The 71,560-nt window shown below is 46.4% G+C and overlaps 3 protein-coding genes, 1 long non-coding RNA gene and 1 pseudogene across 8 annotated transcripts; 1 reads left to right on the forward strand and 4 right to left on the reverse strand.

Moving 5' to 3' along the window:
* Positions 1–23,015: 23,015 nt before the first annotated feature.
* Positions 23,016–51,178, forward strand: LOC147424147 (uncharacterized). Of its 5 annotated transcripts, none has more exons than XR_015186686.1 (3): positions 23,016–23,152; positions 23,230–23,345; positions 49,982–51,178. It is a non-coding gene; the product is annotated as an uncharacterized LOC147424147 (long non-coding RNA). The 5 variants fall into 5 exon arrangements; XR_015186683.1 differs by lacking the exon at positions 49,982–51,178 and adding an exon at positions 35,720–36,452; XR_015186684.1 differs by lacking the exon at positions 49,982–51,178 and adding an exon at positions 33,760–36,443.
* Positions 36,629–37,815, reverse strand: LOC147424148 (uncharacterized; annotated as a pseudogene).
* Positions 41,678–42,555, reverse strand: LOC147424149 (uncharacterized). The gene has a single exon (XM_086502234.1). It carries the CDS (start codon positions 42,539–42,541, stop codon positions 41,678–41,680), a length of 864 nt encoding a protein of 287 aa, XP_086358360.1. The 5' UTR covers positions 42,542–42,555.
* Positions 49,073–49,954, reverse strand: LOC147424150 (uncharacterized). The gene has a single exon (XM_086502235.1). It carries the CDS (start codon positions 49,403–49,405, stop codon positions 49,073–49,075), a length of 333 nt encoding a protein of 110 aa, XP_086358361.1. The 5' UTR covers positions 49,406–49,954.
* Positions 51,179–60,446: 9,268 nt separating the features above from the next.
* Positions 60,447–61,909, reverse strand: LOC147424151 (uncharacterized). The gene has a single exon (XM_086501647.1). The coding sequence runs from the start codon at positions 61,286–61,288 to the stop codon at positions 60,488–60,490; it is 801 nt and encodes a 266-aa protein (XP_086357773.1). The 5' UTR covers positions 61,289–61,909; the 3' UTR covers positions 60,447–60,487.
* Positions 61,910–71,560: the final 9,651 nt, after the last annotated feature.

Genomic DNA, 71,560 nt, shown 5'->3' on the forward strand with positions numbered 1-71,560 from the left:
CCACAACCCACCCAGCTAGAGAGAGCTGAGCGATGCTCCAATACAGTAGTTTCTTCTGAATGCTCAGAAGAAGAGGGGCAATCTGCTGCTCTGGTGACAAATCAAGGCCGACCTGGCAACCCAAATATCGCACCGCAGTGCCAGGGGGAATCCATCTGAAACCAAGGTCAGGACTCCACGCTGGAATGGGGGAGCTACTGATCCAAAAGGCCACTGTCTTACGCCAATTGATCAGCGCCCCTGAAGCCACACAAAAGACCTGCAGAGCACACTCTGCTCTCATGAGATTGGCCTCCTGGCCATGCAGATATAACCCAGTGTCATCAGCAAACTCAGAATCCAGCAAATCCTCACCTCCAACAGGGAGCTAGATACCCCGTAACCCAACCTCCTCAGTAGTCAGATACATGCTCAAAGCCTCTGCGAAGAAAAGGAAGAGGAAAGGTGCAAAGGGGCATCAAGTTGATGCGGTGGCATTCTACGAATAGATCAACTGATGCAATATTTAGGGTGCCCGTTGATTCAAAGGCTTGGAGGCACATTGAAGATACCTGGCCTCATTTTAAGAGTGAACCACGCAATTTGCGTTTGGGCATGGCAATGGATGAAGTCAATCCATTTGGGTTGAGAAGCTCGTCATGGAGCACTTGGCCTGTGTGCCTTGTCAATTACAACCTCCCACCGTGGCTTACCATCAAGAAGGGCCATCTAATATTAGGCTTGATTGTGCCTGGTAAGTTCAAGGCAAATAACATGGATGTTTACCTCGCCCCACTAGTGGACAAGCTGCTGGAGTTATGGCATGGGATCAACGTTACAAATGCGGTTGAACCAATGGGGCAACAGCATGCGAGGATCCATGGACTTCTAATGTGGACTATGCATGATTGGCCAGGATACGGTGAAGCTTCTCGTAATGGTATTTTGATTTACAAAATTCTCGCTTCTCGCAAGAACTACGTTTATCTCTTAATATATGCAGGACTTACAACTTCGGGATACAATGCATGTCCAATTTGCGGGCCCTCGTTGGATGTGCGCTATTCTGCCTTGCTTTGAAAGACTATTTATCAAGGCCACCATCGAAGGTCAGCTTGGTCGCGTCGAATGTCGTCCTATGCATATACAAGAGTTGCGTTGTCGTTGGGAGAAACATGAGGGGCAAACCGTTCCAGGAATGAAGCGTTTGTCCATTCTACATACGTTGTCGTACTGGGGTGATCTACTAATTAACCATTTGCTGTATCCAATGTATATATTCAAAAATGCGGGAGAGCTTACCTAGAAGACAATCACAGGAATGAAAGACAATCGAGCACAACGAGATGATTTGCAATCAGTTGGAAAGATGCCAGAGCTGTGGCCTTTCACCAATGCAGCAGGCCAAACAAAGCTTCCAAGAGCGCCATGGGTACTGCTGAAAAGCGAGGAGCGGCAAGTCAAAAGGGTGACAGAGTTCAGGATGCCAATAGGATGCATGCGGTGTCTCAAGATAGCATTCACCCCTGATGATCAACTGTCAGGACTGAAATCGCACGACTTGCATAAGTTCATGTAATTTATTCTTCCAATTCCGATCAAGGTGTGTTTAACGGAAGAGGTTCGATCCTGCATATACAAGATTTCAGAGCTAGTGCGGTGGATCTCTTCCAAGGAGATACGAGTGGAATACATTGCAGTACCAAGGGCTCACTCCATTGAGGCAGTTTGCATGATGGAGATGTATCTACCCATGAGTTGCCTAACTATCCAAATGCACTTGCTCGTTCATGTAGTAGATGAGGTTGCAATGGAAGGTACAGTCCACAGCCGTTGGATATTCTTCTTAGAACGGTTCATGAAAACACTTAAGGGTTTTGTTCGCCAAAAAGCGCGTCCAAAGGGGAGCATGGTAGAAGGATGGCTGGTGCACGACTCTCTTGTTTTAACGACTGAATTCCTATCCGTTTTTGACCCAGAAATGCCTCGTCTATGGAGCGATGAGGAGGATGCAAGATTGTCGGAGAGGAGGCACAGGGGCAAGGGGTGCCGAAGAAAATGGATGACGTTATGCGAGAAAAGATCATGAAGTTCTCTATACTAAACTAAGAGCCAATGCAAAAATGGCTTGAAAGGTACGAAGAAGAGAAGAGTAGACGCAATAAGGAGCGACACGATTTCATGCGAAGTGGAAGAGTTGGCTATTGGATGTGACTAGAGGTATCATAGATACATGGCATGGTGGTCGCATGGAAAGCATTTCAGGACACAACAAATTAACAGTAGAAGAAACACGTTTGATAGTGGGGTAATGGTTAGTTTCATGCAAAAGAGCAGGGCAGTTCCAGAGACACGAACCTTTGCCAGAGCAACCTGGATTACCATGGTTTGGTGTCAGATATCTTGAGAGTCAGCTTCAGACGATTTGAGATGTTTTTGTTGAATGTGAAGTGGTTCAAGGTGATTACTTCTGGTCACAATGCAACGGTATGCAGAGATGGAAACAAACTTGTGCAAATAGACTCTACAAAGGTTTGGACAGATGCGAGCGACACGCTTGCACTCTCCGAACATTGCGAGCAAGTGGTCTTTGTACTGGACCCTCGAGAGCCACAATGGTGGTTTGTGATTTAGGTTGCTCCAAGAAATAAACAAGTACTTGAAGGGCAAGATCTCCTCGAGGATAGCCGGCCAGACAACGCAGATACAACTGTGGCATTAAATGGGATGGACGAAGGTATGGCAGAGGAAGCTCGCAGATATGCGGAGGATGATGTAGACGAGGAAGGTATGGCACTTGTAGAAGAAGATGAAATAGATGAAGACAACTCGCCACAACAAGTTGGGGCAGAGTTATGTCTGCGGTTGGAGATAGACAATGATACAGTGCAAGATCTTATCGATGATGCCTCAGTAGTCGAGGCTTGTAAGTGTTTGTGTCAAAACGTTGATTTGCAATTAAGCTCTTTCTTAATGTAAATAAAGGTGTTCTGACTCTTTCTTTTACTTTCTTTGTGCAACACTTTAGTATGGCTGACGAGTCACCAGATCCGGCTTCTATGAGTCCGGACGCATTTATGAGCTTTATCACATAGATGACACCCACTCAGATGGCAGCAGCGTCTCAGTATTGGAAAGTCATAGGTATGGGTACGACGCCTCCGACCTGGACACCCGAGGGTACGATGCCTGTGGGTACGATGCCTGTGGGGCTGAGGTCTCCCGTCACGGCCGCTTCGACAACCAGGGGTACGTCAGAGGCAGGTACATTAGCATCCCCGCTTCATAGGTGCACTCGTCGATCTCGACGATCGTTAGGTGGAGGTGGTGGTTGCTGTGGAGGAGGCTCTATGGATGCTTCGACCCCTCCTCGCTCACAGCCCCCGTCTGATGCAGGCACACCGCGGACACCTTGGGGGGCACACGACCCTAGTGCCTCCAAGGTCTATCACGTACGGGAGGATGGACAGCCCGACATGGATGCAGTCAGGACTGAGATGAGACAACGGATTCGCTCGCTCGCAGAGGTGCAGTTTTCTAGTACCATCATGGAACCTTGGACACATCAGGACCACGGCAATATCAATTACATAGTGGAGGTCATTCTACGGGAGTATCAGCCTGCTCCGGGTTCACAGGAGGTTCTGAGGAGGTGGATCACGGGTGTTGCACGGGACACCGTGAAACATCGTCAAGATCACACTCGTCGATGTTTCAGGCTATTCTAGCCGAAGCCTACTCGCATCTCACATGAGACGTGGTAGCAGATTAGGGAGGAGGAGGGGACAACGGACACGAGGTTCAAACAGCAGCGAGAGGCCGCACAAAATCACCAACAGCTCAGGGATCCATCTCATCTTGGCAACGGAGGATTCGACACCTTTCGCTATGAGTTCGTGGGTTTCCAATCCAATCCTAGCTATGACGTTTTTTTAAATTGTGAAGGCCATCTGTGAGCATCAAAGACAAGGCTCCAATTTAGCGGTGACATGCAAAAGAGCAGCACAACAGAGAGCTGGTCAGTAGTAATGTGGGTTGATGTGGGTCCCATCACCTTGATTCTAGTAACTTTGTCCTCAATTGCCATTTTTGAAACCTTACTAGAACTATGTCACTTTTTAAAGAAATTTCCCTTATATAAGTGAAAGGTCATCTTTTAAGTCAATTTTAAGTTTGTCTCTCTCTCTCTCTCTCTCTCTCTCTCTCTCTCTCCCTCTCTCTCTCTCTATATATATATATATATATATATATATATATATATATATATATATATATATATATATATATATATATATATATATATACACACACACACACACACACAAAAACATTCCAACTTCACACTCTATACACTGATGATGTCACTTGCACACACCCTTGTGTAGGGAGCCACCAAATGGTGATGACCATCAACTTCAAGGAGATATTCTAGGGATTTGAACCACTTTCCATGGTAGAGAGATCAACAATGCAACACCAAAAATCTAGTTCATAGGAGGAGTCTCTTCATACGGGGCATGAGAGAAAGCGTCACTTGGAGAAAGAGAAACAAAGAAGCTTAGAAGAGACAAGGTAAAATAGAAGGAGGAATGTCGCCCAGAAGAGGAGAGGAAGAGGTAGGAGGAGAGACTAAGGCATGCAAGGAGGCTTACTTTCCAAGAGAGATTGATTGTATCAACACTGGGATCCTTGCCTTATGCTATAGCCAAGAGAGAATATATTTCCTACTTGCCACCGCATGTGAGGCAAGCTATGAAATATAAAGAAAGATACACGCAAACATAACAATCTCACACTCACCAAGGAGCAGATCGATAGTTGTATTGATGCCGCTTGCAAGGTTGCATAAAACAGAGACAATCCAAGCAATAAGAAGAAAACAATCAAAGACAAGGCAAAGAGCACCAAAAGTGTATGGAGAAGGAGAAAATGAAGAATAAGGAGGAGGATTTTGGCAAGAGGAGTGCATAGGGAAGGCAAGCACTAGCAAGACACCTCCCCAACTTACAGTGTGAGGGGAGAGACCCACAAATGAGAATCCAATAGAGGAAAAGAGGTAGACTCAAAAGGAGAATAGGAAAATCTTTAAGCATGAACCTCCTATCTGGCAAGGAAGAATTCCACCATCATTGCCAACAACCACACAGAAGAAGAGAAGATGAAGGCCTGAAATAGTCGCTCTTCGTGAGATCGAGAAGTATCAGAAGACTGCCAAGCCCATAATTCCAAAGACGCCTTCTGAAAGGCTTATGAAGAAGATCATAAATTACTATGGCGACAACATCACCCAAATGCAAAGCGTGACATTGGGAGTTGTTAAAGGAGACTCGGAGGACATTTTGTTGTCTCTCTTCCAAGACTCTAGGGTTATTGTCTATATCATGTTGTCCATTGTTATTCAAATGCCACTATGCTACCATTAACCAAACAGTATCACATGTAGCAGGCTGACATTGGAAAATTTTGACTTTTGGTCATATAATAAACTATCATTGATATACTTTCCATGTCACATAAGACGTTGTTTATAGATTTCTTGTCCTAGCCCTTACTTAGGGATTCTAGAATTCATTAGTGTTCGTTGCCTCCAAAGTTATGCTAAATGTTGGGGTTTAGGCCAGGTGGCCATGGAAACACCCCCTTATAGCCCTTGTAATTATCCCCTTATGAATATATAGGGAGAGAAAGTGAGAGTTGATTGGCTCTCTCACTTTTTGCTCCACTAACACTACTTCTTTGTGCATCTCCTTCTTGCCCAATTCCCCCTCACACATTCACCTCTCCTTGTGCTTGCACACACATACGCACTCACGCATGCATGCACCCACACGACCACACCAGGCAGCCACACGCTACCCTTCAACTGGTGTCAGAGCACGTAGGGATCTCAAGAAGAGCCAGATCGCAAGCATCGAAAGCTTCCAAGCTTTGCAAGGATGAGATCAGGCTCGCGGACCATCGACGCACACAGCGGTCCTTGCACACACCCATGGTTGGGCAATGATTGGGTAAAAATCAAGTTCTATGGAAGTCCTGTTGAGAGTCTATAGTGGAGGGGAAGTTGGAACTTTGCAAGTGAGCAAGAAGCAACAGGGGAACTTGTAGTATGGGAGAGAGCTTGAGCAACAACACACACACACATACACAGAGAGATGGAGGCTGAAGCTTTCTTCTTCTTCTTCACCAAGAACCAAGATAAGAGGTCTACAAACATAATAGAGAACCAACCTAATAAAGGAAAGCTAATACATAAAGAGCGGTCTAGTGTGAGCCGCTAGTGAGTGAGCTGGCATGATAAGTGTGCCATCACTCTAGTAGGTAGACCAAGTAGGTGTAGTCCAGCTGTAGTATCACTGGCAAAGATATGTATGTCCACCAAGGTGTGCCAGTGATGATGATTGTCGATGATAGTCATCCACAAGTAGCACATGTTGAGCTTGATATCTCAACACTCCCCCTCAAGCTCAACGCCAACTCCCGTACTCCAAGCATCGCTCAAAATCGTTGCACCTTCTCTGCTCCAAGGGCCTTTGTGAAGATATCTGCAATTTGCTCATCTGTCCTCATGTACATAAGGTCGATGTCGGCTGCTAAGACCCTCTTTCTGATGAAGTGGTAATGCACCTCAATGTGCTTTGCCCGTGCATGAAACACTGGGTTTCGAGCCAACTGTATGCTGCTAATGTTGTCACAATAAATGACAACCGGTCTTTGCACTTGTATCCCAAAATCTTGAAGTAACATCTGTAGCCATGCTACCTCACATGCCGCCACTGCAGCACCCCTGTACTCGAAAGAACAACCGTAGGTTGCTTCTTATTGCTCCATGTAATAGCAGCACTTCCAAGGAAAAACATAAACCCGCTAATAGATCTGCGATCATACATGCTACCAACCCAATCTGCATCTGTGTATCCATAGAGCTGCAACTCTGAATCAGCCCTATAAAAGAGTGCATATAAGGGGAGTAGTGCCCACTCCTCTTACCCAAGTTCCGTCGTCCACTTGATAAGCCAATACAAGGCTATTGTTGCACCCCACGTTCTGTCTCGTGTACGTTTTGGAACTTCCCTTTCCCCTTTCTCTCTCTTAATCTTGTGTACGTTTCCCCTTCCCCTTGTATTCAACATCTCGTCCCTTGACACACTACGCGTCCCTCCGCTACTCAACGTCCCTCGGCACACAAAACGTCCCTCGGCGCCCTCTCCCCGACTTGGGGGGCATCACACTTGGTATCAGAGCACGATTCAACCATACCATACTTTTTCAACATGTCCAAAGCATATTGTCTTTGTGACAGCCATACACCCTCTTTTGTGTGAACAATCTCAATGTCCAAGAAATACCGCAAATCTCCCAAGTCCTTCATTTCAAACTCTTGCATAAGTAGAGCTTGTACATTCTCTACTTCAATCACATTATTACCCCCAACAATCAAATCATCTACATAGATGCATATCACTTAAATTCCCGCTTCATTATTCCGTACATACAACGAATGATCTGCATCGGACATTTGGAAACCCAAAGATAGGAGAAATGTCACTATTCTTTCATACCAAGATCTAGGAGCTTGCTTCAGCCCATACAATGCTTTCTTTAACCTACATGCAAGCTTTCGTAAGCTCATATTAGCATAACCTTGTGGCTGCTCCATATACACGACTTCTTCCAAGTCTCCATTCAAGAAGGCATTCTTGACATCCATTTGCTTCAAGACCCAACCTAAAGCTACAGCCACCACTACAATAAACACACGAACGGTAGCCATCTTAGCTACAGAGCTGAATGTCTCCTCATAATCAATGCCATATGCCTGTGCATATCCTTTGGCCACAAGTCGTGCCTTATACCTGCTCACACTGCCATCAGCTTTATGCTTAATCTTGTACACCCATTTGCAACCAATGGCCTTCTTTCCCTCTCGCAGTGGTATCAACTCCCATGTTCCATTTGCATCAAGGGCAGCCATCTCTCATCTTTGACAGCATCTTCAAAACATGTGGGCTCTACATCCTGTGTAATCTTTGCCATATATGCATAATGGTGAGCCACATAACTGTCATACGTCAATCTCTGCACAGGATTCCTTACTCTCTCAAATCTGCGTGGTCCAGGATCACTACCAAATGCTTTATGTGTTTCTTGCACTCCTCTTGCACCTGGAGTCTTTATAGAGGGTATGCCAAACTCTTCATCCAAACTCCGTTCGAAACCACTACTATCGCCATCATCATCACCTGCACTCAAGTTTGGTAGCTTAGGGGCATCATCAACTTTCTCCTTACCTTTCCTCGATACATTTGATGAGCTGGCAGGGCTCACTTTTTCTCTTAACCTGCCACTCCATGGTTTTGCACCATTGCTTCCACTAGGTGACCCTTGAAGTCCACTTAAAACGTGTGACTGCACACCTATGTTTTCGGCAACCACATTCTCTCTCACATCAGTCCCTATGTCATCCTTTACATCAGCATACCAACTTGTCATCTCATCAAAAACCACATTTTTGCTCACCCTCACTTCACTTGTGATAGGAGAGTCCTATCGCGTTATTCCATGCTAATGTATTCAGAGCATTAGAGCATAGGCTTGCTTTGAGCACTCTAATTTTTTCAAAGTAACATCGCCGAATCCGCGTCCCAGCCAATTAAGGCCAGGAACACGTCCCCGACAGAAAGGGGGAGCGACCAGTCCGTGTGCGAGGCTGGCCCCGCGTGAAATGGATAGCTTGGCTAGCTGGCTCCATCTCGTAGCTCATGGCGGGCCCTGAGGTGGTGGACCAAGCTGCCGCTCCCCATGTGTACACCCCCTCCGGTGAGAGAGAGGTCATGATGCGAAGAATCCGTAGCCAAATCTGCTGTGCCTGAGGACAGTCCCACAAGCAGTGTCGCTGTGTCTCTAGCTGATGGCCGCAGCCGCTGCATGTCGGCGGCAAGCCACTGTAGATCAGCCAGCTACCCACTGTAGATCCCCTGTGAGCAACTAACCACTGGAATGTAGATATCCTGCGAGCCTGACGACTAGCCCAGAGGCGTGCCCAAAAACCTGCTAGGAACTCCTGAGTCAACCCCTGTAAACGCCAATGCTCAGCAGCTGCTGGAATAGCTGAGCGCCTCGCTGTCAGAATGTGCCGACCTAATCTGACAGTATACTCAAAAAAGGAAGAGCCAGGGGTATCGGTCTCATAAGGATAATGCCATATCCACTCCCCCGGGTCCCACTGGAGACGCGCCAAGGACCGAGCTCCATAAACCCAGATGCGCCAATCTGTGTCAATCTCTATAGGGTCCGGATCAATGTGCCACTTCCGCGAAGTGGCAGCCACGATCCGAACGCGCTGGAAAATACAATCATCAACAAGAGGGGACTCCTCCTCCACCCTGTACAATCTGCCCTCAGTCTGGACCTCAAAGTATAGGCATCTACCATCCTCTGTGCGTGCTCTAACTGCAATCAAGATCTCATGGTACGTAAATGCTCCCATCCATCGCGGTGCCAGTGGCTCAAAAGGTGCATACCACTCCTCTGTGAGCGTAGCTTGTATATCACCTCGCATAGTCTGCCCTCCTCTAAATAGGCTCATCTGCTCAAGCTGCATCTCCTCTGGCGAACTGCTGAAGGCCTGCCACTCTCCAAAACTGCGTGTTGGACCAGTTGCTAAGGGGCCCCAAGCCAAGCGAGGGCGTGTGTCCAACATATGTCCCTGCTCTGTGCGGATTGCGGGACTCCAGATCAAAGGTTATCTCGCCCGCTCCTCGTCGCATGAGGGTGGGCGCTGAGATAGGCCAGGGCGGAGGAACTTCCAAGCTCGTAGGATACTCAATGCAAAACGGTCCTCCCAGCCTCTACTCGAGCCTGTCCTCCTCATCTCTGTGAAAATCCACCTGATCTCTGGGGCCCATGTGCCGCCTGCTGGGGGAGCTCGAGCCTGAATCCTCTGAAAAAGAAGCCCCTTCCACGGCTCGGAGCCCGGAAGAAGTCCTCGTACAATAAGCTTCCCCAGCAGCGCTCTGCTTTGATCCACTGGATCCATGATGCCTAACCCTCCCTTGGCCAAGGAAAGGGTGATAACTACCCAAGCTACCTTCGCTCGGGTGAGCTGTCCATTGCGCCCAGAGCAAAGGAAGTTCCTGATCAGCCGCTAGGCGGAGGAGCTCCCAAGCTCGCAGGATACTCAATGCAAAACGGTCCTCCCAGCCTCTACTCAAGCCTGTCCTCCTCATCTCTGTGAAAATCCACCTGATCTCTGGGACCCATGTGCCGCCTGCTGAGGGAGTTTGAGTCTGAATCCTCTGAAAAAGAAGCCCTTCCATAGCTCGGATCCCGAAAGGAGTCCTCGTACAATAAGCTTCCCTACCAGCAGCGCTCTGCTATGATCCACTGGATCTATGATGCCTAACCCTCCCTTGGCCAAGGGAAGGGTGATAATTGTCGAGGCTACCTTCGCCCGGGCGGGCTGCCCATCGCGCCCAGACCAAAGGAAGTTCCTGATCAGCCGCTGAACCTGGCCGATACAAGAACTAGAAAAAATCCAGCAAGATGTGATATACCACATAGTCGCCAATAGAACCTGATTTGCCACCACAACCCGCCCAGCTAGAGAGCCGAGCCGTGCTCCAATAGAGTAGCTTCTTCCGCATGCTCAGAAGAAGAGGGGCAATCTGCTGCTCGGGTGACAAATCCAAGCCGACCTGACATCCCAGATACAACACCGCAGTATCAGGGGGAATCCATCTGAAGCCAGGGTCAGGACTCCACGCTGGAGTGGGGGAGCTACTGAGCCAAAAGGCCACTGTCTTGCGCCAATTGATCAGCGCCCCTGAAGCCACTGCCCGCTGTAGATTGGCCTCCTGGCCATGCAAATATAACCCACTGTCATCAGCAAACTCAGAATCCAGCAAGTCCTCACTTCCAACTGGGAGCTGTATACCCCGCAACCCAACCTCCTCAGCAATCAAATACATGCTCAAGGCCTCTGCAAAGAATAGGAAGAGGAAAGGTGCAAAAGGGCAGCCCTGTCGTACTGATTGAGTCACTCAAAGATAGAACCACGTCCTCCTGCCATCAAAACCTGACTCCGTGTTGTATAGTAGAGGGTTGAAACCCCCCGAATCCAACTAGCCTCAAAACCCATGCGAAGCATAGTCCCCTCCAAGAAAACCCAATCAACCCGATCATATGCCTTCTCAAAATCAAGAAGGAGAACAACCAAGTCTTCTCAGCAATCGAGCCAGTGCTGTGGCCTCCCAAAAAGTGAAGATGTTGTCAAGGATACTGCGCTCCTTGACATATCCAGTCTGTGTAGCAAGAATCAAATCCCCAAGGAAGGGCTGGATCCTCAAACTCAAGTCCTTAGCTAAGACCTTGTAAACAGGGTTGAGAATCGTGATAGGCCTCCACTTCCCCCTTGGGGATAAGAAAGATCAAGCCCTCTGAAAATCTCTGAGGCATGGTCCCGGTATTCAAAATGTGCTGGTAGCCCCTCCGAAGACCCGGCCCCAAAACATCCAAGTATCGCAAAAAGAAAGCAAGAGATAGTCCGTCCTCCCCACGACAACTATGCCAAGGAAGGACCCTCAAGGCGTCTGCATGCCTCTCGTGCCTCCGTGGGCGGCTCTGCTGAGAGCAACTCCCTGTAGAAGTCTGTAGCAATAGCTCGAATCTGATCAGGCTCAGTCGCAACCGAGCCATCTTGGCGTTTAAGTTGGTGCACTCCTGCTCTGGAGTGTCAAGGGTCTGTGATAGCAAAGAACTCTTCTGTCACTCTATCACCTAGCTGAGTCCACTGAGAGGCCTGTCTGTGAAAGTAGAACTCATGCTGCACCTCCTCGATCTCAATGACCTCCCGTCTAGCCTGACTCAGCTGTGTCTCCACCCACTCACAGGAAGGCTGCTGCTCCAGAAGCAGTTGCAATGAGCGACAGCTGAGAGCCCGAGGCTAATGAAAAACTCATCAATCCTCTGATACCTGGCCCTGAAAGCCTGCTTCAGGCCGTATAACGCCTTGTACAGTCGACAAACATAGTCCTCGAAGCCGGCTTTAGCAAAGCCCGGCGGTTGCTCAACATAAATCTCCCCTGTAAGAGTACCGTTGAGGAAGGCACTCTTGACGTCCATCTGATAGATAGGCCAGCCAAAGTGGGCTGCTAATGAGAGTAACATCCTGATTGTAGTCATCCGAGCGGTCGGAGCGAAAGTCTCGTCGAAGTCAACGCCAAGGCATTGTGCATAGCCCTTAGCCACAAGTCTCGCCTTGTGCTTCTCAATGGAACCGTCGGCTTTGAACTTCGTCTTGAAGATCCATCGGGTCCCAATAATCTTCCGCTTCTTAGGCCGAGGAACAAGTTTCCAAGTGCCATTCCGCTCGATTGCGTCTAGCTCCATGAGCATAGCACGCTTCCAAGAGTCAGACTCAAGGGCCTCTTTTACTGAAGAGGGCTCTGAGGCCGCAGAACTGATCCGCGTCATGAGAGCAAAGTTCACGAACTCGTTGCCCTCGTATACCTGCCTTCGCTGCTGAAGGCGTGCTGAGCGTCAAGGCTGCCCAGGCTCTGGCAGCGGTGGTAGCTGTGTAACTCCTGAAGAGGATACTGTAGAGTAAAGCCAACCGGGTACAAGTCGCTCCGGAGGAGGAGTTGCCGAAGTGTGATCCTCAGGAGGGTCCTCGGCATCATCTACAGACTGGAAAGAGTCGTTATCAGAATCAGCATGATCCAAGGTAGGTGCAACCTGCTGCTCTGCTGGAGAGGTCTAGGTGGAGGCCTGACAGGTGCGGGAAGGGGGAGAGGAAGGGAAGTAGGCTCAGGTGTAGATGCCCCCTCTGGAGAGCCAATGAAACGCTCGTCGAAGACAACATCACGACTCACCGTAGTGGCCCTGGTATCTGGATCATAAAGACGAAATCCACTGGACTCCGGACTGTATCCGACGAAGATCATCTTCTTCGACTTAGGATCCAGCTTCGTTCGCTTCTCCTTCGGCACATGTACGAAGGCCGGACACCCAAACACTCGGAGGTGTGCCACAGAGGGCTTGCGCCCATGGTAAGCCTGATAAGGAGTCATAGAGGCTACTGCTGAAGTAGGCGACCTGTTCTGAAGGTTGACCGTCGTGGAACAAGCTTCGGCCCAGAAAATCCTAGCCAAAGAAGCATGCTCAAGCATCGTCCGAGCCATCTCGATGTGCCCTTTCTTCTTGCAATAATGGCACTCAATGTCTTTATTCTTCTTCTTCTTCTTCTTCTTCTTGTCTGTAGAAGGCTCGCCCGACTGAGAAGTCTGGGCCGACTTTCCCTTATCCTTGCCCTTTGCCAACAGTGCACCATTAGCGCCTACAGCTCCTCCGGCCCGAAACTCGGAGTGGCTCTCAATCTGCATGAGCTCGGGAAGAACCTCTTCCCAGGTAGGCGGGGATGCGGGGCGTGAGCGAATGATCCCCTGATAGTAGGAAGCAAACCTAGGAGGGAGTTTGAAGAGCAAGTGTTTGGCCATCTGCTGTGTGGTCATGTCGCCTCCAGAGGCTACGAGGTCGTCCCAGATCTCCCGCATCTTGCGAGTCAATCCCAAGAGTGAGTTGAACTAGCTGAACTGTAGGAGGTAAAGCTCCCGCTCTAGCCGAAGACACCTGGCGACAGATTTATCCTCAAACAAATCCGTAATGCATTGCCAAAGCTTATGTGCATGCTCCTCCGCTCTAACTTCCTGTAGAACCGTGTCAGAGAGGTTCATAAGGAGAAATGTATACACTTGTCGGTCTGTGTCAACCCATGATTCAATGTCAGCCTGTGAAACAGATCCTGCTGTAAGAACCGGCTTTGTAGCCAAAGTGCTATCCTGGAGCCAGTCCCAGAATCCGTTGTAGGTGATCAGGGTCTTCACCTTAGTCTTCCAAACACTGTAGTTGGAATTGTCCAGCTTGGAGGTCTCTGCAAAGACCATAAATCCATATGCTGCAGGAGCAGCCATGTCTCGTCAATCTATGTGCGGAAGCGTATGCCCAAAAAACAGATAGATCGAGTCGATGTGAGGGTACCGTAATCAACCACGCTATAGGATAAGCGTCAGGCAAGCTGTCTACCCAAGATGCAACTGCTAAGGTGCTGAAAATCGCTTCCGAACAGCAAAAAACAGCAAGCTTGTACGTCCCCGAACAAGGTGGAAACGCTGCAGAAACAGATGTTGAGTAATCTCTGTGTATCTCAGCTCATGAGAGGCTGAAATGAGAGAAAAAACAGCAAGCAATGCTCGTCCAAAATCACGCCGGAAGAGAGGGTTAACTGCCCAGATGAAGCAAGGATGCTTCGTGGCAGTAGAAGAGGGTACCGGGAACCAACAGGATCAAATCCTCGCTTCGTGTGTGCGCTGAAAACGCAGCAATCTCTGAAAACGCAGCAAACTGAATTTGTCGAATCAGAGGAGGTTAATGCCCGGCAATGATGAGGGCAATGAGGGTGGGTAGTAGGGGTGGAAAGGGAACTCTGCTGCAATGTCAACAGACGATGGGGCCTCTCCACTGTGTAACGAGTAAACACAAGCACCATGTAAGCAAAGTAGGAATGTATCCTGTCTGGAGTGGACCAAGGAGGAAAAACGCTGAATGTTGGTCCTCCTCAAATCGTAAGTGGGCTGAGGCCTCAACAAAAGAAGAGCCTCTAAAAACGCTGGTAGTTAAGCCCAAAAACGCAAGGTGTCCAGAAGCTGAAAACGCTGCTCTTTCAACATAAAAACGCAGCAACTTCAAAAAACGCAGCTCCTTGAATGAAGATCCCTCGCGATGAAATGTTGGAGGAAGATGGGCGCTGCTGAAAATCCCTGAAATCGCTTGTGTTGAGGTGCCCCCTAGATAGGCGATGATACCATGTGAGAATGGCGTGGAGAGATGGAGAGAGAGAGAGAGAGAGGAAGTCCCAACGCTGAACCTGAGAGAGAGTGGGGTGAATGAGGCTAGGCCTCTATACAATCAACAATGTATACCAATGTACAAGTGTAAATACATGTGGTGTGGGCCAGCCTCGTTTATAAGTGACACGGGGTGTCACTCACGGGATCGACGACGTAGACGTATTTGCGGCAGGGCGGGGTGCTTTGGGCCGTAGGATCAACGCAACAGGGGGGGGCAAGAATATTATCCGCCATACTCGCATTGCTTGCAGTGTGTCGCGATAGGTGGATTGGTTAGGCTGCGTGAGTCCAGCGGGAGAGGTGGTGGGTTCAAGGCGCGACGCGTGCAAGGGGGGGAATACCCGAGGGAAACCTTTTTGCATAGCGCAGATGGGATCAACGGTGGATCCATTCTCCGCCGTCGATCCCTTGAGTCTCACGCGTGTCACATATCTACGAGGGTGGGCCAGGTATATATACCAGGCCCCAAGGCCCCCACGACCTCAGCAAGGAAATCCCACGACCCCAGTATAATGAAATACCCATGTAAGTGGATGACCATCCAATATGGGGTCCAGTGAATAGGAACAAGTGTGACCAGTGCAATGTACACATGTGACCCTAGGCTTATTAACGATTGGTTCAAAGAAGGTGTTGAAGGCAAGGATGAAAGCTTTCTTAGAGCTAAAGCACTTCAACATATCTACAAAGGCTCAAAATTGTTGTGTAAATTTCCCTTATTGATCATCCCTACTTTCAAAAAAAAGAAAAGAGAGAGAACAGCCTCTCATGGCACCAATGGCTCTGTCTAGTATGCTTGTGATTTTGTCAAACTAACACCAATTTATCAAATCTTTTTATGCACTCACCCGGGACAGTGAGTGGTCTAGTGGTGGGCATCTGTAGCCAGGCTACAATACTGCTCAAGCTTCTATGGGAACGTCTCTTTCTGTGAGGTTGTTTACAAAAAAAATGGAATTTCTCCCAAAATTCCTAAAAGTTATCGTAGTCTTATCCCAAACACACATGACAATCATAATGATCGTAAGCTATTTCTATTCCCAAGGGATTATCTACTACAAACTTGCCAAAATGTTCACAGAACAAGGGATAAGACACACAAGTAAAGTATGAACAAAAGTCTACTTTATCCCATGTTTTGAATATGACCAAGGGACGAACACCAATCTGTAGATTGATCATTAGTGCCTTCTTTGCCAAGATAGTTAACATAGATTGTTAATCCACGATGGACATTTATCTTATTATTGCATTATTTTGAGTTGTGGGCCGGGCTTGTCGGTCCCATATGTGCACATTGGGTGCTTGGTGATCGCCGATGAGAGGCGCACCACTTATTTTATTTGATAGTATATTTACCATTTTTAGGGTTAGAGTTAGGGTTGGTCGCCCAAGTATGGACGCCCATGTGTGAAAGGACTTAAATTCTATATAAGCCATTGTAACCCTAAATTCCTCATTCTTGAGGGTGCATACTATAGAGAGTGCTCTTGCTCCAACTCCATCTCCTTCTCCATTGTGTGCTCACGTGTGTATGTGTGTGCGCGCGCGTGTGTGTGTGTGTGTGTGTGTGTGTGTGTGTGTGTGTGTGTGTGTGTGTGTGTGTGTGTGTGTATGCTTGAGAGAGAGAGAGAGAGTGTGTGTGCGCGATCGAGCATTGCGGTAGCGGCGGCAGCAGCGGCGGCGAGGTGGTTGAGCATTGGAGACGGCGGCTCCTTCTTCTTCATCGCGCAAGGATCTTTCACGACGGTAGCGTAGAGCGGTGAATGACACATCATTGCTCTCTTTGATGCTTGCTAGGCACGCTTAGTTGTATGTTTGTAGCCTTGGTGGCTCACATGTGGTGCATCCGACAAGTCCGTTGCATTGACACGTATGGCAAGCATACATTTTTGGCGCCGTTGTTGGAGATTTTTCCTACACCAAGCTCGAGAGAACTCTCTTGCGGCTGTGTGAAGTCTTATATATATTTGTATGTGTGTGAGGAATGGCTGTGTGTTGGTGTTGACGGCATGGGAGGACCACAAAGGTGCATTTTTGTTGTTTATGTGTGTGTTTTTCTGTTAATATGCTTGTGTTTTCATTGTTTTGTCTACATTTTCACTAATTTGCGTGTTAATCCATCTATGTTTTTTGTTAATCTACGTGTTAATATGGGTCTGACCAACAACCAAGCAATAGGGGGGGGAAGACCTCAAAAAAGTACAAGTCAGAGCTTGAAAGAAACTTTTGGGGCCATATCACTATGGCATAGAGACGACCAAGGAAAATACAAGAACAAGAGCTGCATGCCAGAATAACATGCAACATACCTCAAAATCAAGCAAGAGCCAAGGCAAAGGATTCAAACAAGGGCCTGCCGAAGTAGAGACATTCACTAAAATATGGTAAGATGGCAGTTGAAATGCAAAAACAGGTTAAAATCTAACCTGAGGGCTTGCAAAAAATGCAAGAAAACCCGAGGACGGATACACAAAATGACAAACAACCAAAAATGAACAGGAACAGGTGGACGACAAGACTCTTGAGATCTTGCACCCATGCAAGAAAACCCAAGGATGGAAACCTTGCCTTCCAACAAACCAAGTGGAAAATTAACTACAGAAGTGGTCAAGTGTTTCGCAACTATTGCTCAAGGGAAGAAAAGCACATCCATGGACTGCTTTATTTCCCATGACAACAACAGATAACAAAGGACCAAGAGAATACATAAAAGATGCCAATCATCTTAGGACACTAGTCAAGTTGATTCAGCATATACCAGGATGGCAAGGATTACACCAAAAAGAGGCACAATGGTGTGCGAAAAACCAGTTACACAAAAGTGCTTCAAAGTTTACTGAACCTAATCATGGCCAGCCATCAAAATAGAGCTACAAATGCAAAAATCAACTAAAGGGCAACGCAATGACAAGCCTCAACATACCTCAATCAACCAAATTACAACACAATGGTCAACAACAAGCTTAAAGAACCACTAAGATGGCAAGTAATGGCCACATGTTGACTACATTTGGACGACCATGAAGACAAAGCAACAACCGGGTGGACCCACAAAGGTCTTGTGGAGGACGACAAGGTCGCGGGGGGGAGGAGTGTTGATGCAACAATGCATCAACAAGATACACTGGCATCTGGGATCCCGGGGGATTCACTACGTCTTACCGTGCAGTATCACGTGAGTGTACAATAGGGGGGGTAAACAAGGGGAAGAAGGTGCATTTTACAAAGAATGGTCCCATACATAGGGGTAAATAAAGGGCATTTGGTGCATACAAGTGACATCTCCTTATTATAAGTAGTGAATCCCCCGGGTCTGGGATTTGATTCCACTTTTAGATTAAGATCTTGCTGTTGTTTACGACCATTTACAATGAAACTGTCTTCTCAAACAAAGCATTTTGCTTCAAGCCCTTCTATACACAATTTACGTGATGTCGAGCACCTCTTTTCAAGTCTTCGAGCTTCTTGATACATAATGATCCATCTTGTGTCAAAGCTAGAAAAACTATAGAAAAAGCTTCATTCCTATTTGGATCAAGGGAGAAACTTTTTGTTCTCATACCATTGCAATCCTGCTTTATAGTGGTATGTTACCAAAACTCCTCATTTCCCTATAATTCTTGAACTCCTTGTTTGATTTTGGAAGAGGCTACTCTCTAAGAGTTTCACGGTTCCTTTCATGATTTGCATACACCGTTAAAGACTACGCAACATGCTTTCTGTCCTTGCTCTTTATCCTTGCATAGGTAGACCCATCATCTAGAACCTTTTTTTCCATCCGCACTGTAGTGATATAGGTTGCCCAAAGATAAGAGGATAAGAAGACATCTCCTACAAAAAAAAGTTTTGTTCATCTTTAACATATGCTATGGTCACCGTTATATTTGGGCAGGCAGCATAAAGGTCTCCCGATGAGTTGGTTGCTGTACTTATCATCCAACCATGATTTGCATCCATTGGCCACTTGCATTTATTGTAGAGATTCTTGGACATGAGGTCTATTTCTGAATCATGGTCTATTAGTGCAACCAAAGGCTCTTCAAGATCACCTACCTTAACTAGTGTTTCTGTTGTAGCTCTTGCCCAATGACTCCTTGAGTAGTGGCTTCGAGGAGCGACTTCAATTTCCTCTTCATCATCACCAAACCGTACCTACTTTACTCTTCTTGAAGATTGGTGACAAGCTACTATATTCTCTTCTTCCTCTTTTCCTTCTATCTCTATTTCCTCTGCTCTCATTGTTTCACCTTCACCCTATTGATGGATAGCCTCAGTAAGAGTTTGTCTTTTTCTCTTGATTATATCAATCATATCTTCATGAAACTCACGCTTAGCAATGCTAAGGACCTCCCCCAAATTACACTATACTTTTCTATTTAGTATTTTCTCCTCCAAAACCTTGTTGAGATCTGTAGTAACCTCAATATTCAATTGTAGCTTATGGGATGGGCCCTTTGGCTTATTTGGTTGGTTCCTTCTTTTTTCCACTTGTGGCTTCTTCCATAGGCACTTTGGGGATAGGAACCACTCAAGAAGGCCTTGTGTCGTTTCTTCCTCCACTTCTAGTAGCTCTTTTTGATGGTCCTTCATCTCCATTTTCACGTCTATGCTTCTCATCTACAATAGCCTCATTGTTTTGGCACTTTGTAATATAGGCATGCACGACAAAGAATCTATTAGATCATTCTGTCTTGTTTTAAGACATATGCAATGTGAAGCATGTGTGGAGCGTGCAAGTGTGTGGGTGTGGTGAAGAAGGTGAGGCTACACAGGATCTAGTGGAGTTCTCTGTGATGCAATCTCCTCACCACTCCTTATTATGTCTATATTACCAATGAATCAAAGATAACGTTAGTGAGTTTAGCGATGGGTGGCTGCCTTGTTGGCCTGAACCCTAAACAATCTCCCACTTGAAGTCCAATGTGGCCCAAGTGGCTATAAGTATAAGGGTTAGTATGTACATATGTAAAGATGTGAAGCATAGCAGGGGCTTCACCCTAAACCCGTCATCTCCATGCAATGTGCAAACTGCTCTGAGGGTAGACTCTTTGTAAGAGCATCTGCAAGGTTGTCATCCGTATGAACCTTGACTAGCTCAATGCATCAACTAGCCAATATGTCATGTATCACATCATAATGGACTTCTATGTGTTTTGCTTTGGAGTGAAACACAAGGTTCTTTCACTCCATTCCGACATGACGCTAGCCACATATGGCAAGTTCCTGCTTTGTGTGACCACGGTAGTTCTTTTATTCTAACTCTCCACCGGAGTCAAAATTTGTCATGTTCCTTCACAAAAGTAGGTAGCCTCAATGCTGAAAAGCTCCTGGTCAAGTTCGGTACTGTCCATTAGGCTTAAGGGAGAAAATCGCGATTTTTTGTTGCATATTTTTTTCCTGGGTCCAAAGTGGGATTTGAAGCTATAGACATGTTAGTGGACCTAGGGGCAGTTTGCCTATGATGTTTAGTCATCATTGGGTGCTCCAGCCAAGAGATGTCATTGCTTGTACAACATTTTATCTATCTCTAGTTTCACTGCTTGTGCATACCTAGGGTTAAGTTTGTATGCTCTTCCTCTTACAGGCTTGACATTATCTACCAAAAGAATCCTATGTGCTCCCAATGCGAGGTCCATGCTTGTCAAGTCCTTGTAAGACTATTCAAATACATCCTTCCAACTTGTAATGAACTGATTTACTCCTCCAAAAGGGTTGGTGGTCCCACAACCATGCGACTAGTAGCACTGATTGAGGTGACTCCTCTATTCCTAAGTTAACTTCCTTGACCGGGTCTTGATAGTTGGATGGAGCCCACTTTGCATATGTAGTTGTGCCCTCGTGTATAAGGGGGTTCCTGTCATGTGTGGCTGTTTGGTTGATATGGATATCTGCCTCCTTCTCTTGTAGCCAACCATTTGGAAGCTCGTCAATAGGCAGATCATCCATTTTGATTCCTTTCAGTTTCATTGGAGGTGTCGGTTTAGCTGGTTGGGGGTCGTCCTTAGAGGTTGTAAGTGGCTATAGTGGTGACTATTTTCCCCGCTGATGATTGGTAATGAGTTCTCCTAGGCCATCAGATGTGTAGTTTTGGTTTAACTCTTCTTCTATCATTGGCAGGGTTGCCTCTTCATTTTTTAGGTTTCAGTTGGTTTGCATGACTTGCACAACCATGTCACTATCTACTGTCACAACAAAGCAAGTTGGCTCAGTTGTGGCCTCCAGCCACTACAAAAGGTGGTGCTCATTGGTCACCAATTCTAGGTCAGGTTGAGATGGTTGTTTCTCTACTGCACCTGATGTGTCAAGATTAGCTTCAATTTTAGGAGAAGTGAACCCTTTAGGTGGGTGCTCATCCAAGTGTTGTAGTGCATGAGAGAAGACATGTGGGAGTCTGAATCCATTCCATTCTCTAGCCAAAGTTGTCACTCGGTGTGCTCCAGGGTGATAATCCACATAGTGTTGTTGCCCCAATCATGTAAAGCTTTAGTGTGGCATAGCCACGATCTTCGAATCAGTAAGGGAAAAACGTCGTCCACCTGTAGCAATCTGACTACTACAAAGTCCAAAAAAAGTGTAAAGCCCTATACTACCAAAGGTACGTGCTCCACTACCCCAATTGGGCGCACCTTGTGTTGATATGCAACGGTGACAATGAAAGATGCACTTTTGGTTGGCCGTAGGCCGGGATACTTCTTAGTAAATTTAGGCGTCAAGTTGATGCCGAACCCACCATCCACACTCACTCCCTCAAATGCCTTATTTACTGGTCAATCTATAAGATTTTGTGTGTATTACAAGGATATTTTACAAGTATATGTGTAATCTAAAGAGGTACAGATGCCTCTTGAGTTCTCGAGGCATCTGTACCAGAAATTCTCCCTCTCTCTCTCTCTATGGAATTTGGATGTATCATAAGAAGTTTTAATTATTTTCCCAGGTGGGAAAATAGACTCTTTCTCATAGGTTTCCACTCAAAAGGCAATGCATACCTAGCTAGCTGCCATTGGAGGGTAGCCAGACACAGGTTGTCCCTTGCTCTTTACCCTTACCTAGCTATGTATGCTATGCCTCCCTCACATAAGCTAATGATGTTGGGAAAGTCACAATGTGTGTTTTGTAATGAATTCTCGTTTATAACTTTTTTGTGCCACTTAAATAGGTTTCCAGTGGCATTTCAATTGAATAGAAATTGTATTTTATTAAGGGATGCATAGAGACATCTAATACACACGTGACACAATGTGCTGTTTTTAGGAAAAGAAATCTCTTAAAAATCTCCGTTGTAGTGATCTCTTTCTTGGTCTGAAAGAATAATCCTTTGGAGTTGGAAATACAGTGGTCTCTATGCATTCAAAACTACATGTTGTATCACTCTATGAATTCAAAACTACATGTTTGATACAAGGCAATAATTTGTTTGCTTGGTGGGTCTTTGATTTGTACATTATAAAGAGTGAATGTGTTGAAGTGGTGGGTATGCCACATCATACTTAAAATTCACAAGTGAAAGCAAGAGGAGAACCATGAAGAAATATACTCTACTTAACTTGATTTGCATAATAGCATTTAATGTAATTTGCTAAATTGTTATACATGCACGCTAATGTTGAACTTAAAATTGTTAACTTGATTTGCATAATAGCATAAGGTGACAAAATGCTAGATTGCCCTACGTGCACACTCAAATGCTAGATTGCTCAAAAAGATAACGTGTGTGCCTTGAAAGTATGAAGCATGTTGGGGAGCATGTGTTCTAGAAAAGAACTCACGTTTTGACATGCTTCATGCGCATGGAGGAATCTCTGTTTGTATTTAGATGGAAAGTACTCTTCTTCATTGCCAGAGCTGAGAGGCATGGCATGTCATTTCCTTAACAAAAAAGGACTTTGTCTACAAAAAACAAAAGACACAGAGATGACAATTACTTCAAAGGGTAGAGATTTTTTCACTTGTTAAATTCTCAAAACTGGTGTGCAAGACATATGAACTAAACACAAAAACACATGCATAATAAAACCATGCAATTGATGCTCTTGCATATCACTACTTCTCAATCCCAAAGTGTGCTCCACAAACAACAATGCGAGCCATTTATATAAAGGGCACAAAGTAGACAATAGAAATAGACGTAAAAACATTCGAACAGCCATCGAGGCTACTCACACAAGCCATTTACATCCGTGAGCGTGAAGTAGCGTACCAGCCAAGGCGCTCACTGCATGTAGAGTGCGCTTACACTGATCATCGTCGCCATGCTTCTACTGCAGGCATGCCTACTTTGTTTCCTAGAGATGCGATGTTAGCGTTTACTCTCCCCATGTTTTCATGTTTTCTGTCTTCTCAGGTTCCGCGACTGACCACCACATTGAGGGCTCACAGCCATCATACAAGCAGCATTCAAGACATTGATCAAGCTTACTTGGACCGCAAGGCAATATTAAACAGAAAATCCAGGGAAAGGTGCGTTTTCTCTTTTTTGCAGGAGCATACCGCTGTAGAAATAGAAGATTGAAGTATATCATTCTAATACTGTTATCTCTCCCTCATGCATTTTTGAGAACTAGTCCCCTCATCTTCACCTGTAATTTTCATCTTGGTGGAGCCTTTTTGCTTGCACTAGAAGTAGCTTTCAAAGTTTCTGCTCTTTATGCCCTAGTAGTGTTGTTCACACATTTCTCTTCACATGGCGCTCTAGGGGGATTTAATTCATCCGAGTAAGTTGCTTGTTTGAGCAAAGGATACATGCGGGTTCATGTCTAAAGCGATCCTGTGGCTTTAGAGGGCTTGCTATTCACTTGTGTCACGTGTGATCTTTTTCTTCAACCTGAGATCACCCATTAAGCTTTTGACATGTCTCAATAGAGGACCTTCCAACCTGTTGTAGAAGATGCACCTTGTATTTGTTACCAATCTGATGGTTCTTTTGGGGAATAATCAGGTCCATGTTTTAAAGAAAAATTTGTTCTAAGGAGTTTCTTCTATAAAGCATGAAGCTCTCACTTGAGGTGTCAACTCTAGTCATATGGTTTATTGAGTCAAATCTTCTAGCCAATGGGGTCTCTTTCATGCATGAAAAATTATTGTTCAAGTCAGTAGCCAATGAATAAGAAACCAACCAAATTTGATTTTGTTTTTTGAATTGGTAGGACAATTTTTTTAAAATGCTTAAGATTGGCATTTAATGCGGTGATGGTGTAATCCTCTCTACAGCAATATAAATTTTGGAGAGAGAGAGAGAGAGAGAGAGAGAGAGAGAGAGAGAGAGAGAGAGAGAGAGAGAGGAACCCTAAACCCTAAACCCGGACAAGAACCTTGGAAGATGCTTCTTCAGAGTGCCCTTAGCGCAGTAACTCCGCAACTCGGCACTAGAGATGGCCATACATGGCAGACATGGTATCGTTTTCTCTTTACATATGCCCCCTTGTCCACCACCTCCCTCTCCCCCTTCATCGGATTGGGTTTCCATGCGACGAGCTATCATACGCTCACCTCGATCTTGTCGTGAGGAGATTGAGCGCCAACCTCTCATTTGGAATGCCTCAGTTCTTGATTCTTCGGTTGATCCCATGTCAGCTAGGAGAGAGGACCCACATTGATTGGGATGCCTGGGATCGTGGCCCTGTTGCTTCTATGCGGTTGTTTCATGAGACACGGGATGCTAGATGCTGATTTTGTGGTTGAGCATTATGGCATTGGTTGTGGGGTGACAGAGAGACAGACTGCTTGAGATTGCTACCGCCCTTCCTCCACAGTGGGATGCTGTCATGAGAGGCACCTTTGATCATGGCACTCTCTTATTAGTCCGCCTAGACAGAGGGGACTCGTACCAGATTAACATACGATGCGACCTTTCCACACCAGATCCGTCTCGGAGCTCGATGGCAGGCCATCCGAGTAGTCGGCTCCCGAGGGAAGCGTCGTTGTGTTGATCCTCATTTCACTTCTAAGGATGCTGCACTTTGGAGACTTTGGGTGTGGGAAGGTCGTGCCTTATCTCAGTTATAGTGGGACCCAGGGGAGTGATATTGGCCTCACTCAGATCTTGCATGTGGACCAGTATCCTTCTTTGACTACACTGTCAGGAGCGTACTACAGAATTAAACTGTTAATACACAAGAGAGAGGGAAAAAAGAGAGAGTCGACACAACACTAGGGACTGGAAGATGGGTCAGTCCCCCCGTTAAGGTATTCCTTAATTATGTCAGAGTGGGTAGCGGAAGGAGAAAGGAAAGAGACAATGGCACATGAGAGAGACACGCTAGAGAGAGAGACAGATGGTGAAAGGCTGGCAAGCCTGCAATAACTCCAGATGGCGATCTAGTGTACAAGATGATCTGACAAATGAAAGAGGCCCCCCCCCCCCCCCCCCTATATATAGGAGATGTGGGGGGCTGGGCAGACCGTGTGTCTCGAATACAGGTCTGGCCCAAAATGACCCTCCAATGTGAATGTGGGAAAAGTGACCAAAACAGGTCTAAAGTGGGCAATGTGTTGAACAACCCTAAGTGTGCCTGAGATCCCTGCGCAGCAGGTGTACGGGTGGCCAACCCACAACCAAGGGCCAATGCACGTGAGTGGTGAGGAGCCTGTAGACAGGGTGCGAAGCATCTGGAGGTGAATGAAAATCTAACACGGGGGCTCAACAACATATGTGGAGAAGCTGTCGAGGAAAAATGCAACACGCCTGGTAAATCTGGAGAAGATGTGAATCCCGGAGAAAAGGACGACGAAGCGCCAGCCAACACGACAATCCGTACAACACCAATGTGATGATGACCACCAATCAAGTCGCACAAGGAAGCTGATGGAGTGGCAAGCTACGGAAGAAGTCACTGAAGAGGATATATATATGAGAAAGTGATCTAAGATGAGCGTTCAATAGCCCATCGGTGATGACCACCACGGATGTAGAAATTTAGTGTAGCAGCATGAGACAAGACGGGGAGAATATGGGGACCCCCCCTGAAGAGGAACACTCTGACCACGAGGAGAGGAAGCTGCCAAGGTGGGAAACCGGTAGCAGGTCCAAGTTAAAGAAGCTCTAGCAGAAGAGGGAGGAGGAGCAGGATGGAAAAGAGGCAAATGGGAAAAGCAATCCAAGGAGAGGCTGTCCCAATGTAGAGGCCGCAGTATCTGCAATCTTCCGATAGAAGAGTCGTCTCGGGGGTATATAAGCTGCGATATGATCTGGCGTTCCATGGCAGACACACAATATCGGACAAGAAGAGCCAGAGGAGATCCTGGGGAAGCCAACCTATGGGAGCACATCCACCACCGGGGTCTGGACAAAAGATCCATGAAAGAGCCTGCAAGTGTAAGTCGTGAAGACACGCGACATAGAAGAGCTCCCCCCCCCTGGAGAGGTAATGGAATGCGGTGAGGTAGAGGATGGCTGAGAGGATGCATCGGGAAGAATGACCGGTGATGTAGAAGTCATAGCCTCGGAGTAGACCAGCAAAGCAAGGATCATCCAGGAGGTCTTCACCGTGTAAGTGGTGCATAGATACATCCCAACTGCAAATGGAGGAGCCACAAGACCAAGCAAAAGCAAGGAAGAAGCTCTACCATGGAGAGGTGAGGCAGAAGAGCCACCATGAAGCAGTATGTAGGAAAGCACCCTGCAGGCATCCAAATGCCAGAGGAATCTCACATCTAAAGGAACATGTCCAAAAGAAGTGCCTTACGTGTTGTCACAGGACAGGAAGCGTTCTTAATCAAATAAATGCGGAAATCAAATAAAATTGAGCTTGCACAACACTTTATACTCAAGGGACGGACAACACACTGGGGACCAGAAGATGGGCTGGTCCCTCCCCTTAAAGAGAATTTTTATTAATGGGGAATTCTTTCTGTTACAAGCACAGAAACCGGGAATTCTTCCCGTTCATAATCTTTCTACTGAGAGATTGATTAATCTCTCTCTATTTGAGAGGGAGCACAAGACTCGCCTCTTTCTGAGTCATATGGACTGGAGTCCCTACCGTTTTGAGGGTTCTATGAACCCGACGGAGAATTCATTTATGACTGATGGACCGAAATCCCTGTTGCTCTATGGGTCTTATATTCCCAACAGATAGTTCATTGTCTATGGACTGGAGTCCGTACTGCTCTATGGGTCTTATATTCCTAGCAGATAGTTCATTTTCTACGGACCGGAGTCCCTGCTCCTCGCTGGTTCTCACACTTTTTGGGAGCTTGCCATTGGCAGATCGCAGTCTAGCTGTGGTGTATGTATTTCTGTGGTGCAACATTCTGTGACCGCGATTCGCCAGCATGGCACTTTGATTGATGGCAGAGTGATTTATGTATCGATACAAATTGCGGATACCCTTGTAGGGTTTATGTCTGTTTATGCACCTACTACGCCCCGAGAGCGGGCTGTTTTTTGGGATTGTATTTTGGATGTACTGCCTGATGTGGATACTTTGGTTGTTGGAGGTGACTTCAACAACATCGAGACCACTGATGATTGGAGAGCTGATTCCCTGCCAGCCCTCTCCTCGATCTCCCGTCAGGTGCAGCAGGCTTGGGATAGATTCCTCCTTGGTTTACATCTTGTGGATGCCTGGACTACTTGCCTTTGGGATTCCTCATACTTCTCTCCGTTTTCTCTTGGGGTTTTCGGAGACAGCGAGGCCGCCTGTTAGAGTTGTCTCCCAGGCCGCCTGCTAGAGCGCCTTGATAGATTTTACATTGATGCCTGGGCAGCAGAGAGGACGTCCTATATCGATTTGTAGTGGGACCATCCTCTCTGATCATTATCCTGTTTCGATGCATATATCCTTGCAGCCTTGCGCCTTACCTCGGCGAGGCTGTCGCATTCCTGACATCATTTTATCAGACCCGAGCCTGATTCAGCAGCTTGAACAGCTATGGCGCTGTGATGAGACCCCCTCGACCTCACATGCCGATTGTCTTGCAGACCGGATTGCACAGTCCAGTGTCCTCTGCAGACGCTTTACTCGTGATGCTCGGAGGGCACTATGCACCAGAGAGTGAGAGCTGAGAGCCCCCTTAGCTTCTTCCCAGAAACTCCTGCAGGAGTTTCTTGGTTATCCTCTCCTAGCTGGTTAGTTGATTGAGCAGCAGGCAGAGTTACAGCTTTTTGGATAGCCAAAGGAGATGGGATGAACCGGGATTTCTTTGCAGCCCACAGAGAGCGGCCTCCTGGATCTTCAATGCGTGCTATTAGAGACGAGTCTGGCCTGCTACAGACCTCTCCGGACACTGATGGACATTGCCACTCGTTTTTATGCGGATTTGTTTACTGCTGATGTATGCACTCACGAGGTGTCAGGGGCACGTGAGCATGTCTGGTACTTCACGTAGAGGAGATTGACAGAGGATATGTGCCATGAGCTGATGCGTCCTTTCACTGAGACCGAGATGCATGAGGCTGTCACCAGCCTTGATGGTGCCTCTTGCCCCGGAGTGGATGGTTTGACTCGCACTTTCTTTTTGACTTTCTGGGATGTGCTTCATGTACCCATGCTGAGGGGTTTTCAGGAGATTTTTTTTATTGGTGTTATGCCAGCCTCTCTTTGCTCCGGCCTCATATCTCTTATACCGAAAGGGGGTGACTCCTCATTGCTCCAACAATGGCGACCAATCACTCTCCTCCCCTCGGTATATAAGATCATGGCCAAGATGCTTAGTCATAGGCTCAGAGAGCTTCTGCCAGATATCATTCATGGTTCTCAGACAGGTTTTGTTCAGGATCGCTGTATCCTGGACAACATTTTTTGTTTTCATGAGGTTGTAGAGTGGGACCGCTCCACTGACATTCCCCTCGCTATGTTACTTCTCGATTTTGAGAAGGCCTATGACAGAGTAGAGTGGGCTTTCTTAGAGGGTTCTTTACGTCGCATTGGCTTTCCAGATGCATGGATCACTGGGTCTCAGCTCTTTTCAGATATGCGTCCAGTGCACTCACGATTGGTGGACATGTAGGCAGATGCTTTCCTCTGACTCGTTCTGTACGTCAGGGTTACCCTCTAGCTGCCTACCTATACCTCTTTGTGGGTGAGGTCTTATCAGATTTTCTCCGCGGTTAGAGCGATGCTTTCAGAGGAGTGCTCTTACCTCCTGATGGTGAGGATCTTCTTGATCAGGAGTTTGTGGACGACACGTTGCTCTTTGTGTAGTACTTCCAGGGGATTGGTGAAAATTATAGAGGAATCAAGTACGGATTGTGACCAAAAGTTGGATTTTGCATTGTGGGCATATAGAGTGGCCTACAAGACGTCACTTGGAATGACACACTACAACATGTGGTGTTCGGTCTTAATGCAATATTGCCCATAGACTTTTTAATCCCAACCTAGAGAGTTGCCAAGCAATTAGAATGGAGGAGACATGAACGGTCTTCTAGGATAGACGACCTAGAAAAGTTGGACGAGCTTCACCTTAAAGCAGTAGCCACCCTATATGCCAACAAGAGAAGACAAAAGGAGTTCTTTGACAAGCATGTACGCTCCAAGGAATTCAAAACCGAAGATTATGTGTTGTTTTATACCCTAAAACAACATGCAAAAAACTCAAGAAGCAAGGGATGGAAACCTTTGTGATTAAAGATCTATCACTAAGAGAGGCCGTCAAACTTGCTACATTAGAGGGAGAAGAGATGCCTAACTGGATTAGTGGATGCAGGATAGGCAGTTCGCAGAGCCCTTGAGGTTTTTTGTTGTGCCAGTGGTGCGCGTGTGCCAGTGGTGCGCGTATCTACTGGCACAAATCTTATGGCATTCTTGTCAGTTCTGAGGAGCAGCCTCTTTGGGGAGTTTCAGAGGGTTTCACTTGGCTGCAGACTGGCCAGTCTTGCCAGTACTTGAGTTTCCAGGTTGGGATTGATATATCTCCGCAGCAGCAGCAGTTTACCCCTGTTCTACAGTCCATCCGTCAGAAGCTATGCCACTGGTCCTTGCAGACTGGTCAGTCTTGTCGGTACTTGGGTTTCCAGGCTGGGATTGGTATCTCTCCGCAGCAGCAGTTTGCCCCTGTTCTACAGTCCATCCGTGAGAAGCTATGCCACTGATCCTCTAGGCACCTCTCATTGGCAGGGCGTGCGCTAGTTGCGAACCAGGTCATTTTAGCTTCTATTTGGTACGTTGCCTCCTGCTGGGTGTTACATTCAGGCATCATTGCTCAGGTTCGCCGTCTAGTTCGGAACTTCTTCCGGGGAGGTTCTGATGGATCGCGCGACACCAGAGCTAGAGTGCGATGGTCTACTCTTATTATGCCTCGCTCCGAGGGTGGACTTGGCATCATAGAACCAGAGATTTAGATCAGGGATCCTCTCTCCAAGCTCATTGTCAGGGGGCTTTTCTTTGGCACTGGCCTTGGAAGAAGTTTCTCTCAGCTGTACTTCAGACAACATCACCTCGGCATGACACTCGTGATGGTCATACTTGGTCTCTAGGCATGCGTTTTCTCTTTACAGATGCCCCTCTGTCTTTCTCTGGGACTTCACCCTTTATGCAGTCTCTTTTGAGGATTTGGAGCTCCATGAGGGCTGTTCTTATTAAAAGAGAGCCTTGTTGCAGAGAGGAGATTGATAAACAGCCCCTCATCTGGAACTCCTATGTTTTGGATGCCGAGGAGAGCCAACTAGGGATTTTCTAGTAGAGCTTTATGAAATTGGCAGAGGTGTAGCCACGAGGATCTCAGAGATAGATGATGCTATTCCCGAGCACTGGTGGGGTGTGATCTCAGGTACTGTTGAGATGGCAGAGCACCCAGGCTGGTGGAGTTATTTTGACGATACGGGCACTCTCATGTTGGCCAGATATCACAGGAGAGTCTTTGTTCCCGCTTTGACTCAGGATTGCCTTCCTCACATTCGGATTGTCTTTGATTCAGAGATGTCAGAGGCGGTCTTCCCTGGACTACCCTGGCAACCTGTGCGTATTGTCGGCTCGCGACGGAAAAGAAGGGAAGTTGACCCCTTCTTTTCATTAGAGGAGGCACCACTCTGGCGCCTCTGGATTTGGGAGGGCCGCCCACTCTCTCAGGTCTATTGGGATCCAGGCAAGTGGCTCTAGCCCCATCATGAGCCCGACCAAGGCCCCCTTTCCTTCTTTGTCTACACTGTCCGCAGTGCTCGTTTTGCTCTCGTTTCCCGGCAGTCAGCTCAGCCCATGCGTCTCAGGAATTGGCTGCATGCAGGTTTGGACCACAGATTTCTGAGACAGTTTTGGGCTGCCATATGGGGCCTCCTGATTGCTCGATTTGCTATTTCCTATGGATGATTACACATGCAGGCCTTGTGGTGGGTGTCTGGTCCAGCAGTATGGGCCACGATCCGTTATGCCAGCGATGTTTTCAGCAGCCAGAGAATATCAGTCATTGTTTGTGGTCATGTACAGCCTCTGTGGAGATATGGCGAGCAGTCAGCCTCCTCTTGAGTCATGCAGGGGTACATCATGGTTTCCTCACTTGGGGTTCTGTTTCTTGGATGCACCCGGCCCCTGGAGCCCATTACTATTTTCAGAGCAGCCCCTCGGATCCTGTTTACATGCTGCTCCCCTCCGGCTACCTACGAGGATGCATGAGTATGCTACCACCTAATGCGCAAGATGTGGATCCTGGCCTACGAGATAAGATTTTCTCCACTATCATCAGCATTGCGCTGTGGAATGTGTGGCGAGCTCGCTGTTATCATGTTTTGCGGGATGCCCCTTCCACAGCGGTGGAGATCCTTTCATCTGTTTAGATTGACTTGCTTCACACTCTCCGCAGTCATCAAGAGAGAGATTGGTTGTTGTGAAGGTATTTCCACAACAGAGCATTGCAGGGAAGTACATGATTCCTTCAAGCTGGTCATGTGCCATTTGAAGACTTTGGGACTTTGCAGCAGTTTATACAGATCTGGCTAGAGTTTAACCACACGTCCTTCGTGCTTTGGCCTATGAGAGATACAACAGCTATTCTGGGAGACCAGGATTTTACGCTTTGGACCATGAGGGATACAGCTACTATTCTAGGAGCACAGTAGGATGTTTTGAGGAGATGGACACAAGAGATGATCGAGGCCACCCCGAGAGGTTTCTCAGTACCTTGGCATTGACTCCTCCGTCTTTTGGGATACAGTACAGATTCTTACAGTGCCCATGCTTGGTTACCAGCTGGATGATATAAGCCTCCTTGGCTTATTGGTCTTTGGGCCTCATTTCGACATGAGCACTCGTTGGTCTTTGGGTCTCATTTTGGGGGCTCACCCCAGCAGCCCATGCCCTCTCTACGACTGGTGTCTTTTTGAGGTCCTGGTACAGTGGTATGCCGAGGTAGCTTCTTTTACTCTTGGTCATCGCCTCTTCCCTCTTCCTCGGGAGGGCGACCAGTTACTCAGCAGGCCACCTATTCCCTGTTTGCCTGCAGTTGTGTCATGTGCACAACTAGCCCTATGTACGCATGGACAAGTCACTTATGTCTTCCAGGGCTGAGGACAGCCTAGGACCCAGCCTGGCACCTTTGTGAGCCCATTGACGGGACCTGCATGACCAGGCGGGAATAGTTACGATGCATACTCCGGTTGCACGAGAAAGGACCGGGTGTGGTTACACTGATGTGGGCACCTGGGAATTTCCATCCCTTGGCATTTGCATTTAGAATCATTTAAAGGACTTGCAGGAACTTCAGGGACTTTTGCTAAAACTTGGCAGAATTGAATGGTCAGCATTTAAGGTCACTTAAAGTGACTTTATAAGTCACTTACTACTAAAATGGTCATGGGTTTTTGGGAAATGCTGCCCGACCTCAGCATTAGTAACTATATAAGAGGAGCCTTGTGCCTCATCTTCATCATCAGAGGACAAGCTGATCACGATCAGGGTTGGGGGAGTGTTCGCCATAATCCCTCTCTCCCTAGCGTTGAGGGCCAGCCTGGCGTAGGCAGCAGCAGTACCCAGCCATCAGCGTTTTGGGATTAGCACCTTCAACGCTGGGCAGCCTCAGCATGTGTGTGGGAGTTCCCCAGCGTTTTCCTCTCTACATTGAAGTCAGACCAGCAGCAGCGTTTGCAGTATTCAGCCATTAGTTCATTCAGCCGTACACCATTCATCCTCATCATCAGCAGACCAGCTTCGACAGTATTCAGCCCAGCAGTGCACTAGAAGTACAACATATTCAGCCTTCAGCGATCAGCACATTCAGTCCCAACATCATCAATACATTCAGTATTCAGCCCGTTAGTACCATCAGTACCTCCGTACTTCGCAGTACCGCAGAGTCAGAGTATCTCAACATCATAGTTCTGTGCATTCATCTGTGTTCAGCCCAGTACCGCATTCATCAGCATCATTGTACCAGTCGTGCAGTCTATAAACAAATACCACTCTGGTAACGGAGTGGGGGGCCCTTGGAGGGGGTTTGGGACCCCATCTGGTGTCGTATCTCTTACTCTCTCTCTCTCTCTCTCTCCCTCTATCTCGCTCTCACTCACAGAACTTGCTTGCACTATCTGATTGCACATCTCTCTTCTCTATCTACATTCTTCTCAGTAAAGCAATAAAAGGAACCTTGAGTCTGTGCATCGCACAAGTCCTGAGTTAAAGAACCGTAAAGTCTTCCGCTGCACCTTACATTGGTATCAGAGCAAGTGTGCTTTGGTTTCGCAGCTCAAGGCAGTAGAAGCCTGTGCTTCTTGAAGAGCGGTCGGTAACCCAGTAAAGAAGGGCCGTCCCAGTCTCCCCAGTTTTCAGCCTTCCTCTCATTGAGAGTGGCGCTGCACTCGTGGCAGAGCCAATCGAAGTGAGGCAAGGAAAAGCAACCTTGGTGTGAGCGCAAAGCCGCCGAGGGGTGCACCTGCAGGAAGAAGCTTGAAGTGGGTAAGAGAATAAAAGGAAATCTGAATTTTTTTTCTCTTTCTTGAGCGCAGAAAAAGCAGTGCATGGTCGTCACTTGAAGCGGGATGGATACCTCTCATGAAGGAGAGATGACCGAGATTGGAGAAGGGAGTAGCACACTACTAACTAGGAGGGGGTCTCAACCCTCCCTCTTCTCCTGTCACAGGGAGAGATGCTCCTCCGCCTTCTCGGCTTGCAGAAGCAGTCGGACAACCCCTTGTATCATTGGGGCCATCTACACCCAGATCAGTACCATCGCTTGTAGCACCTACTCCTATGGAGATGATGATGAAAGCGATGATGGACATGATGATGCAGCAGGACGCTAGGTGACTAGTAGCAGAACAAGAGCGGCAGACACTTTGTCTCTCTGTTGAAAGAGAAAGGCTCGCCATGGAACGCGAGCGTGAGACATTATGTCTCGCAGCAGAAAAGGAAAGGTTGACTCGTGAGGCGGATCGAGAGGAGTTTCGCGACCGGCATCTTCAAGAATTGGTACGTTCTATTCTCTCTTCTAAATCAGGGTCTTCTGATCCGGTGGAGTCTACTTGCAGCGACGTGGCGATATTCATGGAAAAGATGACGTTTAGTAAGTATAGCGGTAAGATGGATGTTGCTGAAATTTTTTCCTAGATTCATCAGTTTACTGCCTATTTTGCTACTACTAAGAAAACAGATAATAGCAAGGTATTATTAGCTGCTATGTATCTATCGGGGGATGCCATTGATTGATATCAATCTTGGCAAGAGGCCCAGATTCGTGCCCATGAAGAGCATTCTGTAAGCTCGTATGAAGACAGTCCACTGGCCTTCAGTTGGAGTGACTTCATAACGAAGCTAAAGGAGCGCTTCATGCCGCCCCAGTATATAGACCGGTTAAAAGAAGACTGGAGGTCTCTTAAGCAGAATAACTCTCCTGTCATGTCTTTCTCTAACCGCATTTTGCAGCTAGGAGTACAGCTCAGAAAGTCTGACGAGGATCGTCTGGAGGCGTTTCTTTTCGGCTTAGACGAGTACATCAAATTCGACGTTCGAGTTATGCGCCCTACCGACTTCAACGAGTCGGTGTGCGTCGCTCTGGAACAAGAAATGAAGCACAACAAAGGTAAGCCAAAAACAGACACCAAGAACTCTTCAAGTACCCCGCAGGACCAACAGACCCAGAACGGTAAGAACGGTGGTAAGAACACTTCTTCTTCTAATTCATCCTCTCCCCAGTGTCTTCTCCATCTCAGAACACCTCTAATGAGGAAAGTAAAGAAAAGGTTTCGACTCAGGTGGCAACAGTGTTGACACTTGAGGAGAAAGTCTCTAAAGGAATCATTGGGGGTTATCTAAGTACAGAAGAAAGAGCATCTTATGCAAAGGTAGGAAGGTGTTTTTATTGTCACATAGTAGGGCATATGAAGAAGGGCTGTCCTAAGACACGCATGACCTCGAGCAGTGAGCCTAGTGCTCCCACTCAGGTCAATGTTGTCCTAGAAACCATTGTTTACCAGAAGAAATTTCTAAGTCAGTAGAACTCATTTCAGCACCTCAGTTAATCCAAGAACCTTAAAAAGAACTCACGCATGAACTTTTCTAGTGCATTAGTCATGTAAATAATATGAGGTAGATGTCTTGTTTGACATGGGTAGTCAGTATGACGTCATCAGTGAGCATGTGGTGCATTCTTCCCACCTCATGGCTACTCCGATACGGACGGTTCCGGTAAGCGGGTTCTCTGCAGGGATGGATGCCTCACTTACTCATAAGTGTTCTAACGTGCCATTAATCCTTCACGCACAGGAGTTTAAGCGTGACTTTGTTGTCGCACAGCTCACAGGGTGTGATGTGATTTTGGGCATTAGGCGGTTTTATACCTACCAGCCCCATGTTGATTGGGCTACTCATGACTTGTTTATTTGCAAGAATGTTCCCCATCCTGTGGTCATTCCCCATGCTTTTGGGCGAACAAAGCACAAGAGTGCACATGCTATGTCTTGTATGCAGGTTGATCAGAAGTTTCCGACAATTGTTCCACATGAGCAACCTCCGCCACCCAATCTTGGGGTCACAGAGACCGCTCTGTTGGTAACACCAGCAGTACCCGCAGTACCGGTAAGTGTTCAGCCTCGGGGGCTGAATCTTCCACAGGCAGGTAAGTATGCTAGGAGGGTGGTTGATCGTTTCACCTCTCACTCTCCTTCCTCTTCACTTATCGTTCCAGTATCTAATTCTAGTAATGTGGATCGCAGGACAGTAAAGGTGCCAAGCTCTCCTTGGAATTCCTTGGATGCGAGACATCTTTGCTAGGACCCATTGAATCAGCGACATGGACCAGATCTCGACAGTACCGCTAAAGTCACCGAGCCGGAGCGTATCTTGTGGACTCGCACCCGGCCAGGTTACAAGCAGAAGTACACGCAGTACTATGTCAAGTTCAAGGACCGAAGCACGATCAGACGATGGGCGCGCACTCCCCTTTTCTTCTCCATGAGATGAGATCAGATTACTTGGCATTACAGCCCACCACAGTGGTTTATATTACACATCTCATCACCCACCGTGAGCCTCACTAGCTCATAGACTCTTTTTACACAGTTAGTACACCCTTGAGGTAGGCTATATTTTTAGCACCTCAAAGGACTTTTGTACACAGATATATAGACATGTGCTTTTTCCAATAAAAAGAGAGAGAAAGAAAGAAAGAAAGAAAGATTTTTAACGTCTATGTCAGGCCGAAATCGGCCTATGAGACAAATCAAATGTACATGCTGTGTATGTCATCCGTCTATCGGAAAGACAAATGAAACAAAACTGATACAAAACTGAACTGAATGTAGGTAGTGGGGTATCTGAGGAGGGATGGAGCTCTATCTCTAGGGGTATATGCATGTCTATATGCTCAAGGTAGTACAATCATGAGAATGCATCAAGCTATCTAGCTCCATCCTGTACTAATGGGGGGATGTAAGATGTGGTACATTTTTGGGTCTGGTGCCAAGGCTACCCGGATGAAAGCTGTCGGGTCGGCCCTCATCTGGGCCACTCGCTCCTCAGTGGCACGGCGCTCCAGGGCTCGGATCTCCTCGATCTGTCGGTGGTGGGACCTCGTGCCCCTGTAGCCTGTGACTCGTGGTCGTCGTCTAGCTCGGCTCACCTCCGCCTGTGGGAGTGTCACTCCCCTCTGAGTGTCTGGTGAGGGAGGGGCAGCAATCCTCTGAAAGAAGTCTGTGAGCTACGACTGTCTCCCCTCTGTCTGTGTAGCTGTGTGTGGCTGTAGTAGTGTGTCCCGATGGCTCTGTATCTCTAGTAAGAACCGTCCGAGCTGTCTCCGATCTCGAGAGTCCATGATCTCTCGGAGAGTGGGCTGTCCTCTGAATAAGGCCTCATACCTGCCTCTGATCTCAGTGTATGCTCTGCATCTACATACAAAGTGCTCCTCACTCTCCACCTCCTCTGTGCAGGCTCTGCAGACTCGCTCCTCCCTGGGAACACCAGTATGTCTCCCGATCTCAATCTCTAACCTGTGTGAAGCCACTCTCAGCTGACCAATCGCCACCCGTGAGCTATGTGGCATATATGTGTCCATGTAGCGTGGTCTCTGTATGAACCCCCCAGACAATATGGTGAGAAACTGGTCTCTGTAATCTGACATCCTCGTCCCCAAGCCAGGTGACTCCCAGACTCTCCTAGTGTATAGATGCCACAGATCCTGTCTCAATACCAAGTTCCTCTCACTGCGAGAGAGGTGAACATATGGTGAGTGGGGGTCGTACTGGAATGGTGGTAGGCTCTCCATGTCAAGACCGTGTCCCTCAAACCATGCTCTGACCTGTGAGTACCATGCTCTCTCATGCCCACTCTCTGATAGCTGTATAGCTGCCTCAAATGCTCTACGAGTAAGTCTGTCAAGAGGTAGCTCTCTCATCCTCTGGAGAGAGAGAGAGAGAGAGAGAGAGAGAGAGAGAGAGAGAGAGAGAAAGATTTTTTACGTCTATGTCAGGCCGAAATCGGCCTATGAGACAAATCAAATGTACATGGTGTGTATGTCATCTGGCTATCGGAAAGACAAATGGAATAAAACTGATACAAACTGAACTGAACTGGACTGGACTGAACATAAGTAGTGATGCTGATGATATATCCATGGGGTATTTGGGGAGGGGTGGAGCTCTATCTCTAGAGGTACATGCATGTCTATATGCTCAGGGTAGTACAATCATGAGAATGCATCAAGCTATCTAGCTCCATCCTGTACTAATGGGGGGGTGTAAGATGTGGTACATAGGTGGCTCTGGTGCTAGGGCCGCCCGGATGAAAACTGCAGGGTCGGTCCTCATTTGAGCCAGTCGCTCCTCGGTGGCCCGGCGCCCCGAGCCCGAATCTCCTCGATCTGTCGGTGATGTAGGCTCGCGCCTCTGTGGCCAGTGACTCGTGGTCGTTGTCTAGCACGGCTCTCCTCAGCCTGTCGGAGTGTCACTCCTCTCTGAGTGTCTGATGAAGGGGGGGCTGTAATCCTCTGAAAGAAATCTGTGAGCTGTGCCTGTCTCCCCTCTGTCTCTGTAGTTGCGTGTGTGTAGTAGTGTGTCCCGGTGGCTCTGTATCTCTAATAAGAAACGCCCTAGCTGCCTCTGATCTCGAGAGTCCATAATCTCCCGGAGAGTGGGCTGTCCTCTGAATAGGGTCTCATATCTGCCCCTGATCTCAGTATATGCTCTGCATCGACATACAAAATGCTCCTCACTCTCCACCTCCTCTGTGCATGCTCTGCAGATCCGCTCCTCTCTAGGGACCCCAGTGTGTCTCCCAGTCTCAATCTCTAGCCTGTGTGATGCTACTCTCAGCTGACCAATCGCCACTCGTGAGCTATGTGGCATGTATGTGTCCATGTATCGTGGTCTCTGTATGAAACCATCTGGTAGGATAGTAAGGAAACTGCTCTCTGTAGTCTGACATCTTCGTCCCCAGCCCAGGTGACTCCCAGGTTCTTCTGATGTATAGCTGCCAAAGGTCCTGTCTCAACACCAAGTTCCTCTCGCTGCGAGAGAGGTGAAAATATGGTGAGTCAGGGTCATACTGGAAGGGTGGTAAACTCGTCGATCAAGGCCGTGTGCCTCAAACCATGCTCTGACCTGTGAGTACCATGCTCTCTCATGCCCACTCTCTGATAGCTGTATAGCTGCCTAAAAAGCTCTGCGGGTAAGTCTGTCGGGAGGTAGCTCTCTCATCCTCTGGATGAAGCAGACTGTCTGGAATAGTGCCTCTACTACCATAGGTGGTGTGGCGAGCTCTGCTCTGATGATGTCATGTGGCACTGTCTGCTTGCTGCGGAGCAAGCGTGAGATCATACATATCTGTGGCCTCTCGATCTGTGTCCACTGGTCAGCTATCAATCCTGGTGCCCATACTGCTGTTGAGTACATCATGGCCGGGGTGACCAAGGTGCCGAAAAGCCACCCCTTCGTGCGGGGCTCTTGAAAGTGTGCCTGGTGACATCTCCGCTCTAGCATGGCCAAGGCTGCGTATCCTCGTGTGAGCCTGTCAGTAGCTGCCTGCCTCATGGTGAAGGGTCCCGATAGGCTGGTAAATGTGACTCCAAGGTAGACATATGAGGTGACCACATCAATTCGTCCTCTTGCTGCGTGAAAGTGGCCGCACTCCTCACTGCACTGGATGTGTGAAAGATCATGACCTTGGTTTTGCCAAGGTTCACAGTCAACCCTCTGTGTGTGCAGAACTCATCCAAGGCCCCAAGATGGCGCTGCAGGTCCTCGGGTGACTCTGAAATCAACACAATATCATCAGCATATAACATGATGTGGACTGAGGTACCTGCCAAATCGCCTCCCTCCCCTCTTGCTCGCCGTATGTAGTCGGAGATCTCGTCGATGTAGAGCCCAAAGAGTGTCGATGAGAGTGGGCATCCCTGCTTAACACCAATGGTGCTAGCAATGGTCTCTGATAAACCGCCTGGGCAACGAACGCGACCGGTTACTCTCTCGTAGAGAGCATATATGGCCCAAATCATCTCTGTTGGTATCCCAAGACTCTGGAGGCGCTGGAAGAGCCTCTCTCGAGGAACTGTATCGAAGGCCTTGCGGAAATCCACAAAGCAACAATATAACCTCTTCTTTCGCACCTTTGCCCCATCTATGAGGCAGCGCAGAACGAAGATGTGATCAATGGTGGAAAAGGCTCGTCTGAAGCCTGCCTGGCCTGGGGCTCGTAGACCCTCAATCTCTGCATATGTGCTGAGCTCTGCCTCAAGTACTGCTCCATAAAGTTTGGCCATCGTGTGGCCAATCATGATAGTCCTGTAGTTCCCTGGGTCCAGGGTGTCGCCAGATTTGTGGATAGGCACTATGGTGTGCTGTGTCCACTCCTCTGGGAAGCCCTCCCCTATAGCCCGGTTGAAGACATGCGCAATCAACGGGGCTATAGTGGAGGCGGCATAGATGATGTGCTCACTCTGTAATCCAGTATGGTCAGCTGATCGTCTGTGCTGCATGCGGTAAATGGCTCTCTCGACCATCTCTGCTGTGAAGAAAGAGGAACGTGTGGGTCGTGGCTCAAGTGGCTGTGGGATGGGAGGCTGCCCAGGTACCTCATACAGTCTCTCTGCATAATCATGCCATGTCTGTGGATCCTGAATAGGTGTAGTCGGGCGTGGCTCGCGGAGGGTGCGCCATGCCGTCGCGCTATCCATGCTCATAAAATAGGCGATATAGCTCAAGCTCCTGTGCCTCCTCGAATGCTCGCCGTTTCCGGCGTGTCAGTGCCTTCATCTGCCGCCTGGCCTCTCTCTCTGTGATCTCTCCCAGAGCCCGTCGTGCTCGGAGGCGTCGGTAAAGCTCTTTGCACTCATCATCATACCATCGGTTCTGGGGCATAGTCCCAGGAGGGGGAGTGCGCCCTGTGTGGGTGGTGTGTGGAAAAGAGCTAATGGCTGAAGTGTGAAGGACAGAGGAGATATGTGATGCGAGAAATGAGAGTGGTGTGGATGGGTGTATTAGGCATAGGCCGTGCTCAACCGTGGTCGAGTAGAGAGAGGCTAGCTCATTTGTGAAATGGATGGTGGTGTGTGGAGTACGTGCTGTGGGGCTGTGTAGGATAGTGTCTCCAGTGATGGAAAAGGAGAGGTATGTGTGGTCGGCTCCGATGGGTGGGTGGGATAGTAAAGGATGTAATGAGGTGTGAGGCCTCCCTGGGCACCAGAATATAGTCAACAGTGCTCCCCCCTCCCTCTGTAACTCCATGTGGTATACAAGTCAAACCCCCTGATGTGGGCCACTGGGTCATCCCGTTATAAATAACGAGACGGTGCTGGGAGCCAAGTCGAAGTAGATGTCGTCCATAAGCTGTGACTGGAGCCTTGTCTGCTGAATCTCTCACAGTAGTCTCCTCATGTAGAGTGTGTAATCCCTCTGGATCCTCGTGGTCATATGTCTCACACTGCTCATTGGGGGTGCGGGCATTGAAGTCTCCCATAAGGAAAACTTCACCAAGGGTGGAGTACTCCATGATCTCCTCCGAGAGGCATGCATAAGGTGAGGCCTCTGTCGATGACTCAGTAGAGGCGAATCTGGAGCCTGTGGGAGAAAAATAGCACAGGGCAAAGTAGATGATCCTGTCTCGTGAGAGCTCAAAGCGAATCCACATGTAGCGGGCCTGTGGGTCCCGGGCAACAATCTGTAACCTGCTGTGAAGCCCCTGTCTGAAGAGAACGGCCACTCCCTCGGAGCCGCGGGATGTGTGCTGGCGTGTACATCCCCGATGTAAAGACTCCCACTGAAAGCCATGTATCCGTGGTAGCCCTCTCTCTGGGCTCTCATGTGTCTCTGTGAGTAGGATGATATCCCGGCCACTCATCACCTCCCCAAGTCTCTCTGGGTGTGTCCATAGATCTCCATTGCAGTTCCAAACCGCAAGGTGGATCTCTTCCCGTGTCCCACAGGCCGCGAGTCCCTATGCTACCACCTTGCCATCAATGATGACCCGGCCGTCTCTATATGAGGCCTTTTTCCCCTCTTTGCGGGCTTGGTGTACTCTAGGCATGCATGCCCGTCGGTGTGCCACTTGCATTGGTGTGAGATCGTCGTCGAGATAGATAAGTGGACCATCTAGCCCTCTCAAGATCACCCTCTTGCGAAGGAAAGTAGATCGGGTTTCTTCGGAGGGGAAGTGTAGAATGAGGGCTCTCTTCCTTGTTGGGTCTTTACCCGCTCTCCAAGCATTGATGAAGGGGAGTGATTCTTCCTCCTTATAACCAAGTTTTTGGCACAATGTCTTCCCATCGGTCTCGGGGGTGAAACCCTCCCTTTCTTCAACACCCGTGACTCGGATGTTGAGACGTCGGGCTTGTCTCATCTTCTCCTCCTCAAGGGTGGTGTGCACAATGAGGGCCTCCTCTTTTTGTGCCTCCTCTCTTGCTTCCTTCTTGATGTTCTTCTTCACTACCTCGACCCACCCTTCTTTGGTAGCTTCTAGTTGATTCTCAATGCTTGCGGTCAAGGCTTTGGTTATTTCATCCTTGAGGGCTTCCTTCGTGCCCGTGTTAATCTCCCCTTCTTCCGGAGTGAGGGATGCAATCGAGGCTTTGAGAAGCGCGATTTGTTCTCTCATGTCTTCTCTTTCTTTGTTCCATTCTTCTTGTTTCTTCCGCCATTCTTCCTTCTCTTTGTTGTGGGCTTCCCCTTCCTTCTCAAGCTTGGAGATCCTGTTGATGATAGTGTTGAGAGCGGTGTCCGACGACTTCTTGTATTCTCTGATTTTGTCTTCCATTTTTCCCATCTCCTTACCCATTTCTTCTGTGCTCATTCCTTTCGACATTGGGATGCCTTCAGGGGTTGCCCCGTTTGATGTTTGTGCGTGCGTGTGCGTGTGCGTGTGCGTGTGTGTGTGTGTGTGTGTGTGTGTGTGTGTGTGTGTGTGTGTGTGTGTGAAGGAGGGAAAAAGAGATTGGAGTCTAGCTCGTATCCCTTGTCGGGGTATGAGTCTTGAACACCCCTTTGCACCCTTCCCCCATCCTACAGGTTGGCGGGTGTGGTGTGTGAGCAATGGCGGTGTGCCCGCAGCCGGGGTCGGCGTCAGGGCAGGGAACTATAGCCGCAGCAAGGTGGGCAGGGGTGATGGGATTCGGCGTTACAGCAGCAGCAGGGTGGGCAGGCTGGGGCAGGTCACAGGCTGTAGCGAGCAGGTGGGCAGACTGGGGCAGGTCGCGGGCTACAGCAGCAGCAACAGCAATCGTGTGCGTGACCAGCAGCAGCACAGGCAGCGCGCTCGCGTGAGAGAGAGAGAGAGAGAGAGAGAGAGAGAGAGAGAGAGAGAGAGAGAGAGAGAGAGAGAGAGAGAGAGAGAGAGAGAGGGGGACGTGCGTGACCACCTCGCTCCTGAGAAATGAAATGATATATTAACGTCTACAAGAGGCCAAAATGACCTATGAGACCAACTGATTACAATGATGAGTCTAGTACCAAGTCTGGGTACAAACAAGAAAACTACAAACAAAGAACTGATAGGAGGGAGAGAGAGAGAGAGAGAGAGAGAGGGGGACGTGCGTGACCACCTCGCTCCTGCCTGCGTGACCTCCTCGCCCCTGCCCTGGGTCCTTCTCGCCTTCACCCTTGCTGCCTCATCCCTCGCCCTACCTTTGCCTCGCCTTCGCTGCCTAACCCAATCCCTCGCCCTCGCCTTCTTCCTTCCTGGCCTCGCCTTCTCCTTCATTGAAGGTGGCAGCTATCCCTTCCCCGACTTTTCCAGAGTGCATCCCTTTTGAATGGGAAGGTGTAGTCAGAAATCAGAAGATAACAGTCATTGGTCGCCCGAATCAGTGCCGTAATTGTCATGCTTTAGGACATCTTGTCAGAGATTGTCCTAAAGGCAATCAAAGAGGGCCCAAACAGCAGTCGAGACAGAGACAGTCTCACTTAGAGCCTCAACACAGAGAGACATCGATAGAGAGAGACACCAGTGCAGGCTCAGCATTAGAGTGGTCAGAGTAGAGAGGAATCTCAGAGACAGGTTCCGGCTCCACAGACTATATTTGTCTACAGGAGGAGAGAGACTCCTATTCCACAGGACAAGACACACCAGGACAGACCTCCAGATCAGAGTCAGCGGCCAGTTCAGGGAGATGACGCCATCCCTCCCGAGTCAGCTCAGGGAGATGGTGACATCCCCCCTTCACAGCAGTCAGGAGACTTGGTCCAGTCCCTTGTCGACGAGACTCTTATTGAGGCAGAGGATTCTCTGGTAGAGAATTCTCCTGAGGACGAAGCAGCAGATTTACTACCTCCGCCTCCCCCAGCGATACCTTCTACTTGGCTACCTCTTCAGTTGATACAGGATGGTCCTTGGAGATCACCAGAGGAGAGACTCAGACATGGCCCCTTTGAGATGGACATCATGTTGATTCAGAGTACTCGGAGGAAGGGGCCAGTCTTCCTCGGACGCGACACACCTACTCATAGATTCTCACTTTCTGTGGGTCAGAGAGTAGATCCGACCTGGTCGAGATGCGCTATACGCATGGAGCTCCATCTTTCAGTAGAGGAGCATTTGCAGACTATCAGGTTGTCAAAGGACACAGAGGAGCTTTTGGACCAGCTCGAGAACTCAGTGGGCAGACTAGTTTGATCACCTACAGTCGGCTCATGGTATCTGCCTATCACGTTTTTGATGAGGCAGGAGTGGGTTCTTCCATCTTCATTGGTTATATGGTCTATTCGAGATACAACAACTGTTTTGGGGACAGATAAGAATGGTCTACGCAGCTGGATATAGGAGATGACCAGAGGTATTTGCAGAGGATTCACAGTGTGAGAGTGGCGATGGAGAGAGAGAGAGAGAGAGAGAGAGAGAGAGAGAGAGAGAGAGAGAGAGAGAGAGAGAGAGAGAGAGAGAAAGAAAGAAAGAAAGAAAGAGAGAGAGAGCAAACGCTGGACAGAGAGAGTGGGGGCTGAACGGGCTCTGAGAGCCTCTCTATACAACTGGATGCATACACAATGATACAAGTGTGTGGGGTGGGCACTACATATATATGTGCCCCAAGGGCCCCCACGACCTCACTAGAAAAAATCCCACGACCCAGCAAAAGAAAAATACCCACGCATATGGGATGACCATCCAATGTGGGTGAATGTGAACAGAACCAAGTGACCAGTGCAATGTGCACATGTGCACATGTGACCCTAGGCTATGTACAAGTATGGGTGGCCAACCCGGACCAAACTAGCCGTACAATGTGGAGTGTGAAGCAGCCGGAGATGTAACTCTAACACCCCCTCTCAGCACCGGATGCTGAGCAAACAGAAAGAATGCGGAGAATAGAAGCCAAAGTCTGCTGGGGAGCAGCCTTGGTGAAGATGTTTGCAGCATTGTCCGCTGTATGGACGTACTCCAATCGCGAATCTCCCGCCAGAATCCTCTCGCGAACATAGTGGTACTGAACCTCAATGTGCTTGGTCCTCGCATGGAAGACCGGATTCCTAGCGATGGCAATGCAACTCTGGTTGTCGCAGGAAAGAAGTGTAGCTGCAGTCTGTGGGAATCCCAGCTCCCCCAGAAGTCTCCGTAACCAAATGCCTTTGCACGTAGCGTAGCAAGCTGTGCGGTACTCCGCCTCTGTAGAAGAGAGCGCAACGGTAGGTTGCCTCTTGCTGCTCCAAGATATAGGTCCTGAGCCGAGTGTGAAAATTACTCCAGTAGTAGAGCGCCGAGTGTCGGGATTACCAGCCCAATCCGAATCGCACCATCCACGGAGTGTGGAACCGCCTGAGCGACGATAGAAGATCCCCATATCAACCATGCCAGAAATGTACCTCATCGTACGAAGAGCACACTTCGAGTGTCGCTGCCGAGGCTTAGTGGAAAAGGAACTGAGAATGGACACAACGTAGCAGATGTCTGGGCGTGAGTAGGTGAGCCACACTAAACAGCCTACGACATTGCGGTACTGCGTCTGGTCAACCCGAGCTGAAGGATCATGAATCGAAAGATTCTCTCCGGGCTCAAGTGGAGTGTCGATGGGTCTGCACTGTCCCATTCTGTGTCGGTCGAGAATATCCGTAGCATACTTCCGCTGAGAGAAGAAGATGCCGTGAGGTGTTTGATAGATCTCAAAGCCTAGGAAGAAATGTAGCAAGCCCAGGTCCGTCATCTCAAAGGTCTTCTCCAAAGACTGCATGATGGAGCGGATCCTGTCTGTCCAAGAACCTGAAAAGATCAAGTCGTCAACATATACGATTACAATAGCAACCAAACTGCCCTCTGAGACAAAGTAGCAATTCGCGTCGCCATGTGCCCGCCGTAGCCCGAGGCTAATGAAGAACTCATCAATCCTCTGATACCAGGCCCTGGAAGCCTGCTTTAGGCCGTATAGCGCTTTGTACAGTCGACAGACGTAGTCCTCGAAGCCAGGTTTCGCAAAACCCGGCGGCTGCTCAACATAAATCTCCCCTGTAAGAGTACCGTTGAGGAAGGCACTCTTGACGTCCATTTGATAGATAGGCCAGCCGTAGTGGGTTGCTAATGAAAGTAACATCCGAATTGTAGTCATCCGAGCGGTCGGAGCGAAAGTCTCGTCAAAGTCTACGCCAGGGCGCTGTGCATAGCCCTTAGCCACAAGTCTCGCCTTGTGCTTCTCGATGGAACCATCGGCTTTGAACTTCGTCTTGAAGATCCATCGCGTCCCAATAATCTTCCGCTTCTTAGGTCGAGGAACAAGCTTCCATGTACCATTCCGCTCGATGGCGTCGAGCTCTGTAAGCATCGCACGCTTCCAAGAGTCAGACTCAAGGGCCTCTTTCACTAAAGAGGGCTCGGGGGCCGCAGAAGAAATCCGCGTCATGAGAGCAAAGTTCACGAACTTGTTGCCCTCGTATACCTGCCTTCGCTGCTGAAGGCGTGCTGAGCGTCGAGGCTGCCCAGGCTCCCGCGGCGGTGGTAAATCCGTCACTCCTGAAGAAGAAACCGTGGAATAAAGCCAACCAGGTACAAGTTGCTCCCGAGGTGCTGCCGCTGCATCCTCTGGAGGGTCCTCAGCATCATCTGCAGACTGGAAGGAGTCGTCATCAGAATCAGCATGATCCCAGGTAGGTACTGGCTGCTGTGGTAGAGGTCTAGGTAAAGGTCTAGGTGGTGGAGGTGGAGGCCTGACAGGTGCGGGAAGGGAGAGAGGTGTCGATGTAGAAGGCTCCGCTATAGATGCCCCCTCTGAAGAGCCGATAAACTGCTCATCGAAGACAACATCACGACTCACTGTGGTGGCCTTGGTGACCGGATCATGAAGGCGAATTCTACTGGACTCCTGACTGTATCCAACGAAGATCATCTTCTTGGACTTAGGATCCAGCTTCGTCCGCTTCTCCTTCGGCACATGCACGAAGGCCGGACACCCAAACACACGAAGGTGTGCCACAGAGGGCTTGCGCCCATAGTAAGCCTGACAAGGGGTCATAGAGGATATTGCTGAAGTAGGCGACCTGTTCTGAAGGTAGACCGCCGTGGAACAAGCTTCTGCCCAGAAAACCCGAGTCAAAGAAGCATGCTCAAGCATCGTCCGAGCCATCTCAACAATAGTCCGAGTCTTCCGCTCGACCACCCCATTCTGAGATGGAGTGTAAGGAGTAGTCAGCTGGCGCTGGATGCCCTCCGACTTGCAGAACTGCGCGAACTCCTTGGAAGTGAACTCACCTCCGTTGTCTGAGCGAAGAGAGACAATCTTCAAGTCCTTCTCCTTCTCCACCATAGTCTTCCAGTCCTTGAAGTAGGACAGGCACTCCGACTTGAGCTTGAGGAAGTAAACCCAAGTGTACCTCGAGAAGTCATCCACTAGCACCAACATGTAGGTAGCTCCGCTGAAGGAAGGAGTGGCTTGTGGGCCACATAAGTCGGTGTGAATCAAAGCTAGTGGCTTCGAAGCTCTGGTTGCAGCCTGCTTCGGAAAGGCGTCACGATGGTTCTTACCCGTCTGGCAAGCGGAGCAAATGCCCGTAGGAGAGCGAATGCTAGGAAGCCCATCAACCAAGGACTCCTGGGATGCTGCATGTAAGAGTAGTTCAAGTGGCCGAATCTGGCATGCCACAAGGAAGAGTATACCAAGCCATGTGATAAGAGAGCTGTGAGCTTGAAGAGGGCGCCGTCTCGCTCACCAGTCGCTAGCACCTTGCCAGAAGCAGAGTCAGAGATAATCACCTTACCTCCTCCGAATAGTACTTGTGCCCCCTGTGAGTCAAGTGAAGCCACTGAAAGGAGGTTGAAGGCTAAGTTTGGTACATACAAAGCCTCCAAAGCACTGTAACGTGGGTTAGTCGAAGATCTGAAGATAGGTATATGGCCTGTACCCGAGACCGGAACCGTATGGGAATCACCAAGAGTGATAGTCTGATCTGAGGTGGCTGTGAGAGAGCTGAACCAGTCCCTCATAGGAGTCATATGGGCGGTAGCACTGCTGTCCACAATCCACGCTCCAGCCTGAGTAGAAGTCAATGCCGCACCGGTAGCAGCAACAAGAGAGATCCCCTCAGACGTCTTGGCAGTCGTCACCACCGTGGAAGCTGTGTTTTGCTTAGCCTTCTCAGCATCGTCCCGCTTCTTCTTCCGACACTCTGCCTGTTTGTGCCCTTTCTTCTTGCAATAATGGCACTCGATGTTGCTTTTCTTCTTCTTCTTCTTCTTGTCATCCGACGTAGAAGGTTCGCCCGAGTCTGATGTCTGGGCCTTCTTTCCCTTGTCCTTGCCCTTTGCCAACAATGCACCATCCGCGCCAACAGCTCCTCCGGCCCGAAACTCGGAGTGGCTCTCAATCTGCATGAGCTCGGGAAGAACCTCTTCCCAGGTGGGTGGGGCTGTGGGGCGAGAGCGAATGATTCCCTGATAGTATGAATCAAAGCGAGGAGGGAGTTTGAAGAGCAAGTGCTTGGCCATCTGCTGTGTGGTCATGCTGCCTCCAGAGGCTACGAGGTTGTCCCAGATCTACCGCATCTTGCGAGTCAACCCCAAGAGTGAGTTGAACTGGCTGAATTGCAGGAGGTAAAGCTCCCGCTCTAGCCGAAGACACCTGGCGACAGATTTGTCCTGAAGCCTGCCTGGCCTGGGGCTCGTAGACCCTCAATCTCTGCATATGAGTTGAGCTCTGCCTCAAGTACTGCTCCATAAAGTTTGGCCATCGTGTGGCCAATCATGATAGTCCTGTAGTTCTTTGGGTCCAGGGTGTCGCCAGATTTGTGGATAGGCACTATGGTGTGCTGTGTCCACTCCTCTGGGAAGCCCTCCCCTATAGCCCGGTTGAAGACATGTGCAATGAACGGGGCTATAGTGGAGGCGACATAGATGATGTGCTCACTCTGTAATCCAATATGGTCAGCTGATCCCAAACAGATCCGTAATGCGTTGCCAAAGCCTATGTGCGTGCTCTTCCGCTCGTACTTCCTGTAGAACCGTGTCAGAGAGGTTCATAAGGAGAAAAGTATACACCCGTCTATCAATGTCAACCCAAGTATCGATGTCTGCCTGTGAAACAGATCCTGCTGTGAGAACCGGCTTGGTAGTCATGTTGCTGTCCTGAAGCCAATCCCAGAATCCGTTGTAGGTGATAAGGGTCTTCACTTTCGTCTTCCAAACACTGTAGTTGGAGTTGTCCAGCTTTGAGGTCTCCGCAAAGACCGTGAATCCATATGCTGCAGGGGCAGCCATGTCTCGTCAATCTCCGTGCGGAAGCTAATGCCCAGTAAACAAGGTGATCAAGTCGATGTGAGGGTACCATGGTCAACCACGCCAAAGGGACAAGTGGCGGGCAAGCTGTCTACCCAAGAGCAACTGCGAAGGTGCTGAAATTCACTGCTGTACAGCAAAAAACACAATCAAAAACTTGTATCCAATTATAGACCAAGTTTCATTGTATGGTGTTCTATTTGTTGTAATGTTATGATTCATTTCAATGCGCTTCATATCTGAAGTTATAAAGTTGCGTATGCTATTTTGAAATGGTCGTATTGAATTTGTGATAATAAAAGTGAGATTAGTGATAAGTGTGGAGGAGTCTTCATAAGCATTCTGTCTTTTTTTTTTAAATCAGACCAATGTCGGTACTTTCGGAGTATACCATAACCATATTATGTCGATATTTTTGGCTGTGTAAACGCTGCAATTATCGGCACCCGTAATCAATTATGGTTACACCGAAAATATCGGTGTGACTGGTTGCGGCGCTTTTACTAGCGTACATACCGGCGAGACATCACTTTCTGACTAAAATAATTTTACACATAGAAACGCTGGTATATATGCTGGAAAGGATCATTTGTCTTGTAGTGCAAGATGGAGATGACCATGTTGGACCACTATGAACTGCACAAAGCGGATGTGGGTGACAAGGCATCCCAACACAACGGGGGTACACAAGGTTTTCCACCGGCACATTGACTCATGGTGCTATCATTCAAAAGGTCGCATCATGGAGCTAAAGTAATCTAGTGATGGAAGCAAGATGGGAAAGGTGCAACATATCTACAAGGACACCCAACTATGCATTAACGAGGATGACCAGAAACACTTCCCTGCAAACTATGAGTATTGGTGCCTTCATGATCTCCCTTGCCTCTTGTCTTAAAAGTATGTGTCATGTCTTCTCCAATTGGTTACCACTGCATACCACTATTATGCAGCAACTCAAAGTCCTTTTCCATCAACTACCTCCATTAGCCTTTCGTGATAAAAGACTTTAGATCTTATATACAGATGCCTCTCTTTTGGGGTGGGGCAGTATTTTGACCATCAAAATAGCAAAGGACCAGCATATCATTTGCCGCTATACTGGTGGGATTTTTACTCCAATGCAACAAAGGTACCCATCAACACAGAGAATTACTAGCAGCAAAGAAAGCAATTAAAGCTTTTAGGCTTTTCTTGATAGATTCCTCCTTCAAGCTCTATTCAGATTAAAAAAACTTCAAGAGCTTTCTATTCTCTAAGAATGTCGAGGAATTAGGAAATTCAAGGTTGTTAACTTGGGCATCATGGTTTTCATGCTTTGACTTTGAAGCACTTCATATCCCTGGAATTAAAAATATCATTGCATATTTCTTAAGTAGGGAATATGAATTCATGCAACCTATTCCAGTCAATGCCTTGGCCCCTAAGGTGGACTATGATTCAATGTGGCATGAGCAACACACAAGGCTTACCTTAGAACAGCAAGGTACATTACATATGTACAGAGCAAAATGGATGCCAATGCAAGAGAGCTTGCTATGTGCATATAATAATCTGAAAGATACCAGTATGTTCTATTGGTACAACCAAATTCATCAGCACATAATTGAGTTTCAGGCCTTGGAACCTGATATGCCAATTCAATTACTAAAGCCTAGCGAAACTATCATCCAAGATGAAATCTTAGATCGGACTGGTGTTTTAACCTATCGCCTTTATGTTTCCTGTGATATCAACCCTAGCCAGAAAGGGCCATCCCCTATTGAGTTCCCCAGGTAAAACCACCTGGACTGGCCTTTCCAAACAATGAATACAAAGTTACTTCTAAACATATGTTGTGCATGGGCTATTCTCTTTGGACCTTCTCGTTCTTTTTAATCCTAGGTGAAGGATTTAGATTCTTTCAATTATGATCCCTTAATTCCTACTTCATTTTTCTTAGCTTTCTACAAGGATCTTATGCAAACAAGAGTTGATCGTACAATCCCAAAAATGGTTGGGATGGATTTCAACATACTTTTGTGTTGTCTTAGACATCGATTTATGTTTATTCATGTCCTATATGTCTAACCCAATTTATTCGTGCTTGCAAAGGTGCAAGTGTTGCTCGACAATGACCTTTGAGGCACCATTCCTTGCTAACCCTTCCCGTATATAACAAACTTTGAGTTGAATACAAACTTGATTGTAAATAAAATTGAATACATTATTTTAGACATTTTCAATGACCATACTTTGGTTTGAGGCTTGTTCCTACTTAATAGAATGAATGAGAGATTTGTTTCAAGAATAGGAGGGGAAGTGAATGTTTTAGAATTGAACCTTTTTTGCAAGATAACCTCCTTACAATACTACGCAAGATGCGAGATAATATCAATACCCTATAATGCAAAATTTTTCTTTAAGAATCTTTGTTACAGTTTAAGGAAGTATTATACCTAGTTATTGTTACCATAAATTTCCATAATTTATGAATGTTAGGCTTTTTGGTTTCCATTCAAGTTTAAGCATAGAAAATGAATATTATTGAGTGACCCTCTTCTTCCTTTTCCTAGAGTTTAAGGTTGCAAGCAACTTAACCATAAGTTTTTCAATTGGTCTTGGAAACCCTTTTTACCTGTGCTATCATTTCCACCAATTAATCTTGAATGAGAGGAATGCAAAGTAGTCATCTATCTACCCACTTATGGTTGGAAGTTCTCTACAATACCATATGCATAACTATTATTTTATCATTATGGTATTCTTGATCCCTTAATTACTTTAATCTTATAATGTTATATGATTAGTCAAATTGATAATCCTTAATCTCTATTTATGATTAAAGGGTTTAATTAAGCCACATTCAAAACTTGAATTAAAAAAAAGAAATATTAGACTATTATTTAAAGAGATTAAAGTGTTTTTATCTACTAATTATGTAGCAAACTTCCCAAATGTCTATTTCCTATCTTGTTTGTATAGGATTATAACCTTAGTCTTGACCTTATCACATAACTAGTTATGCGTGGAAACATTCCCTATACTAGCTTAATTTTCAAGAGTCAAATTAAGAGTTGAACTAATTTTCCTTTATTTTTTAAATTAAAACATGATCAAAACTTTTCCAACAAGCTTTTGAAGAAATTTAAGAAGAGGGAAAGAACGGTGATTAGTGAGTGAGTAGTGAGTGATTAACGCTTGAAGCATGGTTAATTTGCCACGTTATAGTGTACTTATGCTCACGGGAAAGGCTTTCTCTTCCCCAAAGATCATTGAATATAGTGACACACATACAATACACTTGAAATAAAAACATTTAGTTAGTTCAAGCATCGTAGTTAGTTAGGTTAGTGTGTGTGATTAATCTTTGATTAGCTTCAAATAGATGAATTAATCCTTATGGGACATGTTTATCTTACTCTATTTGATATTATTTCTACCTAAACTTGAGCATTTGAATGAATCGTGCATTATTTCTTCACATACAAGGTCCTTTTCATAGTAACTATGTTGGTAAGTAATTAATTATTTTGGTAATTAATCATGCATAGAAATGAAGTAATCATACATCAAAATGGAGAAATCTTCCTCTAATATGTTCAAAAAGATGATTAGGGTAAGGCTAAGCAATTGAAGTATAGCCATAAGGTAAGGGAAACTTACCTTTTGAGTGTTGAAGAAGAGGGTTGAAGGAGATGAAGAAGAAGATGAAGCTACTTCTCTCTTTGTTGCTGGAGTTGATGGAGAGCTTTGGGTCACCAATTGGGCAAGGGAAAGGCTTTAATTGAAGTAAAGGATGCTTTGGGGAACCTCCAATTAGCTTTTGAGCATGAGAATTGAGCTTGTGTGTGTGTGTGTGTGTGTGTGTGTGTGTGGAGGCTTCTTGTGAAAACACCTTCTTCTTTTTTGTGAGAATAGGGATAAGTAGAGCAAGCTATGGAGCAAGGAGAGGGTGGAGATGGAGCATGGAGATGATGGCTATGGTGGTGGGTGAGCTTGCTCTTGAAGCTTGAGCAAGGAGGAGTGAGGAGGAGAAAACTAGCTCTTGTGTATACTTGCCCAAAAATGAGGATTTTCCCCTCTCTTATGCTTTTTTTGATAAGAGGGCTTGATAATGAAACCCTCCTTATTCACTAACTCTCCCTATTTTCACTATTTCCTCCACATTTTTCATTTATTTTTAGCATGGAATAGCAATTTTTATGGGTTTATTCTAATATTTGTCCTCTTCTTAGGGCTTTGCTTCCCGAAATCTCGTCACCGTGAGACGGCTAAAAGCTTTGTGGAGTCTTGAATTTGAATAAGTTTATTCTCCGCAAATGTGAATCGTGCAATTTTTTCACTGGCTATGGTCTCGACTAGAGAGAGTGAGTACTTAGGGACTCCCAACAAGTAAAACAAATTTTTTTTGTCTTGGGGTGTGGCTCGAATTATCTGTGAGTCATCCGGGACTATCCCAAAAATACTCTAAATTTACGGTCTCGGGGCTAGGAATGCAAGCGAGTTAAGTTTAAAAGTTACTTTTAAGTTAAATTAGCTTAAAGCGAGAGCCTTGATGTATTAATTGCACCTAGCACGCTTTCCAAGGTGAAGGTGGCAAACATCTGCTTTGGTTAGAGGACTCGAGGTTTGCTTTTGGAGGGAGTAAGGGATTTTGAGGAGGCCCTTACAAACTCCCCAACAAAAAGAAAGAGTTGTCCTCAGCTAGAGACAATAAAGAAAGGTGATTAGGCTTTGCCGGCAAGCTAACTCTTTTTGGCTTAGATTTGGCTTCATCAATAAGTCATCGCCTTCCTATATAAGTTGCAACGATTCACCTTCCTTCTTTGTTAGCCTTATTACTCCTTCTTTGTGAGCTTCATCTTCTTGTATTTTAATCCTTTTCTTATTTCTCGTACTCTTGTTTGATAGCCTTGTAAGATGGTAGCATGGGAACATGCTTTGGTCGTATCTAGGTGTATTACACACTTGCAAGGTATAGACGAAGCTACCTAGAGGAAATTCATAGAGAGATATAAACGGTTCCTCTTTCTTTACCTAGGAACTTTTGTGGATTAGACTGTATGGAAAACTCATCGCAATGTTATGAGGGTGACTATTTGGGGTTGATATCATTTTCACAACAATGTGTGACTTGCCATGGTCATTGAGGCTTTGGGTTTGGGAACTAGATTCTACTGCATCATGAGAACACCCACTCGCGGCTTCTCTAAGCGTCTTCTTTTGTTAGCACAATTTCTTCCACATCAGAAGATATTTCTTTATCCTAGCTTTGGTTTACATCTTAGGGGTCCCTTTGATAGATCACTCCATGCTAGTGAGTGGTGTTGCAATATCTCGTCGAATTATCCAAATGGATGAAAGACCAAATACGTGTTTTGCTTGAGTCTTATTTTTGTGATCATGCAATGGAAGGACTCGTTGAGCTATAATATCCTCATTTAGGGAGCTCTTCTTGCTCTGCCTTGTACTTGAACTTTCTCTTCCAGAGAAAGATATTTTCTTTTCAAAAATTCTTTCTTTATTCAAAAAGATTACATTCAAAAGATAAATATTGATGTAAGACTGTAAGCTTATATATTTACAAAAGATCTAGGTTTCTACACTTCGCAAGATTTCATTCCAACTTAGAGATTTATGAAATGGGGAGTAAAAACAACACTATAAACTCATCTAGAGATAGAGGGCCATTCATAGCTTCACCAATTTCTTTCCAAGGTGAATGCAGGAAAGGTCTACCCAGAGCTTCTTGCTTTGGATAAATAAACATTTTCTCATGTGGCAGATTAGATACTAGAAGTAAAATTTTAGTCTCAAAATTTGAGGTATATTACTTGACAATACAATATTGACTCAGACCAAATACCAACTTCTCTTTTATCATGGCAAAACAAAAATTATGTATTAAATGTTCTTCTCCCCATATGGTTATTCAAGTAACTTCATTTGACTCACTTGTTATCCATTTCTCTTGAGCCCAAGTGGGACTGGCACCTTCTATAGGAAAGAAGAGTTCGACAAAGTGTTCCAACATGGCTTGCTTTTTCTTTGGTCCAACTAATTCCAATCTTTCCTGTACTATTTTGTGCACTTTTTATTCTTGACGAGTCCAAGCCATCTGAAATTTTTGGAAAAAAATATCTTTTACTCTGTCATCTCTCACTCTCTTCCTATGGAAGTTCCATTCTTAATCTTAACGGTTCAAGCATAGAAATTTGCTCTGATACCACTTGTGAGGGCCATGCTAGGGCCAAGCCATGTCTATCCGTCATTCCGAACTCGACCACACTCATGCCCTCGACACCCCTCCCGCTTGGGACCGACAACAAGATAGGACTCCTCCTGCTCTCCGACGCCAGCCCAAGGGGGTCTCAAACCAATCCTAAATCCTTCAAATTTCCCAATCCTAAAATTCCTTTTTGATCGATAAAGAAAAAATTCTCATTGAGTCGAAGTCATCAGACTAGGGCATACTCAACCTTACCAGGGCCAACTGGGGGAGTACTTTAGTTGTTCCTCCTTGGTTCAAAGAATACGCTGATGGCTCACTCTGTCTTTCAGGAGGTCATTGCTTTTCTGTATTGGTCCCCTAAGAGGAGGGTTTTCTTACCTTTGTTGCTACACACATCCCTTGTTACCAATTTTTGATCCCCACTCCATAAAAAAGAACCCGTTCCCCGTGGAAAAAGAGAAATTTGTAATCAATGTCTGGCCAACTAACCCTCCGGAGCCTCCCGCCCACCGAACCATTTGATAAGTGCACAATTGCAAGGTCGTACTATTGTAGTTGGAAAACAAGGTAAAACAAGAGAAGACAATTTCAGTCATTAAAGGCAGCAAACACATTGTTGCATACCCTCACAATTGTGCACCTTCCAGGTTATTCCCACCCTTTCATCTTACAATTTTTTTTTTAAAACTCCTTTTTACCTTATTATTAGTAATACAAGTATCTAGTTCTCCTAGCTAGACATGCAAACACATTTACTTCTCCTAGTCTAACCATCCTCTACAACCCATGATTTACTGGTCTCCTCTGTCACAAAATGACAACGCCTTAACACAATTTTCATTTAAGAATGTAATTTGGGAAAGGCTTCTTGACTAATTTAGATTCCTTTTTAATTCCCTCGAGAAGCAAGATAGCCCTTAAGTTCCTAGCCTTTCCATGTTCCTTTTTGCCAAACAATTTCAAGCAAAGTTCATTGTTAGTTCAGCCCTTCCTCCCTTATATGACCCTGTCAACCAAGATCGTTTATAATACCTCCTTGAAGAGTAACAAAGATTCTTAAAGAACCGTTTTTGCATAATATGGTGTACTTGATATTATCTCGCATCTTGCGTAATATGGTAAGGAACTCATCTTGCAAAGAAGGTTCAAATTCTAAAAAATTCCCTTCCCCTTCTCTTCCTTCTTGAAACAAAGCTCTCATTCATTCTATCAAGTAGGAACAAGTCTCGAACCAAAAGTATGGTCATTGAAAATGTCTAAAATAATGTATTCAATTTTATTTACTTTCAAGTTTGTATTCAATTCAATATTTATTTTATATGGAAAGGGTGAGCAAGGAATGGCTCCCCAAGGTCATTTTGTCGTGCAACGCTTGCATCTTTGCTCTAAATAGGCAAGAAGAAACCAAGTTAGATGTATAGGATGGGAATAAACATAAACCGACGTCTGAGACATAACACAGAACTATGTTGAAACCCTTCCCAGCTATTTTTGGGATTGTATGATCAACTCTTGTTTGCATAAGGTCCTTGTTTGAAGTTAAGAAAAAAAAAAGTAGGAATTAAGGAAATAAGACTCAATGAACGTAGAAACTTCAATATTAGGCTAAAAGGAATTTGAGAAGTTGAGACCAAGAATAGTCTAGCATAACAAATATGATTAAGATTTGCCTTCTTTGTTTGATCAAAGGCTGATCTGGATCTCTCATCCAAGGAACTCACAAGGATAGGCCCTTTCTAGCTAGGGTAGATAAACCATGGAGTTAAGAGCTCTTGGGTTCATTCATGCCCATGATTGGGATGAAGGGGTGTGTGTCCCGACGGGGTGGTGTGCCTGAGGAAACATTGGAAATCGGCCTAGTCTAGGTAGGCCTGATGCCAACAGATTATTGGAGGACTGGTTATGATTACCTAGTTATGGTTACCATAAATTTCCATAGTTTATGAATGCTAGGCTTTTTGGTTTCCATTCATGTTTAAGCATAGAAAATGAATATTGTTGAGTAACCCTCTTCTTCCTTTTCCCAGAGTTTAAGGTTGCAAGCAACTTAACCATAAGGTGTTTCAATTGGTCTTGGACACCCTTTTTACCCGTGCTATCATTCCCTTACCATTTTCACCAATTAATCTTGAATGAGAGAATGCAAAGTAGTCATCTATCTACCCACTTATGGTTGGAAGCTCTCTATAATACCATATATGCATAACTATTATTTTATCATTATGATATTCTTAATCCCTTAATTATTTTTCCTTTGGATCAAACTTTTTAATCTTATAGTGCTATATGATTAGTCAAATTGATAACCCCCAATCTCAATTTATGATTAAAGGGTTTAGTTAAGCCACATTCAAAACTTGAAATTTATTTTTTTAAAAATATCAGACTTGTCTTGAAAGAGATAAAATAGCTTTTTATATATAGCAAACCTTCCAAATGTCTATTTCCTATCTTGTTTGTATAGGATTTTAATCTTAGTCTTGATCTTATCACATAACTAGTTATACTTGGAAGCGTTCCCTATAGTAGCTTAATTTTCAAGAGTCAAAAGACTTGAACTAATTTTCCTTTATTTCTTAAAAGAAACTTGGAGAATTAATTTATGAATAAAATTAGTATTATGAATCATGCTTCATGATTAGAGAAGGAAAAATTCTGATTATTAATGATTTGAACATGATCAAAATTTCTCCTACAAGCTTTTGAAGAAATTTAAGAAGACAGAAATAACGGTGATTAGTGAGTGAGTAGTGAGTGATTAACGCTTCAAACATGGTTAATTTGCCATGTTGTAGTGCATCTATGCTTACAAGAAAGGCTTTCTCTTCCCCAAAGATCATTGCATATAGTGGCACACATACAATACACTTGAAATAAAAACATTTAGTTAGTTCAAGCAAGGTAGTTAGTTGGGTGTGTGTGTGTGTGATTAGTGTGTAATTAATCTTTGATTAGTTTCAAAGAAATGAATTAATCCTTATGGAAACATGTTTATCTTACTCTATTTGATATTATTTTTACCTAAACTTGAGCATTTGAATGAATCATGCATGATTTCTTCACATACAAGCTTCTTTTCATAGTAATTATTTTGGTAATTAATCATGCATAGAAATGAAGTAATCATGCATAGAAATGGATAAATCTTCGTCTAATGTGGTTTAAATGATGATTAGAGTAAGTCTAAGCAATTTAAGAATAGCCATAAGGTAAGAGAAACTTACCTTTTGAGTATTGAAGAAGAGGGTTAAAGGAGATGAAGAAGAAGATGAAGCTACTTCCCTCTTTGTTGATGGAGTTGATGGAGAGCTTTGGGTCACCAATTGGGCAAGTGAAAGGCTTCGATTGAAGTAAAGGATGCCTTGGGGAACCTCCAATTAGCCTTTGAGCATGGGAATTGAGCTTTTGTGTGCGTGTGCGTGTGCGCGCACGTGCAAGTATGCAAGGGGATGCTTCTTGTAAAAGCACCTTCTTGTAAAAGCACCTTCTTGTAAAAGAACCTCCAATTAGCCTTTGAGCATGGGAATTGAGCTTGTGTGTGTGTGTGTGTGTGTGTGTGTATGTGCGTGCGTGCGTGCGCGGGTGCGCACAAGTATGCAAGGGGATGCTTCCTGTAAAAGCAGCTTTTTATTTGTAAGAATAGGAGTAAGTAGAGGAAGCCATGGAGCAAGGAGAGGGTGGAGATGGAGCATGAAGATGACGGCTATGGTGGTGGGAAAGTTTCCTTTTGAAGCTTGAGCAAGTAGGAGTGAGGAGGAGAGAGCTAGCCCTTGTGTATGCTTGCCCAAAAATGAGGATTTTCCCCTCTTTTATGCCTTTCGTGATAAGAGGGCTTGATAAGCAGACCCTCCTTATCCACTAAATCTCCCTATTTTCACTATTTCCTCCACATTTCCCATTTATTTTTCGCATAGAATAGTAAATTTTTATGGGTTTATTCTTGCATTTGCCCTCTTCTTAGAGCTTTGCTCCCTGAAATCTCACCGAGATGGCTAAAGCTTTGCAGAATCTTGAATTTGAAAAAGCTTATGCTTCGCAAATGCGAATGGTGCAATTTTTGCACTGGCCATGGTCTTCGACTAAAGAGAGTGAGCACTTAGGGACTCTCAACAGGTACACCAAAAAATTTTGCCTTGGGATGTGACTCTTATCCCCGAGTCACCCGGGACTATCCTATCACCACATAAAAGGCCCCTCCCATTTAATCTGAAATTCCTTTTGAAAAGTGCGATCCAACTTGCTGTTCTACCTAGGTACTAAGTCTCCTTCCACAATGCTCTTATATTTGACCTTAGCGTTAGCCCACTTGATGCTAACATAAGGATCCAATTCTAGAGTCCTATCCAACCGCACATGTTGTAGGTAGAGTAGCCTTTCTTTGTAATAATCTTGTTCATCACCAGTGAACTTCAAAAGCATTTTAATTGATGGTATCTCCACTTCAATGGGTAAAATAGCTTCTATCACATAGGCTATTACACCTGTGACCGACGACGACCGAGTAGCCGTAAGTCCGTGGCTGGAGTGCCAGCAGTGGCTACTCAAGGTTCAGTGGGAGAGGACACCCGTGCGGAGGCACGGGCGGTCGAGCAGTGTGGACGGAAGGCCACACACATGTATAAATGCCCGGGAATGAGGCGGTGGTCTCATTCTCCTCTATGGCTGGGTGGTGAACTAGACGTCATCCCCCTCTCTATGTGAGCACCCGTTGTGGTGCGATTACCATAGAAACATTGGTATCAAAGCTTAGACAATTTGGGCATGCGTAGCGGAGCTAGCGAGCTTACTTCATTTTAATTTTGCTTATGCTATGTGTGGAGTGGGAGAGAATTGAGAATCAAGAATTGATTTTACACAGAGAGAGTTTGTTGCAGAGAGTGGGAGAGAATCTTGAGAGCTTTTGCTCTCTCTCTTTCTCTCTCACACACACACACATATCTTGCTCTCTCAAGCCTCCACACACCGTGGCCACCATCACATCTGCCATCATCGCTTGGAATTGGAGCGCATAAGCTATTGAAGCTTGGAAGCGGAGGATAGGAATCAGAGCAGCTTCCATTGAAGAGGAAAGCCAACCAAGCATGCCATGGAAGCTTGCCGAGCTTGGCCGTGAAGAGAAGTGGGTGAAGCCCCGCTTGGCACACAAGCTCAAAGCCAACAACACATAGGCGAAGAAAGAGGAGCAGCCATTGACTAACCACCACAACAGTGGGAGCTTTGTGAAGTGCACACGAAATCTGGGCAGCACAGGTTCGGGCTGGCAGCCCTCTTGACACGCCAAACAAGGGCGTGGGGCTGAGAGGAGCATCGCAGCCAAATTGGCCAGAGGAAGCAAAGCCAGCTAGGTGACAAGCAAGAGAAGAGGCAGAAGCCTCTGTAAGCAAGAAAAGAGGAAGGGCATTATTGGGCCGAAGCCGCTTAAGAAGCCGGGGAGGAAGGAAGGAAAGCAACGCCAAGGGGTTGCTACCCCTTGCTTGCCACAAGCAAAGAAAGAGGGAAGAAGAAGAGAAGAGGGGCCGCCTCCTGTACAGGGCAGCCCCCCCAGCAGCACCCAAGGGCCGCTTAAAAACGCCAACAGAGCCGTCGGTGCCGGCGACACCGCCCCTGGCCGCCCATATCGCAGCCCTCCTCTTCGCCATCTCTTTGGGCATCCCCCTGCGCAGCGCTCCCCTCGACACTATTTGTTGCCGCCTGCTGTTCGTGGCCTTATCCGGCTTTCGAAGCCCTTTCTCAGTCAACGTTCGTGGCTAATTTATTTTTTTAATGAAAATGCTTTGGGCCCTTCCATTTACTCACCTTATCTTCCATTTTCCACTTGCTAGCCATCCCCTTAGCCACACATACACCCTCTCATTAAGTACATTGTTTGTCTTGGCAAAGACGGTGGCCTGCACACATGATTTTGGGGTATTGACAAAATGATTATTGACAGCCTCTTCTTATCTCCACAAATATCTGTAGCGGCTATTCACCCGGCATCAATTTTTATCCGCAAGGCTAAGCAAGTTTTTTCTTCAGCGTCGATTCACGCATCGCTTTGTCTTGCCTCATAGCGCGTTGATGCTCACACGAAAACGATATTTTGCCGCAGTAGTTGCCTCGCCATCTCCCTTGCAGCAGCTTTTTTGAGGACCATAGTCACCCGTCAGATCGTTGCCGCATTTTTTACCAAGCCACGTAGTCGCCACGCGTCATCAGCGCATAGATGCTTCGCCATCGACATCCTTGCATCGGCAAGGGGGGTGACTGTCTTTGTATCTCTCGCTCGCACGTCGTGCGTATATAACTCCGTCGCCTATATTTTTAATTTTTGCATAAAAATTAAAAAAAAACACACACAAAATAAAAAATACAACAAACTCTACTATGCATAGTGTGTCCCCCCCTCCGCCCTCTTCTACCGGCTTTTTTGGCCTCCTGTCCACAGTTGCAGGTTTGACCCCGACCGAGCTGTCTGGTCGCATCCGCCAGACAACGACTCGACTCAAGCGCTTGTCGATCACTGGATCTAATCCGCTGGCGCCCTCCTCTTCTCACGACCCCCCCCCCGTAGACTTGCCAGGCGTGTCCACAATGATCGCAGGCAACTCTGACCCCCTCGCGACCGATGAGCCCGAGGCCATGGATACCGACGAGGAGTCTGAGGGATCCGAAGAAGATCTCCTCGCTCCTAACCCAGATGATTATGACCTGGCTGAACCCATTCACGTGTTGTCGGAGACGGAGATCTCTAGCAACCTTTTCAAGTTTGTCAATGCCAAGTTGACTGCCTTAGAAACATCTCGGGGCGATATGGTCACGCTGTTGCAAAGCATCTCTGGCCGTCTAGATGCGATTTCTGCCACGATGGCCCAGACACCGACCCCCTTACCTTGCGGTAGGAGAACCCCGCAAGCACGGGCTAGCGTAGGCTTGTCCCCTGTGCCGGGATTTCGTGCCAATGAGCCGTCCGTTGCGACCGCCAGCATCCTTAAAGATCTGAAGCCAACGAGCTTCGGAGGCGAGGAAAGAGAGAGAAACAAGGATTCTATAAACATGTTCTTGGCCAAGTGATCAGATTTGCATGCGTTTAGATAGCTCCCTAGCCATGCTAGCCTATCATTATTTGGCAAGGCCTACAAGTGGTGGATGAGTCTCACAGCTGGCCCATCCACTTGGGGTGAGTTCGAAATGATGTTTCGCAAAGAGTTCTTGCTTGTCAATGACCTAAAGAGGTCCTGGCATCAGTGGGACAATGCTCCATGAGGGGCAAGTCGCTGACCCAGTACATCTTTGATTATAGGGAGATTGTGCTCAAGTTAAAAGAGATCGATGAATTCCAAACTTTGCGAGGTTTCAAGCAAGGCCTCACAGATGATTATCTTGAGTACGTGGAGCCCAAGCAGCCCAAAGATTTGAGCGAGGCAATCACCTTTGCACAGATTTATGATGACATCCAGCACCGCAGTGCGTCGGATCAGGGTGCCAGGGTTGTTCAAAAAGAGAAAGGGTCAGGGTTTAAACGAAAAAACTTTCGAGGTGATAGGGGAGTTGATAGGGGAGAACCTAGAGGTCAGGGTGGTTGCTGGTCTAAAAAACCACGACCATTTCGTAAGAAACGGGAGTCAGAAGTCCACAAAAAAGAGCAGTATGCAAAAGCACGAAAGGAAAATTGTTGCTTTGGTTGTGGCGAGGTAGGACACCTTAAGGCCGAATGCCCGAAGGTGAAAGCATCTGCGAGTGGCAGTGAGCCAAAGAGAGACGGTAAGTCCTCTAGGCTAATGCACATAGTGCAACGGTTATCCCTTGATTCCGCAGAGTTTTGAGAGGTAACTGTGAGCCACCGCGATTGCTCTTACACATGTGCGGTGTCATAGGTAATGTGGCAGTCCTCCGTAGGTCCACATGACTTGGTACGTCTATACGATAGCATTGGTGGCCGTAGAGTCACTGTCTTCATCGATAATGGAGCTACCCATAATTTTTTGAACTACAAGTTAGTCAAAAAACTAGGTTTGTCTGAGATGGAGAGCGATCATGAGTATTTCGTTCACCTTGCTAAGGTTTTGATACAACGGTATGGAATACCGTCGTCTCAGATGTTACCTTGACTATGCAAGACTACACAGCGAGTCTTGATTTCCAAGTTATGCACTTGGTGGATGCAGATGTGTATTTAGGCAGAGAATGGCTTTGGAGCTTAGGCCCGAGTCTTTTTCAGAGTTATCAGCACAATACTTTGCATTTTGAGCATAGAGATAGAGTCATCACCTTGAAGGCGGACCGTAGTGTCCTTGCTACCCCTTTGATATCTTCTATGGAGCTATGTCGTGCAGCACAATCAGGCCACATAGCAGAGGTATACGTTTGTTACCCTCTTTTAAATTATGTTTCCGTAGATGAAACTATTTGCGTAGACAAACCAAAATCAGAACATGACCTTGGACGAGACCCACTGTTTGAAAACCCTGCTTTGCATGCATGCGATTCTAAAACTGAAAAATCCAAGGCAAAGACACATTAAAAAGAAAGTACGTAGCTGCTTTGAAAATTTTATTAGAGGAGTTTCAAGATGTATTTCCAAAAGACTTGCCCGATGGCTTGCTGCCATCTCGGGAGGTTGACCATGGCATCGATGTTATGCTAGGATCTAAACCTATAAGCAAACCCGCTTATAGATTGAGCAACTTCGAGGCACTAGAGGTGGAAAAACATTTGAAAAAATATTTGGATAAGGGTTTTATATGACCCAGTTCTAGCCCATGGGCATCGCCAATTCTTCTCGTAAAGAAGAAAGATGGTTCTATGCGGATATGCGTAGACTATAGGGCTCTCAATCAGATCACGATTAAGAATAAGTATCCGATGCCATGTATGGACGAGTTGTTTGATCAACTCTTCGGGTCTCGATATTTCACGAAAGTCATCAAGTTCGTATTTGGTTCAAGGACATCGCAAAAACCACGTTTCGAGCACGGTTTAGGCATTTCGAGTTTCTAGTGATGCCGTTTGGGCTCACTAATGCCCCTGTGACTTTTATGACACTTATGGATAGTGTCTTGCGTCCTTACTTGGAAAAATTTATAGTAGTTTTCCTGGATGACATCCTTGTGTATAGTAAAACACAAAACAAACACTTAGAACATTTGCGTCTAGTGTTTGACTTATTGCGTACGCATATATTGTTTGCAAGGAAAGAAAATGTGAATTTTTTGCAACAGAAATTCACTACCTTGGCCATATTATATCCGTCGATGGTACACAGATGGAACCAGAGAAAGTGGAAACTATTCTCAAGTGGCTAGTGCCAAAAACTCTTGAAGAATTGCAGATTTCTCTTGGCATGTCGAGATTCTACCGACAATATGTTAAGGACTACGCAAAGATCGCAATCCCGTTGACAGACCAGTTATGATCTAAGACTAATAATATTAGTTGGGGGGACACTCAACAAAGGAGCTTTGAAAAACTTAAGGTGACTGTAGTAGCCGCACCTATTTTGACTATAGTCGACCCTAATGCACCGTTTGTCCTTGAGACAAATGCTAGTAATGAGACCATTGGAGCCGTACTCATGCAACGGGGGCGCCCACTTGCATTTGAGAGTAAAAAATTAGATTGTGCCCAATGTAATTACTCAGCTTACGAGTGAGAATTACTTGTGATAATTCATGCGCCTAAAAAGTGGAGACACTATTTGTATGGTGCCACTTTTGAGGTCCGGATGGACCATGAGAGTCTGAAATGGCTTTCTAATCAAAATGAATTGAAGGGTAGAAAAGCTCGGTGGGCGAAGATCCTGCAGGAGTTTGACCTTCAGATTCATTACTAGCGAGGTAAATATAACGTAGTAGCGGATGCTCTTAGTCACATGCCGCAGGTAAACGAATTGAGTTTTACCGTTTTCAAAAATGATTTTTTGGAATCACTACGTGGTGTATGTGAGCATGATCCAGTGATTATCGAGGTTTCACGCTCTCTCAACGATCACACTTCTTTACAGACGCAACCACCTCTCTCATCGCACGGAGTGCTAGTCCGGAGCGACTAGTTGGAGATGCGATGGGAAGGGAAGTGAGAGCTAATCCAAAGTGATTGGCCGAGACTTCTAGGTATAGTACCGAGCCGCAGAGCTTAGGCGTAGACCCTTCATCACCTTTGATCGCTTTGCCTTCAAAGGGGGGTGATAAACTTCGTCGAGGAGAAGTATGCTAACTACTCCATTGACGACGGGAACCTACTCTACAAGGGTAGAGTGTGCGTCCCAGCTGTTGGTGATTTTTAACGCCACATTCTTAAAGAAAGTCATGATAGCCCCAGTGCCGGTCATCTTGGGATTCAAAAGACCTATGCATTAGTAAAAAGACAGTTTTATTAGCCAGGTTTGTTTAAGGACGTCCAAAACTATGTGCTACAATGCACTAAATGTCAGGTCAATAAACATGAGCGTCTGAAGGTTGGAGGGTTACTTCATCCTTTGGAAATTCCTCAAGGGAAATGGAAAAGCATTTCTATGGATTTCATTACCGGGTTACCTAAGACGAGTCAAGGGAATGATTCGGTCTAGGTGGTAGTGGATCAGTTAACCAAAATGGCAAAGTTTATTGCCACAAAAAAAATAGTAAAAACGCCAGAGTTGGCAAAACTTTTTATTGAACATCTCTACAAGCTATATGGCCTGCCCACAGACATAGTGTCAGATAGAGATAGAAAGTTCAACAGTCATTTTTAGAGGGAAGTCTTCAAAAAGCTGGATACTACTCTTAGTATGAGTACTGCAGATCATCCAAAGACTGATGGTCAAACTGAAAGGGTTAACCAGATACTAGAGGATATGTTGCGTTCTTATGTAAGTAAGAAGCAGTCAAATTTGGAAGAATATTTGCCCTTATTGGAGTTTTCTTATAACAGCTCCAAACACTCAGCGACGACTGGGTTTACACCATTCATGCTGATGTATGGTTTCAAGTCGAGATCTCTTATGGTTGTAGGCCTAGAGAAGGAGAAGATTCAACATGTCAAGGATTTCCTTGAAGATATGAATGATATGCTGAAGGCAGCAAGAGAGAGCATTCATAGCACACAGGACCACGCTAAAACATATGCTGACAAAGAACGTAGAAAAGTAACCTTTGCAGAAGGTGACTTTGTTTTCCTAAAAGTTCCTGTGAAGTCAGAAACCATGAAAACGGGAAAGTGTGACAAACTTTCCCCGCGATATTATGGTCCTTTCAAAATCCTTAAGAAGGTTGGGGGCGTAGCATATAAACTTGAGTTACCGAAGAGTTCTCAAGTGCATCCTGTCTTCCATGTTAGCAAATTAAAGAAATCAGTTCACGAGTTAGAGAACGTAGTTTATCCTGAAATTTTTGTTGACTTGATAGAGCCACCAAAAATCCCACATGAACCCGAGAAGATTCTTGGGTATCAAAATCGACAAACCTGTCATATAGTATACCAGGAGGTATTGGTTAAATGGACAGACAGCGATGTAGAGGCGGCCACTTGGGAACACCGTAGTACGATTACCAAGCGGTTTCCCCTATTTGTTTTCGAGGACAAACACTCTTCTTAAGGGGGGGTAGTGTCACATAGGCTGTAACGACCGAGTAGCCGTAAGTCCGTGGCCGGAGTGCGAGCGGTGGCTACCCGGGGTTCAGTGGGAGAGGACGCCCGTGCGGAGGCACGGGCGGTCGGGCAATGTGGACAGAAGGCCACACACATGTATAAATGCCCAAGAATGAGGCGGTGGCCTCATTCTCCTCTATGACTGGGTGGTGAACTAGAAGTCGCCCCCCTCTCTCTGTGAGCGCCCGTTGTGGTGTGATTACCGTTGTGGATGAAAACTCTTCTTAAGGGGGTTAGTGTCACGTAGGCTGTAACGCCTGTGAGATCGACGACGGCCGAGTAGCCGTAAGTCCGTGGCTCGAGTGCCAGCGGTGGCTACCCGGGGTTCAGTGGGAGAGGATGCCTGTGCGGAGGCACGGGCAACCGGGCAGTGTGGACGGCAGGCCACACACATGTATAAATGCCCGGGAATGAGGCGGTGGCCTCATTCTCCTCTATGGTTGGGTGGTGAACTAGACGTCGTCCCCCTTTCTGTGTGAGCGGCCGTTGTGGTGCGATTATCGTAGAGTAACAGCTTCCTTACCATAAACAAGATGAAAAGGTGAGAACCTTGTACTTGTTTTTATCGTAGTTGTATAAGCCCATAGAGCACATGGTAGCTCTAAGTCCCAATTCTTTCCATGATGATCATTAATCTTAGTTAACATCCTTATGAGCACCCCATTACCAGATTTGGAATTGGTGAGTTCTCAGCTCTATTTTAGAGATGAGGACTATCAATATCAAGACCAAGCACAAGAATCCTAGGAACCTCAAGAAGCAAGCCCTGCACTCTACACAAGGGAGTCAAATCCTTTGTTGCTTTTGGGTCCTCAACCTAGACCAAATACTCATATGAGAAGTCCAAACCTCATACAAGGTGGTCCATACTTTGAACGCAGAGAAGTTCATTGGGTAAGGGATTTGTCCTTAAAGGCTGTTAATAGTCTTTTGGACTTCCTTAAACAAGTTTTCCACCAATAGAAAGGTATTGCCCTGCATGTTGTGTATACCATTTTCCTAAGGATTATCCCTCTAAACCAACAAAGAAAATGGCGGTTGATCCCTAGCCTTAATCTAGTGGAAGTTATTCCTTCACACTTGACCTCTGAAAATGAAATAGACATTGTATTCCTGAGGATAATCAAGTAGAATAGCGGCTCTTGCCAAACTCCCTAAGAAACTTCAAGTGTATCCTAATCCTAGGGAGGAAAAAATTGGCTTAACTGTGCATCACCAAGTTATTTGCGACTCTCAAACTTTGTTGGAAGGTCCGCCACCTACTATTGCTTAGGACCTATCTCCCTTAAAAAAAACCTGGAAACAATACCTAAAGCTTTACCAATTATGGAGAGAGGAAGTCGACCTTGAATTGGAAATCCATAAGAAAATAGGGAATTGGGATGAGATTTCGGAAGTCGAGGGTCAGATGGCAAAAGAGATGTGGGCAGTTCTTCAGAAACATGTAGAGGAGCAACTCTCATCTAACTACACACCCCCATTCTCTGCTATGGATCTGAATAATAGGATTCACATGGATGAGGACATGTAGACCATAGAGTCAAAGAAAAGTAAGCGGACCATAGGAACCTAATCCTCTTACCAAGGGAATCGATTATGAGTGTTGGTCTATAACCAAGAGAGTCCCTTCCATGAGGTGACCCTTGACTGTAAAGATGGATAGTGCAAGCCTCCATGCTCTTCTCTATACCCCAATGACATGTACACTACCTTTAACGGAATTGCTTAAGCTACGACCTGAGCTCTAGGCAATCATGCGTAGCTGAGCAAGGGATTTGGGGAGAGAATACTAAGTTAAAGGAAGTGTTGCACAAGCTCCCTCGACAACTGACACAATGAAAAGCTAACAAACAAGTTCCAATACATAGCCATACTTGACAGTGGGGTGCGATCAGTATTGCTACCAAATAAATTTGGGAAAAGTGGGAAAAACTAGCAATGAGGAAAACAAGAATGAATTTGCAATTGGTAAATGGAAGCTTAGAAAACCCCATCAAATTGCTCCAGAATATGACTGTGAAATCTTGTGGCATCGAATATGACCACACATTTTCCATAGTGAACTTCGATGAAAGTTCAAAATACAAGGTAATCTTGGGACGACCTTTCATGCAATAGTTCAAGATGATTCAAGATTGGGCTACATCTATTTATACAGCTGTCATGAAACAACCATAACAACCTCAAGAACCATTCTTACAGGTATGTCACTTACTGCCCCCGTAGAAGAGTTCGATTTTGCCTCTTAGGAAGTAATTCAAGTCTCTCTCTATCAGAGGGATGCATTGACCTATGGATTTGTGATACATCAAGGCGAAGCATTCGGCTTGTTGGATATGGATGGTGTATGCATCCGATGGACAAAGCATATGTACCGGTTCCATTCCCTACATAAAAATTGAGCCTACAAAATGGCATAATCTTAGCAACCTTGGATGTGAGTGCTCTTTCATGTGGTATGAATGTCCGAAATGTGGTTTTTTCCTAGGCATGTGAGTACATGGGCTATGTGGAAAAAACACACTTCGGCCGCACTCGCGTAAATGTTCGATGTCGAATGGGGATGAGATTTGGTGCGCCCCTTCAACACATCATGTTGGAGAGTCGTACCAAGTTCCATTCCCATCCGACACCGAACATGTGTTTTCCTAGGTATGTGAGTACATGGGCTATGTGGAAAAAATGAATTCCGACGCGCTCATGCACATGTTCAATGTCGGATGGGGATGAAACTTGGTATGGCTCTCCAACATGATGTGTTGAAGAGGTTTACAAGGTCTTATCCCCACCCGACATCGAACATATGTGCGGGCTCATCCGAAATGCGTTTTTTCCACATAGCCCATGTACTCACATGCCTAGGGGAAAAACACATTTCGGACGCGCCCACGCACATAAATACATGGCAACTTGCATATCTATGTGCGCACATGATAGGATATGTAGATACATGGCACTTTGTATTTATGTGTATACACAATATGTTGGTACATGGCCATTTGCATACATATGCCACTTGAGACAAGGCAAACTATGCAGGAATGTGAAATCGAGCAAGATTCTTCTTTTACTTTTACAAGCTGCTAGAAAAAGCGCAATATGCACCGATCAAGATTTGCTTCCAACTTAAGAATCTCGCCCTCATCATTTGCATGAGCCGATTCATTTGTCAGCTGCAAATCACTCAAATAAGATAAAAGCTAACCTTCTGAGTATATCTACCATTAGGGTCCGAATGTGTGTGTGTGTGTGTGTGTGTGTGTGGTGAGAGAGAGAGAGAGAGAGAGAGAGAGAGAGAGAGAGAGAGAGAGAGAGAGAGAGAGTCCAAAATTGAGAGGGGGAGAGAGGAGCACTAAATTAGAGAGAGAGAGAGAGAGAGAGAGAGAGAGAGAGAGAGAGAGAGAGAGAGAGAGAGAGAGAATGTAAGAAGAGAAAGAGAAAGACTAAGCTAGAGAGTCTAGTTGGTGGGGTATGATTCTGTAAATTGATGTTTTGTGGAGAATATTCTATGATATTCTTGGTATTTTTTGCTACCCTGAACGTCTTGGAACAAAAAAGTAAGACGCTGCTGCTTGTAAAAATAGTTGAAGGCACTGCAATCCGTCTTAAAATAGCTTGTTCTAACCTTGCAACAAGACCAGGTTCTCTCTTCCCCCCTCCCTCTCTCTCTCTCTCTCTCTCTCTCTCTCTCTCTCTCTCTCCCCCTTTGCTGCAACGCACGCAGCATCAAAGGTTTAGGATATGCTTTTTCATTTCCTCTAAGGTTTAGGAATCTCCTAATCAAATGATTTATATCCTGTATGTAGGGCTACTTGTGCAAAAAAAAAAGATTCTATAGCGAGAATCACTGATAGATGCCCTACAAGCGAGAGATGACGAATGTGGCAAAACGAGAGATGGGGAAGACGGTCGAATGAAGGTGAAGAGATAGAGGGAAGCGCTGCAAACTACTCGTCGGGCATCAAGGTGAATCTAATGGAAACCGCCCACCCAGGTGCAACCTCGTAGGCACCCATGCAGGTACAACCTGGCAGCCACCCATGCAGGTAGTGGATGAGATGCATAGGTTGGAGGACATATGCAGATTGCAGTCCAACTGGCACTCCTGGCAAGCATCCATGCTCCCAGGTGGTTTTTTTATATATTTGAAAAGACGTAGGCTTCTGCACAACAGTGTGTGTATGAGTGGTATTTGGTTTGAGCTACAAAATTCTGGTTTGCTCGATTTGGGTTCGAATCCTACTTCAGTACTTTTAGAGAGCTTGGAGGAGCTTCAAACGGCTTGCACTCACTTTGGAGCAGGGTTAGGATTTGAC

Source organism: Adiantum capillus-veneris, chromosome 26 (genome assembly GCF_014529385.1).
Source record: "Adiantum capillus-veneris isolate H3 chromosome 26, ASM1452938v2, whole genome shotgun sequence".
Lineage (NCBI taxonomy): Eukaryota > Viridiplantae > Streptophyta > Polypodiopsida > Polypodiales > Pteridaceae > Adiantum > Adiantum capillus-veneris.

Bases quoted from the DNA above. Each gene is read 5' to 3' on its own strand.
- LOC147424149 (XM_086502234.1), bottom strand. From the start codon at position 42,541: ATGTCGAAAGGAATGAGCACAGAAGAAATGGGTAAGGAGATGGGAAAA.
- LOC147424150 (XM_086502235.1), bottom strand. From the start codon at position 49,405: ATGGCTGCCCCTGCAGCATATGGATTCACGGTCTTTGCGGAGACCTCA.
- LOC147424151 (XM_086501647.1), bottom strand. From the start codon at position 61,288: ATGCCCAAAGAGATGGCGAAGAGGAGGGCTGCGATATGGGCGGCCAGG.